Source organism: Suricata suricatta, chromosome 5, assembly GCF_006229205.1.
Source record: "Suricata suricatta isolate VVHF042 chromosome 5, meerkat_22Aug2017_6uvM2_HiC, whole genome shotgun sequence".
Classification (NCBI taxonomy): domain Eukaryota; kingdom Metazoa; phylum Chordata; class Mammalia; order Carnivora; family Herpestidae; genus Suricata; species Suricata suricatta.
Genome location: NC_043704.1, coordinates 82,045,712 through 82,117,800, shown reverse-complemented (window position 1 = coordinate 82,117,800; position 72,089 = coordinate 82,045,712). Strand labels below are relative to the sequence as shown.

Sequence of the window (72,089 nt, the reverse complement as noted above, 5' to 3'; positions counted from 1 at the left end):
ATAGATGTTAAAAAAAATTCCTCCCTTTCCTGCTATCCAAGACCCAGAGGAGGCTGATCCAAGCCTGCAGGTCTCACAGATGGATAGAAAGGAGCTCTAAGAGCTCAGGCACCTTTAGGCTGCATATGAGGAGACAGAGAGTTATTTGGTTCCCTGATTCTAGTCTCACGCAGCCCATTAAAGTACATACAGTATTGCCCTTATTTTACAGATGAAGAAATAAAGGCACAGAGAGGTTAAGTAAGTTGCCTGGAGACACACAGTTAGTGAGTGGCAGAGGTGGAATTCAGATTCAGGTCTGTCTAATTCCCAAACCCATGTTTTAGACCACTGTGCAGACTACTCCCACACTCCTCTGTGTGGCCTTGATGGGGGTCGAGATAAGGAACCCTTTTAAAGAGCTCTCTGAACCAAGTAGCCACTAGAGTCAAGATTCTTCTACTTTGAAGGGCCAGGCAGGCAATAACCACCTTCACAGAACTGGCCTGTGTAGGATGGGCTTTGTTCTGGCGCAGCAGGGGAAACAGTAGATAGAATTCCACCCTGAGGCCTATCTAAGTGAGACATTTGGGCTGCCTGTGCCATCTCCACAGGTTCCAGGTCTACCTGGATAGGATGTGGGTAGAAAACTAACTCATGTGGGTATTTCTTTGGCTGCAGACCATGCAGCTTCCACTTGGGGCCACCAGGGAAAGGTGCAACTCAGTCTCTTTCAGTGGCCCACTGGTCCCAGGGCCACTCTCAGCTGTTATCCTCAGGCCCAGTTCTGCTCTGAGGAGAGAGACGTGGATGCTGATGAGGCCTCATCTGCATCTTATGGCCTCTCCTTTCAAAGAACAACTTGCAGAGGTGCCTGGGTGGCTCAGTTGGTTAAGTATCACACTTTGGCTCAGGTAGTGATCTTGTGGTTTGTGAGTTCAAGCCTGGCGTTGGGCTCTGTGGTGATGGCTCAGAGCCTGGAGCCTGCTTTGGATTCTGTGTCTCCTTCTCTCTCTGGCCCTCTCCTCCTCATGCTGAGTCTCTCTCTCAAAAGTAAATAAACATCAAAGAACAACTTGCGGAGTGTGTATGTGGAGCAGGCGTGTGAGTGACTCAGGAACATGTGGCCTGTGCCTCCTTTATCCTGAAGAAGCAATGTGTTTCTTCAGAATCACTGGCCTTGGGACAGTATTCCTAGCAAAGTTCATGAATAAGGGCCTGCTGAATTTTTATAATGATCTGTCTGCTTTTACATTTAAAAGAAGGAAACATGGGACTTCTCTAAAGGTATGGCCACCACATAGTTCAGTTCTCAATTTCCAGCCAAGATGGCATGGTGAGTTCATGCTGTGGCCTCCTCCCTCTATTCTAAACACATAGCAATACTAAATACAATGGAAAAATGATAAACAAAAGGACATAGTTGGGCGCCAAACCAAGATGGATATCTCTTTATACCAGAAGCAGATCAGAAATGCAAAGTGGGGAGTGGGGTTTGAGGACCCGGTGGACTTGGGGTCTAGAAGCAACAATCGCTACCAAAGGCATAGCTCCTGTAATGAGTGTAAATGCTCAATGGAGGCCGGACCACAGCCACCTTCCTTGAAACCAGGGGTGGGATAAGGCTCCCTCTGCCTATGAAAAGAGGCAAGGGGGAAAAAAACCCCAAAACAGCTGTCCATATATAGCCTGGGGCTTGAAATGTGGGAAGACTAAGACAGACTCTTGACTAGGAACTGAGCCAAGCCACCCTCTGGCTATGTGCCTGGATCTGTGATCTCAAACCACAACAGAGTGGGAGCCCTGAAATGCTATTATAAGACCCGGTTTTCAGTTGGGCCTGGGGTCCCAGCTCAGGACAGTAACAGAGCAAAAATTTGATATAAAAACAAAATTAAAAAATTCTCCAACTCTCTGAGGTTATAAACCAAAATATATGAAAAATACTTATGGTAAGAAAATCAGTCAACAGAATCAACATTTGGAATATGAATTCATTCTATGTTATTTTTGTGAGTCTTATAAAGAATTAAAAGTAATATCAAGGATGCCTAAAAAGGCAGATGAAGGCTCCACATTCTTTGGAAATTAAAAAGAAATGAAGGGGGCATACAGAAACAAAATGAGAAAAAGTAGATATAAAAAGAATCAACTGGACTCTTGGAAATCAAAACTTTGATCACCAAAAAACACAGTAGACGGAGTAAACTGTAGACAAGACACAAAGAATTCGTGAGTTAGAAAACATTATTTAAGAATTAACACTAACACAGTACACAGAAATAAGGATTAAAAGTATATAAGAACAGTTATGAAACACGAAGGATAGTTTGTATGAAAGACACTGTATATCCAATAAAAGCTTCTGAAGAAGAAAATGAATGGAACCACAGTGAAGTATTATAACGAAGTAGAAACAGAGAAATTTTCTTGGGGAAATTGCAGAACATCAAAGGTAAAGAGTAAACCTTACATTAGACTCCAGAAAAAAGATAGATTACTTACAAAAGAACTTCTGGCCTCAGCAAAAATCAAGACCAGAGATGTTGGAGAAGGATCTTCAAAGTGCCAACCAGACTTTTATACCCAGCTAACTTATAGTTAAAAGTAAAGGTAAAAAGGGACATTGCATACATAAAAAGTACAGACTTTTATTGAAGGAATTATTATAGGATGTATTTTAAGAAGAAAAATGGACCCAGAAAGAAAAGGAAGAATACAAGAAACAATGTTAAGTACAGAAATTGATAAAAAATATGTTGATAAATATAAATGAGCATAGATTATAAACAAAAATGTAAAAATTCCATTTTTATTAAAGATATACATATTTAAAATTTTTTTAAGTTTATTTTTTTGAGAGAATGCATGTGTGTGTGCACATGAGTGAGTGGGAGGGGGGCAGAGGGAGATACAGCATCCAAAGCAAGTTCCAGGCTCTGAGCTGTCACCACAGAGCCTAACACAGGGCTTGAACCCATGAACCATGAGATCATGACCTGAGCTAAAATCCAGCACTTAACCACCCAGATGCCCCAAGACATCCAGATTTTTTTTTGTTAGCAAATATTATTTTTAATCATAATCTAAAAGAAAAGGTTATGGACATGCATGTACTATTTCAATTAACTATCTCACAGTCTAATCATAATGAAGAGTAAACAAAGACCTTCCATTATCCATATAGACATATACATCTATGCTTTATATAACAAGACACTCTTAGGAACACTGAATGTATACAGTTTTAAAATTCAAAAGCCTGTAATCTAAATAGAACTCATTTTGGTTATTAAATAGTTTATTTACTAAAAGGATCATCATAAATGTACTCTTAAAAAACAAAAATATTTGTAGGAGAACTAAAACAGATTTTACTCAACTTTTTAGGATGAGGAAAACAAATGATATAAAATAAGTCATAAGAAATGCTCTCTGGTACTATGATTTCAAACTACTTTCGGGCACCTGGGTGGCTCAGTCAGTTAAGCATCGGGCTTCGGCTCAGGTCATGATCTCCCTTTGTGGGTTTGAGCCCCACATCAGGCTCTGTGCTGACGGCTAGCTCAGAGCCTGGAGCCTGCTTCAGATTCTGTGCCTCCCTCTCTCTCTGACTCTCCCCTGTTCATGCTTTCTCTCTCCTTCTCTCAAAAATAAATAAAACATTAAAAAATTTTTTTTCAAACTACTTTCAGTGTTTTACAAAATGCTCACACGGCAAATACAAAAAGCGTCGACATACTCTTAGAACTTTTGCTGCAATATATGCAATATTAACAAACATACAAATTTCTTCCGTACCAATCTTAAAAGTAGAATTACTGAATTACTAATGTTTACAATGTTGTCCATACATATTTTTATTCATAAGCTTTTAATGAGATCACTGCCAATACACACATTATTTTCCTTCTTTATTTTTACATTAACCTAGGATCTGTCATGCAGCCATCAAAAACCTTCCAGTAAATTACACAGGTTTGTAGTCCAATTTAGACTCTAGCTTCTTAGAATCAGCCACTTTCCTGACTACTTTCATGAAGTCTCCCTGTACTACAAAATTATGATCAGCACGAATTGCAAACATACCTGCTTCAATACCAACATTTTTCAGGTCTGCTCCATTAAAGCCATCTGAAAGCTTCACAATTGCTTCATAATCTATTTCACCATGCTTTGTAATGGGACCTGCATGGATTTTCAATATATCTAATCTTGCTTGTTCATTTGGTAAATCAGTATGTATTTTTCTATCTAATCTTCCTGGACGAAGCAAAGCAGGATCCAGTGTATCTGGCCTGTTTGTAGCCATGATCATTTTAACTCTATGAAGAGTATCAAATCCATCCATTTGATTCAGTAACTCCATTAAAGTTCTCTGAATCTCTCTATCAGCTGAGGTACCCTCAGGAAACCGATGGCCACCAAGAGCATCTATTTCATCCATAAAAATGATGCATGGTTGATGTCCCCTGGCATAATTAAACATTTCTCTGATCAAACAAGCACTTTCACCAATGTACTTGTCTACAAAGAACTAGATACAACCTTTAAGAAATTGCAGTCCAGTTGTCTAGCAACGGCTCTTGCCAAGAGTGTTTTTCCTGTACCTGGTGGTCCATATAACAAACAGCCTTTTGGAGGTATTATTCCTACACGCTGGAATAATTTGGGGTTTGTAAGAGGTAACTCTATCACCTCTTTTAATTCCCGAATCTGTTCTGACAGTCCTCCAATCTCAGAATGAGAGACATTCCCAGGGTTCTCATGAGACATGTTGTAGACCAGTGGATCCACTGCTCCTGGCAAATACCTCGTGATAGTGTAGTCACATCCAAGGCAACTCGTGTTTCTGGCTTCAGTTTACTTTTGTCAAGCTGTCGACGACAACCCACAACCTATCGTGGTCCATTTGCAGCTTTAACAATGAACTTTTCTTCAGTTAGTTGCTTGAGTACTTCACCCACAATTTGCCCTACATTTTGTAGGGCCTTCAGATCATTTTCAGATTTTTCATATTGCTTGGTAAGTTCTTTTAACTGTTCCCTTAACTCTTTAAGACGGTGTCGATCTCCTTGTGCTCCAGCAGCTTCTTGTCGTGGTCCTGAAGTACCTTATCTCTAGGGTCCGCCATGATGAGAAGCCGCCGCTCATCAGATATCCATATTTTTAAAAGTCACTTAGTTCTCTAAGGCTCTGAGGGTGGCCCCCAGTGATCCTTCCTTCCCGATAGTTATGCCCTTGTGTTGTACCTCTCACACTGAGTAAGGCTGACCCATATGATCAGTAGGATATTGCAGAACATACTGCTTACTGCATTTCACAGGTGTGTGACATCTGAGGTTACATGATGAAAGGTATTGCAGCTTCCATCTGGTTTTCTCTCGGCTCACTTGCTCTGAGGGAAAGCAGTTGCCAAGTGGTGAGAGCACTCAGGCAGCTCCAAGGAGAGGTCTGCAAGGAACGGAAGCCTCATGCTAACAACCAGCGCTCATTGTCAGGTAAGTTAGTAGGACCTCCTCAGGAGGGGGTTCTCCAGCCTCCATCAGGCTTTCAGATGATTACAGCCCTGGCAATCTTAGCTACCTAGCTAAACTCCTGAATTTCTTTTTTTTTTAAAATAATTTAATTTATTTTTGAGAGAGAGGGAGAAAGAGAGAGAGCATGAGTGGGGGAAGGGCAGAGAAAGAAGGAGGCAGAGGATCCCAAGCAGGCTCTGCGCTGACAGCCAAGAGCCTGATGAAGGGCTTGAACTCACAAACCATGAGATCATGACCTGAGCTGAAGTCAGATGCTCACCGACTGAGCCACCCAGGTGCCTGAAACTCCTGAATTTCTCCCTCACAGAAACTAAGTAAGATAACAAATGTTTATTGTTATTTTAAGCTGATTAGTTTTGGGGGGTTTGTTGTACAATAATAGATGATTAGTACAGCTTTTAATGCAAGATTGCAGCTCCCTGTCCTATCTTAACCCACTTCAGTTTCCAACCCCTAAAGGCAAACACTTTCAACTCTTTACTAGTATTTTGTTGTTGTTATTTGCCTCTATATTTCTATATACTTTTTAATGTTTTTCCTATTTTTTCATTTCAGGTATTATATATTGATTTCCTATTATGGAAGATGATATTTCTCTCTCCCCTCCCACGAATCCCACACCCCTTCTCTTTCAAGGTAATTACTTCATACTTTCTGGTTTTTCATTGCTTGTATTGGTATTACCATATCAACACTATCTGTAAACCCTGTGTTATGATTACATTTCTTGCATAACTTTTTGCTTTCTCTTGTGATAATAATGATCTATGTTTTTTTTAAAGCTTATTTATTTTGAGAGAGAGTGTGTACGCCTGGGTGCTCATTAGTGTGAGCTGGGGAGGGGCAGAGAGAGGGAGAGACAGAATGCCAAGCAGAATCTGCTCCATAAGCACAGAGCCCAACATGGGGGTTGATCCCATGAACCACAGGATCATGACCTGAGCTGAAATCAAGAGTCAGATGCCTAACAGACTGAGCCACCCAGGTGTCCCAATAATGGTCTATCTTTTTGTTTGTTTAGATTTCATGAATGATTCATCTCCTGTTAGTATGCCTAAACATGTCAGGTAATATTTTAATTTCCTCTTTTTCTTGGTGACATCTCCTAGAACCTTCTGTTTTCCTGTTTCTGTTGAGGCTGGCTGCATTCTAGGTCCAGTGTACAGCTGTCTTCTTGGAACATCCATTCTCTATCACTCTGGGGAATCCTTTAGCCTATATCCTGTGTTTCATGTCTTCCTGTTGGTTTATTCCCTCATTTTGATGGAGTTCTATTCTCCAGTGGCTTTTTGAGCAAGGGTGCATAAAACTTAGGCGTATGTTGTGAGAACTTTTATCTTTGAAAGTGTCTTTTCCACTGTAATACTTGAATAATGATTAAGCCATAAATGTAATTTAGAGTCAGAAATAATTCTCAGAATTTGAAGAGATTCCTCCATTATCTTTTAGTTTCTGAGGTTACTGTTTGGACATCGTTGCTAGTTTGATTCCAGATTTTCTATGTAGGACATTTTTTTTCCCCTCCTGAAAAAATTCTAGGCTCTTTCTTTTATTCCTATTGGTTTTTTTTGTCTTTTTTTCATAATATTTTATTGTCAAATTGTTTTCCAATTATTCCTATTGTTTTTATATGTATTGATTATAAGCTTTGGTGGGGTCTTTTTTGAAATTAATTGTCCTGAGAACATGGAGACTCTTACTCTAGAAGCTTCTATTCTCAGGGCACCTGGGTGGCTCAGTCAGGTGAGCTTCTGACTTTGGCTCAGTTCATGATCTCGCAGTTTGTGAGTTTGAGCCTGCCTGCATAGGGCCCCACACTGATGTTCTTTTTTCTTAAAAGTTTTACTTGAATTCTTTCTTTGATACTTTTCTCTTTCCATTTTCTCTCTGTAAGTTTTTTATCATTTGGATATTGGCTCTTCTGGATTGATCATTTAAAGATCTTCAGGCTCTGTGCTGACAGCTCAGAGCCTGGAGCCTGCTTCAGATTCTGTGTGTGTGTTTCTCTCTGCCCCTCGCCCACTCATGCTCTGTCTCTCTCTGTTCTCTCTAAAATAAATAAACATAAAAAAATCTTATTTTTCTCTCCTATTTTTAATTTCTCTCTGTCTCTCTCTCTGCTCTATTTTCAGGGGGATTCCTTGGCTTTATTTCCAAACCTTCTTCTAAATTTTTCATTTTTTTCTCTTATATCTTTATTACCTATATATCTCTGCTTATCTCTCTAAGGATACTAAATATAGACTTTTAAAGCAATTTCCTCCTCTGTTCCCAATTGTCTTTATTTCCCCAAATTCCATGTATATGTCTCTTCACGGAGGAAGCTCAAATGTCTGGCTATCCTTGCTTGTTAGTATTTAGGATAAAGCGCTAAAAGGCTGACTGATGGCTCTGTATACATGGATGGGGTTTGTCTAGGTGGGTTTCACTCTAGAATGTCTGGCTGAGCCAGTTTCCCATAGGCCCACAAATGTCAATATATTTCTTTTCTCTGGAGTTGGGCAGCTTCCCCAGAGAGGCATCTTCCAGGGATCAGCTGCCTGCCCTGTTCTGAGAGCTCGCTGGAATAATCCTTGCCATACAGATTTTAAACCAGCCATCCTGTATTTAGCCCCACCCACGTCCCTTCTCTCAGAGATGCCTAGTGTCCCCAGCTTCTATGATTTTTCAGGACGATGCACACTGTTCCAGTTTGCCCCTGCATTTCCTGTACGGCTGGCTGTGGCATCCACTTCTGGCATACTGGGTCTGCTACTACTTGCCCCTCTGCTCTTCAGCTTCCAAATTATTGATGTCCTCTTGTGCTCCTACTTTTGTGATTCCATGCTCTTAAAAAATAATGTTAGAAAGTTCTAAAATCGAGATTTGGAAAGGAGTTGAGGTAATTAGAAATCTGCATTATTTTCTTTCCCTCTAAATAATTGATAAAACTAAAACCCAGACTGTCACTATTCAGTATGGTAGCTACTAGCCACATGCAACTGAAACATGGCTAGTCAGAAATGCACTTACGGTGCAATTCACATTGGATTGCTAGGACTTAGTATGAACAAAAGAATGTAAAATATCTCATTAGGATATTAAAATATTGATTACATGTTGAAAATAAAATATGCTGGATATATTGGGTTAGATAAAATATATTACTAACTTTAACTTCACTTTTTTGTACTATTTAAAATGTGGCTTCTAAAGCCTATAAAATTATATACATGGATTGTTTTTTATTTCCATAGGACAGCACTGGTCTAGGTGACAAACGATTAAGAATGTGTTTAATAATTAGGTAAAGTAGGGGTATCTGGGTGGTTCAGTTGGTTGGGCGTCTGACTTTAGCTTAGATCATGATCTGGTGGGTTCGTGAGTTCCAGCCCCATGTCAGGCTCTGTGTTGACAGCTCAGATTCTGTGTCTCCCTCTCTCTCTGCCCTTGCCCTGCCCATGCTCTCTCTCTCTCAAAAAAAAATATTAAAAAAATTTTTTTTAATCAGGTGTGTTAATGTCCTTGATGAAGAAAATGGAGCACCTTTGAATTTGTTAGAATAAATTATGATTAGATATAACAGTTAAGAATTAGGGATGAGCTGAATAATTACAATATAATATATACTTTCCAAACCAACAGAAGAAAAGTAAGAGAACATTAAAAAAACTTTATCAGCAAGTGGAAAAGAGCAAAAATTTTTGAAAAGGAAAATAAGAAAAAGTTATTAGACAGAAACAAAATGATATCAATACATTAAAATACTTAAGTAACCACTATTTATGTAAATGGATTAAGTTGACCAATTAAATTCAGAGATGATCAGAATAGGTAAAAGCAGATGAACCAAACATAGGCTGCTTATAAGACTCACATCTAAAATAGAATCAAACAGAAAGGTTAAAAATAATATGATGAACAAACATATACTATGCAAATATTATTCAAAAGGGAGTTTGTGTAGCCATGCTAATATCAGACAAAATCAATGCAAAGAGCATAATTAGGAAAGGAATTATATTTCAGGCATATTTTACCATGATTAGAAAAGGACATTATATTTTACTATTATACAGTAAGAAAAGAAACTATTCACCAAGCAGATATGATAATCATGAACCTCTGTGCTCTTAACAATGCAGCAAAAATTGATGGAATTAAGAAGAGAAATGAAAAATTCCCATAACAGGAGATTTTATTTTATTCTACTTTATTTTGTTTTTGCTTTTTCTTTTCTTTTTCTAAATTTTTAAAAATTTGAATTTTTATTAATTTGTCCTTTCTTTTTTGTTCATAATAGGAGAATTAAACACATCTCTCTCAGACACTGATACATCTAGTAGAAAAAATATAGTAAGTATTTAGGTGATTTTCCACACAGAGTTATTAAGCTAAGTCTAATATGTGCAACAAGTTCAGAACATATATTTTTAAAGTACTTATGGAACAATTATGAAATATTAACTGCATACCACATGAAAAAGGATGTCAGTCAACATCATGCAGATTATGTTCTCTATAAATTAAATTAGAAATTAACAAAAAAATAGCATGAAATCTCCAACATGTTTAGAACTATAAAAAGTCTCACTTAAATAAATGAGTCAAGAAGGTATCACATTAGAAATGACCAAATATTTATGACTAAATGACAACAGATGTACTGTATATTAAAACTGGTAGGATGAAAAAAAGTAATTCTCAATTTTAAGGCATTTATTACAAATGAGACAGATTTAGAATTAATTAAGCAATCAATACAAGAAGCTAGAAAAGTATAATAAGAGTAAACCTAAGGAAAGTGGGGAGAATAGTAAAAATAATGGAAGCTAATAAAATAGAAAACAGGGAAACAAAATCTAAATCGTGGGTCAGTGAAAAAGAAATAACAAGAACATAAATTTCTAGCAGGACTAATTAAGGAAGAAAAGGAAAAAGTCACAAATAAACAATATTAGAAACAAAAATTCTCACAACTTTAAATAGAGTAGAAATTTTTAAAAATAGAGAAGTCTAGAACAACTTTATGTCAATGGAATTGAAAACATGGAGAAATGGATACTTTCCACAAAAAAAGTAAGTAATCAAACTTGACCCAAGAAGAAATAGAAAGTTTGAAACAGGGGCACCTAGTGGATCAGTTGGAAGAGAGTGCAACTCTTGAACTCGAGGTTGTGAGTTTGGCCATCACATTGGGTGTAGAGTTTACTTAAATAAATTAAAAAAAAAGAAAGCTTGAAATAATAATAATTGTATAATTAACCAAATATCTCCCCTTCAGAAGATATGAATTCTAGAGGAAGTAAAAGTTTTACTGAAGCTTCAAAGAACTGCTTCAGAGAATGAAACCAGGAATTTTAATTTTTAAAGCTAGCATATTTTTGATACTAGCAAAAAAGTCATGTCAAGAAAAAAATTATATACCAATCTTGCTGGTAGCCAACCTCCAAGATGGTTCCCAGTGACCCTCACCTCCTGATGTTCATATCCTTCTATAGCACTCCACGCTGCCGAATCATGGCTTGTCCGTGTGTTTGACAGGACATGACAGAGGTGACACTGTGTAACTTTGGAGACTAGTTCATAAAAAACATTGCATCCTCTCTGCCTTGCCTTTTTGGATAGCTCACTCTAGAGGTTGCCGGTTCATGTCATGAACATATTCCAGTTTCCTTATAGAGAGAGCCACAGGGTGGGGAACTGGGCCTTTTGCCAACAGCCAACACCAATTTGCTATTTGTGTGAGTGAGTCATCTTAGGAGTGGATCCTGCAGCCATAGTCAAGCCTTCAGATGACTGCAGCACTGGCCAATGGTCTTAACTGCAACCTCGAGAGGCTTCAAGACAAGACAGAACCACCCAGCTAAGTTGTTCCATATTCCTGGCCCACAGAAACTGAGAGATAATAAATGTTTATTGTTTTTATCAGCTGGTTTGGGAAACTGCTATGCAGTGACAGAGAACTGATACCATCACTTAAGAGCCGAGATGCAAACGTCATAAATAAAATACTAGCAAAATGAATTAAGTAATGTGTAGCTACAGTTTGTCCCCAAATGTAAGAATGTTTAACTCAGGAAAGTTTATTAATGGGATTCACCGTATCAAAAAATTAAAGGAGAAAAATAGGATCACCTTAACAGATGCAGAGAAAGCATTTGATAAAATTTTACAACCATATATGATAAAACTTAGCAAGTTGAGAATAGAAGGAAAGTAGTTGAACAGGACAAAGTTTATCTACCAACAATCAACAGCCCGCATACTCACATGGTACACTTTCAGAAGCATTTTTTAATGTTTATTTTTGAGAGAGAGAGAGAGAGAGAGAGAGAGAGAGAGAGAACGAGAGAGAGAATGCAAGTGGGGGAGAAGCACAGAGGATCCGAAGCAGGCTCTGCGCTGACAGCAGAGAGCCCGATGTGGAGCTCGATCTCACAAACTGTGGGATCATGACCTGAGCCAAAGTTGGACACTTAACCAACTGAGCCCCCCAGGTACCTGCCCAGATGCATTTCTTTTAAACTCAGGAATAAAACAAGAATGCCTGCTTTATCACTCCTTTTCCACATTGGAGAACCTAGACCATGCAACAATAAAAGAAAAAAAAAAAGAAGGGATATAAGGATTGAAAAGGAAGAAATGCAAGTGTTCTCCTTTGCAGACTACAATGATCTACAGAGATAATTCCAAAAAATTTACAGATAAACTATTAGAAGTATTACATGAATTCATGAATATTGCTGCACACAAGGTCAACAGAGAAAAATTACTAGTCTTCCTACACATCAGTCATGACCAGTTAGAAAATGTAATGGGAAAAACAAACATCTTATTGATAATGGCAAGATAAAATATGAGGTGCCCAGTGACTAATTTAATGGAAGATAGGAGAATTTTTAGGGAGAGATTTATGAGGCTTTGTGGGAAGAATACAAAAGAAAACCTGAAAATAAGTCAAGAGACATATGTTCATGAATCAGAAGACTCTGTATCCTAAATATTCCAAAGTCTCCCAAATAACCTATATGTTCAACTAAATTTCAATTAAAATCCCAATGAAGTCTTTTTTTTTTTAAATTGTACTTGACAAACTGATCTCAAAATTCATATGAAGAACAAGAACTAGCTAATTTTGGAAAAGAACACAAGGAGGCGGAATGGAAGGAAGGCTTAACCTACAAAAGACAAGACTTAGTGGTGGTACAAGGGAATAGTAATTAGAGAGTGGGGTGGTGATCAGAACAGAGAGCCCAGGAAGAGACCCACGCACATATGGAAATACTAGCTGGCATTTCAAATTTGCAAGAGAAAGAAATTACTTTGAAAAATAAGTGATGCTTGGAAAATTGGTTATCCACAAGGAAGAACAAATTGGATTCCTACTTCTGTACTCTAAAATAAATAACCAAAAAGCTAATCTTTAAAACGTTTAGAAGAAATATGGAGAGCTCTTTATGACCTTTGAGCAGATAATGATGTCTTAAATAGGAGGCAAAAATAAATCATAAAAAGAATGAATGACATTTTATCTGTTTTTTATTAAACAAATTTTTTAATGTTCATTTATTTTTGAGAGAGAGAGAGACAGAGCATGAGCAGGGGAGGGGCAGAATGAGACGGAGACATAGAAGCTGAAGCAGGCTCTGGCTCTGAGCTGTCAGCACAGAGCCTAACGTGGGGCCTGAACACAAGGAGCCATGAGATCATGACCTGAGCTGAAGTTAGGTGAATGCTTAGCCAACTGAGGTACTCAGGCGCCTCACATTTTACCTGTTTTAAATGAATGAACACTATCTTTTCAAAAAAGACATCATAAATGAACTCAAAGACAAGGCTCAGACTAGGGGAAGATATTTGCCACACAAAGAACTGACAAAGGGTTAGTATCTACAATTTGTAGAGAAAGCCTATGAATCATATGAGGAAGAGATCAACACTACAGTAGAAAAATATGCCTAGAGTATGAAGAGGCAATTAAGAGAAAAGGAGATCTGAATGGGCAATTTCACTAATAAGGAAATAAAAGCTTAAACTACATGAGATACTATTACACATCTATTAGACTGTCAACAATAAAAAAGGGATACTACCAAGCATTTACAAGGACATAGAGTAGATAAACTGAAACTCTCACAGGCTGCTGGAGGGAGAATAAATTGGTGCAGTCACAATCTGGGAGTGTCTAATAAACTTCAGAGGTGCATGTCCTTCAGCTCTTCAATATCTAGAGAAATCCTCACATGTGTACAAGGAGACAAGTATAATACACGGATAAGAATTCATTACAACATTGCTCATATTAGGAGAAAACTGGAAATTATTTGTATGTCCATTGACTGAAGAATGAATGAATAAACAGAACACTACAGAGCAGTGAAAATGCTACACATATAAACATGAGAAAATCTCAAAACTGTAATGGTGAGAAAAAAACCACTTTGTTAAATGACATATAGAGTGAAATACATTTTACATGAAGTTGAAAACATGGATATTATATATAGTTACATACATATTATGCAATTTAAGCATAAAAGGGAAAGATAAATATCAGAATTACATAGAGCTGGTGTTGGTGGCTTAAATGTAAGATATGTTAGTGTCTTTACTTCTTTGTTGAACTATTATAGTAAAAATCACAATAATCCAGAACTGTGGGACTGTCAGTTCAGACAAGATGACTTCTGGGTTCCTTATGTGTGTATATTTCATGACACGGGGGCTCCACCTACATCCTGAGCTCCCTCAGGGGTATTGTGTTTCTCCTTTCTATATTCCTAGGGCCTAGCATAGTGTGGATGTTCAACTGTGTTTGATGACTGAATGACTGATGGATGGACTGAATGTGTAAATGGGGAAGAGGGGAGTGCAAAAGGAAGAATGTTAGGAGAGGGTGGATGGAGCGGCTGAGACAATACTTTGCCTGATTCTGACATGGGCTCCGAGGGAGGCAATTAGATGAACTTCAGAAAAGCCAGGGAAAGGAATCCAGCTGGGCTGAGGCATGATGGAGGGAGAAGTCAAGGATGTTTCTCTGAACCTTTCACTTAGGGGATGGGGATGAGGAGTCGCCACCTGACATTTTATGTGTCTAGAAAGGGAACCCTGAAGGACACATAGACTTGAGATAGGAAATTTCATTTAAGACTACTGTGAGACCTCCAGGCGTAATTATCCAGCTTGTACTAGGATATTTGGGTCTACAGTTTAGGGGAGAAGCCAGGGCCAGGGGTGTTGATTTGTTTGTGTTGGATAAAGAGGGTAAGTAAGGGCGGTTCATGAGATTCCCCAGAGCAGTGCACAAGGTTCTCTGGAGAGGGAAGGTGGAATTAGGGTCTGGTGGCTGCACACAGACCCTTGGGAACATCAAAGATTTAAAGATTGAGTAGAGAGAAAGAACCCAGACAAGGAGGCTGAGACAAGAGTCCAGAGAAGAGAGGGAACAGGAGAGGCAAGGCCACAAGTTTTAGGAAAGAGAGTGGGTTCCATGAGGTCAGATAAGGAAGAAAGATAAAAACTGAACAAGGGTCTTTGAAATTGGCGAAAGAATGCCATTTGTGGAGAGGTGAGGGGGGAAGAAGATTGCATTGTACTGTGAGCCATGATGAGCTGAATATAAGCAAATGTAGAAGAGTGAATCTTGAAACCCACTTTTTCCAGATGCCTGTACTTGAAGGGTGGGAAAAAATAGGTTGCTGAAATCACAGGCTGGATTGAGGGTTGGGACATAGTTGGCTCTGAATAAACTCAGGAAAGAAATCTGAAGAAAAATAGGTTTAAAATGTAGGAGAGAGAGGGAGATAATTGACCAACCAAGATTTTGGCAGAAATGTAGGAATGTACCTAACACCAACGTTACTCATTAGCAGTGGTAATACCAATACCAGCAAACATTTACAGAGCACCTACTATGTACCAGATGCTCTTCTAAGTGCTTAACATAACTTTAACCCATTTAATCCTTACAGCAATTCTATGAGCTAGGTACTATCATGACCCCATTTCACAGATGAGGAAACTGAGATAGTGAAAGGCAAAACAATGCCATCATTACCATTTATTGAGCTATTTTTATTTATCAGGAATATTGCTCCTGATAACAGCTCTCTGTTGTATTAGTAGATCAGTTTTACAAATTAGGTATAATAAGAACACAGAAGCAGCAAGGACACAGAAGGACAGTTTGCCTTGGTCTCTGATTTTGGACAGAAGTGGGGGAAGGGTGGGTGTGGACACAGAGATGGCTGTAGACTTCAAGGAGGGGTGGAGAGAAGGCAACGGGAGTTCAAGGTGGTTCAGGCTAATGGCTTTTATTTCTTTGGCAAAGTAGAGGAGGAACACATTTGCTGTGGAAAACACAGGTAACAGTAAAAGAAAATAAAAATTCTAAGCCCTTGGCATAACTACTTTTAGTGTTTTTGTGTGTTTCCTTCCAAAATTTTCTCTAAGCATCCATATACAGGCATAAATACATATCTGGGGAAGTCAGTCCTTCCTTCTGATGGAGAAAACAAGAGTCAGAATAAACAAACCCAGCAGAATCCAAACCCTATAATTTTGGAGCTACAAGCAGAACAGTTCTGCCTAGAGGAGATAGCTGTTTGACCTCCCTCCCTTGTCCTGGGAAATCTCCCTCCAGGTTTCTAGTTATGTGAGTTCTGCAAAGACCCACTTCTGGAGTGCAAAGGTTTGTGACCGGAGGAGCCAACCTGTCTCGCATAAAGTATTGGAAGATCACCTCTGGAGTGAGGCAGTAGAGATGAATCTCTGCAGACAGTTTCCTTGGAGAAATGTTTCAGACCTAAGTATGAATTAAGCTCAATCCTAGTGGCAGAGTAACATACCTATTATGAGCCAATTGCATGTAAAAACAAAAACAAAACAATATTTATATGTGTGTATTTGTTTTTGTTTCAAGGTAGGTTGCTCTAGTTTAAACAAGTGTGTGTGTATGTGTGTGTGTGTGTGTGTGTGTGTGTGTGTGTGTGTGTGTGTGTGTTTCTCTTCTCTAAATTGAAGAAGTGTCAAAATACATTCTGGCCTCAGGGATGTAGTCCCCATCATAAATTGGGGGTGGGATTGGATGGGGCTTCCTGGAATCACTGAAAGGGCCATCCAACTGATGGATGCCCAGTGAGTGACCCAGTGTCTGGGGGAAATGGCGTGGGGTAGGACAACCCCCTTTGTATCTGGAGGGTGTAGAAGACTAGCCAACAGAGCCCTGGGAGAGGATGTAGGGGAGATGGAGGTGAGTGGCTCTGATTCTGGGGAGTAGAAGGGGCTGTTCCCTGTCCTGACCCTACACTTTGGTCAGCCTGAGGACAACTAGGGAAAGTGATTGACGGAGTCAGGCACCTAAACTGCACCTTTCCAGCCTGTCCTCCCGAAATACTTGTTCAAGTAAGAATGCTGCTTCTATAAAGGATCCTGCTCTACACAGTATTTGCTTAATGATACATCATAAATATCTTTCCATTCTATTCAGGGTTCTATGTCATGGTGTTCAGTCACCACTTCATTGTGCCATGGACCATGGCTTATTAACTCACTCCTTTGTTGGAAACTCCTTGGAGACCAAACGAATCCCATCTTGGGAGCTGGCCAGTACTTTATCTTCATGCTCCTATAAGGACTAGCTAAGTCAGCTCTTCCCTCACTCACCTCTCAATACCTTCCTGTGTGGTTCCAGACCACCTGTTGAAATCCCAGCATGCGTGACTCTGAGTCTCACAGAATTATTGAGAAAAGGAGGCCCAAGCACACTGAGAAAACACTGAGGCAAAGGCATGGCTGGGATCCCAGCATAGAGGTCTGTCCTCCTGCAGTTAAGTCTTGGCTGAGCTGAGCCCTTCCCTCGTAGTGTTTGGCTTGGATGCTAGACTAGGTGAGTCAGTGCTCCTGGCACCCTACTTTGAGTCAAAGTCACATTGAGATGGGGTAGTTGCCAGATCAGTATAATTATCAGTCTCTCCCACAACCTGAGTTCTTCTAGCCCCCTCTCTGAAACTAGGTCCCAGAACATGTCTTCTGATGATGTGGGCAGGGCCAGGCTACAGGAGCTGACCTCCATCAGCTCTATAGCAGACAGGAGCCTCTTGGGACTTGGGTCCTGGGTCCTAAATGAAAGGCACACTTCCCTCTGTGTCTCCAAATTCTGCATCTGGGGCTTATGCCAGCGAGCACACACCTCCCAGATGACACCAGTCAGACCCAGTTGGAATCCCAGCTCCATCATTGACTGGTTGGTGACCTTGGCATTACCTCTTTAAGTCCTCAGAGATGAGTCTTCCTTCTTTAAAGTGGAAAACAAACTGAGAGTTGAAGGGGGAAGGGAGGTGGTGGTAATGGAGGAGGGCACTTGTGGGGAAGAGCCCTGGGTATTATATGGAAACCAATTTGACAAACTATTAAAAAAAAGAATTAAAAAATAAAGTGGAAATGTTATCTGTACTTATAAACATAAAGAGTCAATGCATAGCAATCTAACAGGACCTTAAAACTATATTTTTCACCAGGCACTAATGCTGTATTTTGGTTGTGAAAATCCAAAGTGAGATGCCAAGTCACCTAATGGAGAGATTTTCTAAGGAACTAACAAAAATCTTTCCCAAGACTTTTGAAAGCCCTAGCTCACATTGAGACTCTGAGAAGGTAGAGACAGAGGAGACACGAAGATTTCCTTGAACAAAGCTGGGCCGGGAGTGCCATCTTGGACAGGGTGAGTTCCTGCTCCCATACTTTAAATCCAGTGAGGGTGAGTGTCCAAGAGCCGAATGAGTGGCCCTGCAGCTGGGGCGTGATTGCCTGGGCTCGTGTCCCCCTGGGAAATGTGGAAGGTGCTCTCACTAGTGGCTCTGGTGGGGTCGCTCTTACCACATTGGGGCCAGCTTACTACCCAGAGTTTTGGGGGGATGCAGGAAGCATGGGGTGCGGGAACTAGCTAAAGGCTGGAGCTGCACAGCCCAGGCGCTGAGGAAAGGGTCTCAGATGACCACCTGAAGTGAGACTAACCTTGAGAGGCAGCCACAGGGTAAGAGAGCTCCAGGAGAAAGAGAGGCTGAGTGGGGAAGCTGTGAGGAGGACATTAAAGCACTTGGTGAGAAAGAGTCAGAACTTCACATCTGTCTGGCAAGAAAGCCTAAAGTCAACGTCCAGCCAGCTGCCCCTTTCCTGACTGCTCCCACAGACTGCCAGTTGTTGTAGCCATGGCAACCAGCTGGGGAGGCCCTGGGTGGAAAGAGAGAGAAGCCAGATCCTTTACATTGTCCCCACCTTGGGCTCCCAGATGGGCAGGCCCCAGTTGGGGGGAGGAGAGGATTTAAGGTAAATATAAGTCCAGAGTTTCAATGAATACTTTGCATTAATATTCTCATTTCTGATTGAGACTGTGTTTATGACTCAAAGTGACCACAGATCCTATCCTAAGAAGAAACACACAACCATCTCCCCCCACCCCCACTCACTGGGTGGGCTCTGTTCACAGCCCTCTCTTGCCCTGACATACTTCTCCAGCTCAAATGCTATGCTCAGAATGTCAGGGCCAACTTCTTTTGGCTAAAGCCATTTCTTGCCACTAATTACCTTGAGCCTAATCTCCTTAGAAGAGAGATGGCTTCTGTGATAGGCAGTCTTCCTGGGGGAGAGAACATGAAGTGTTTTTCCCATTGCCCAGATGGGGGCAGTGCTGCCCAGAGTCTGGTCAGATGGCTGGATGGAGCCCGGCAGACTAACTTGGGCCATTTAGGTGTTATGGGGAGTGGGGTGGGGGGCATCGCAGACTTAAGCTCCCTGCCCCACTCGTTGTTCATCTGTAGAAACAAATGAATAATAATATATATCCCACAGCATTAAGAATAGGAAAGGAAATCGTGTATTGGGTCGAATCCTAGGAAATAGCTACCATTCAATCATTTTTTTTGCTATCCAAAAACGGCAATTTCAGATGGTTCATCTTAATATGTAAACAATGTTTTGTGAGCTCTAAATTGTTAGTTATTGTGTTAAACAAAACGAAGCCTTCCATCTACATTCCCTAATGAGTCTCCAGAATTCTGTTTGCAGGGCCATCTCAAAGGCACTGGTGATTTGTAAGGCAGCCATGACCCACAGCTCGATAGCTTGAGAGCGGCCAATGCGCAAGTTCTCAGTTCCTTGCCAGCTTCTCCGGGGCCCAGAGGACTCCTTGTTGCTCCTCTAGTCTCACCGCAAACACTAGTAAAAATCACAAACCCTTCCTACCCCAAATATGAACGCCCTTCTACAATCACATCTGTGAGTTTCACTACAATGCATCCACTTCATGGGCATTTATTATATTCATCCTGCATCGTGCACAGTGTACCCTTGCAATTCTGAGTTTTTCTGGTTTGACAAATACTCATTCTTTAAAAAAGATCTCTTGCATCAGATTGAAAAATCTGACTATATTAAAGTTAGAAGCTATTGTATGAAAACCCCCACTCTAAATTGGAATGGAATTGAAAAATGATTCAAGGGACTGAGTGGTGGATGGACAAAATGGGAGAAGGTGGTCAAAAGGCACACACTTCCAGGTATAAGATAAATAAGTCTAGGGTTGTCATGTACAGCATGGTGGCCACAGTTAATAATACCATACTGTGTATTTGAAAGTTGCTAAGAGAATAGATCTTTGAAGTTTCAACCCAAGAAAAAAACATTTGTAACTGTGTGGTGACAGATGTTCACTAGACTTACTATGGTGATCATTTCACAATACATACAAATAACAAATCATGATATTGTACACCTGAATCTAATGGAATGTTATATGACAATTATGGCTCATTAATTTTAAAAAAGTGTTCAAAGAGATAAATCACTGAAAAGGAATTCCAAATGGCCAACAGACTATGAGAAGACAGTCAAACTTAATAGAAATCAGGGCTATGCAAATACAGATTGTGATGAGGTATAATTTTTCACCCATCAGACTGAGAAAACTAGAAGTCTGAAGACATTAAGTCTTGGTGACATTGAGGGAAAATGGGGACAGCCATCTGCTATTTGTTAGAGTACAAATTGGAGAGCAATTTGAAGAATCTGGTAAAGTTGGACATATGCATATCCGATCACCTGGCAATTCTACTTCTAGATATATACTTGGAAAACCTTCACCCATGTGCATAAGGCACATATCATTACATTGTTTCATTGTTTCATGATAGTAAACATTTGGAGCTACTGCATAAGTCCATCTATGGATAAAGTACCCTATTAAAAATGTGCTATAGTCAGGGGATGCTTTGGTAGCTCAGTCGGGTAAGTGTCAGACTCTTGGTTTCCGCTCAGGTCATGATCTTGTGGTTCATAGGTTTGAGCCCTGTGTCTGGCTCTGTACCGGCACTTGGGAGCCTGCTTGAGATTCTCTCTCTCCCCCTCTATCTCTCTGCCCCTCCCCTGCTCATGCTGTCTCTCTCTCTCTCACTTTCAAAATAAATTGTAAATATGTGCTATAGTCAGTAACACAGGGGAATATTCTCTAACAGTTCAGGGGAATTAATTGGAGAGTGCTAAAAAAATAGTAAATTGTAGAAACTATATATATATGTATATATATATTTTTATATAGTATATATGTATAATGATAATAATTAAAGTAAAATTTAGGGACGTCTGGGTGGCTCAGTCAGTTGAGCGCCAACTTCGGCTCAGGTCATAATCTCATGGTTGGTGTATTTGAGCCTGGAGACTGCTTCAGATCCTGTGTCTCCGTCTCTCTCTACCCCTCCCCTGCTCACTCTCTGTCTCTGTCTCTCTCTCTCAAAAATAAAATAAAGATAAAAAAATTAAAATTTAAAGCCAGGTATAAAAGCATTATACACACACACACACACACACACACACACACACACACACATATATATGTATATATATACTAGGCTGGAAAGAAATATACAAATTCACCATGGCGGTGGCTGCCTTAAGGAAAAAGGAGGGGCAAGGAATTTGGGGCAGAAAGACTATCAGCTTTATCTGTAGTTTTATTTCTTTAAAAAAATTACTTGAAATACATCTGGTAAAACATGAATTGCCAGTGCTGACTGACATAACATGGTATTATATTATTTTTCAGTTCCATTTTGTAGTTTTAACATTTCTTTAAAAATTCCCCTCTCTCTTCTATTTTTTTCCTCTGGAACGTCTATTAAAGAAATTTTGGAACTTCAGAATTTATTTTCACAATCTCTGAAATAGGTTAATTTGCATTTTTCTTCTAAAAGAATCCCTCAGCCTAATTTTCCAGTTCAGTAATTCTTGTAAACTGTAGGTATTTTGTTATCAGCTCATTGGCTTAATTTTTTATTTCCATTGTATGTTTACTTTTTAAAAATTCTCATTGGTCCCTTTCCATCACAGCCTGTCTATTCTTGTTTTTTGGATGCCAGACCCTCACTTACTCCCTTGAGGATTTGGATTATGTTTAAATCTTACTCTTTGCTTCTGTATGTTCTTTTTTATTGTGCATGTGACTTCTTTCAGGGTGCTGGCCTTACTCAAATGTTTGCTAGTTGTGGCCGGTGCTTGCCATTGGGGTTGAGAGGGCTCTGTTTGTGCCCCTTGCCTGGGCTGGGAGTGCATGGGAGTGAGGGTGGGCGAGGGGAGGGTGGGCAGCTGGAGTAGGGCGTAGCAGAAGCTGGTCTGGTGGGTGTGGGCACTCGGCTTCCTGGTTGGCATGGCACATCGCCTTGTCTCTCTGACCCAAGCATTGCCTGGAGGGAGATGCCCCCTGGCCTCTGACTGGCTGGGTGTTTGTACTAATGTGGGCAGGAGTTGGTTTATAGAGACCAAACACTGCTCTTCTTTTTATTCTCCCTTTGAGCTGCCCTGGCTCCATCCAACCTCAAGGTACCCTGTCCTCTGGCATGGCACCCTCCTTGCCACGATTTGTTCGGTGTTTTCCTTCTTCTATCGACCCCATCAGCATTTTGTCTTCAGCAATTCTCCAGTTTCTGATCCACCAAGGGACCACTTCATGATTCCGAGTTGCAGGGTCAGGAGAATATCTTGTCCTTCATTTCTTGGGAATGTATCTTGTTTATAATCCACCATCTGTGAATCTCAAGCTGAGAAAGAGAGCTTAGGGTTAGCCCTGTAGATTTGGGAGTCATTTGAATAACACAAAGCTTGAAACAGGGGAGGGAAAAAGATAGAGAGTATCTGTGCAAGAGAGAGGGAAAGCCAGCCAGGGAGAGATTTTAGAAAGTTGCCCATACTTACTGGGTTGTGGTAAAACTAGAAGTCCATGGAAAGGAGACTTGGAGAAGGGCAGAGGAGAAAGGAAGGTGCAGGGTGAAGACTACAGAGGGGTGGCAGGACCTGCCCTGAGATGAGGTCCAGAGGGCAACACTGAGACAGCAGGTGGCCTTGGTGAGCTGCCTCCCTGGAGTGGTTGGGCCAAAGCCTGATGGGCGAGGCCAGGCTGGGGGAGGAGAAGCAGAGGTGGAAGAAGGCACAGGCTGTGGAGGGAAACTTGTAGAGGGTGAAAACCAGCCAGCAGGGGGCTGTGGTAGACCTTGGGAAATCTCCTCCATTGACTTGTGGCCTCCTGATATCCACATGCATGGGATCATTCTTTTTTTATAAGACTCAGATGGAATTATCAGACTCAATCATTGTTTCTATTTGTAATGTATACAGCAAGAGGTACAGTGGAAATACTTGTGATTCCCAGTTACGAATCCATCTTTGTTTAGGAGTAATATCTTTATTTGCTTTTTGGTTTTCTTTACATAAGTGGTGGACATTTTTCCATCTGACACTGAATGATGCAAGAAATATACAATTAGGTGTCACAATTTTTGTCCTGGGGAATGTAATAACATGTGTAGTTGCACTTTCTGCTGTTGGAACAGATATATGACTGCTATTCAGTGCATGACCATGCTCTCCAGAAAAGAGTCCTTTCTGTTTACTCTACCACCAGGAGAGCCAACCCAGCTCTTGAGTTGAGATCCACAACTGCCTAGACTAGTAAAGAAATCAGACCTTTGGCATAGGGCCAGATTGGTGAGGTTCATATGTGGGTACGGCGTGGTACCATGAGAGGATGTGAACCGTGTGACTGAACTTTGAGTCCTGAAACTGTCATCTCATTGCTATACTGTGAAAGAAGGACATTACTGCCATGCCCAGAGAGAGGCGTCCTGGCTGACATAGGCAGATTATTGAAATTAAAGGTGAGATAGGGCATGTAAGCAGAAACTTAAAAAACAAGGCCCTAAACACAAGATCCCAAGAGGAAAAGGGGGACAGGTGTAGAGAACATTAGGGGTTCTTTTTTATTTAAAAGTTTAGATATAGTTGACATATTACATTAGTTTGAGGCGTATAACATGATTCAATATTTGTATATACTGTGAAATCATCCCCACACTAAGTCTAATTCACATCCATCACTATACATGGTTACGAATTCTGCGTGTTTGTATGTGTGATGAGAACTTTTAACTCTCTTAGCAACATTCAAGTATTCAAAACAATATTATACTATAGTCACCATGCTGTACATGTCATCACCATGATTTATTTGTTTTATAGTTGGACATACAACCCTTTCACCCATTTTCCTTCCTGGGGTTCTTTTTTTAATAAACACCTTTATCAAGGTGTAATTGTCAAAAAACTTCATATTTAAAGTGTACAATTTGATACATTTTTTTTTTGCCAGTTTAGTCTGAATAAAATCCAGCATAACTGTATTACTTTGTTCTGTTCTGGAAATAATGGCGACTTGGTGCCTTTTTTTTCTGACATCTTCCTAAGGGCAAATCACAGTTTGAAGTTGTCATTTTGGGTTTAAACTGCACAGAAACTAGGCATGGTGGAAACAAGCTTTTTTGTTTTTGTTTTCTTTTTAAGTCTCCAGATCTTGCTAGGACACTTTCCAGGAAGAGAGTTGTGGCACCTGATCCTGTTTCAAACAGAGGTGGTTTAAACAATATCAGCCAAGCTTAGTGACCTGGAGGTCCGCGTGTATCTTTACGGTGTCAACTGCAGATAGCATTTGAATGTAAGTAAAAATAAAAAATTTGGTGTCCATCCGCAAACACTGTGAAATGTGGGTGCTCCTAAAGAATTTCCACCCTGAATAGTTGGTCTGGGGAGAATGGGAAGTATGGTATTGCAGACTGTCCTTCACTTCTTTTCCCAGATTCACGAGAATTTCTGCACAGTTGCCAGTCTGTGAACCCAGCTTTGAGTTCAATTGCCACATAGGCAGAAATGTGTTTGGCATCCCCACAGGTCAAGTCGATGGCAAAGCTCTCCAGGTTGAGGTCTACGATGCCCACCACCAACACCTTCTTGCCTGGTCTCATGCCACCTGTAATGTGCCCACAAAATGGAACTATCAGTTATAGGAAGTACATGGCTTGAACTGGGGAGCCCAGGGTGTTGTTTAAATGCCAAGCATTTAGTTTCCTCATGGCATCACGGATCCTGCCATCTCCCACATGGTGTGCGGGGGTCTTTGGCCAGCAGCCCTGGGGAGGCAGGAGACATGGGGTACGGAGCTCTGGTGGGATTCAGGGGCATCCTGCGTCAAGTTGGGGTGTGATCCGGGGCTGGGTTGGGCACATGCTATAGTTTGATAAGTTTTGACATATGGATGTACTTGTGATAACTTCACCACTATCAAGATAACGTATCTATTACCTTCCAAGTTTCCTTGTGGACCTTTGTGATTTTTCCCTCCCTTGACCCCTGTTCCTAGACAATCATGGGTCTGCTTTCTCTCACTACAGAGAAGTTTGAATTTTCTAAAACTTTATATAAATGAAGTTATACAGTATATATTCTTTTTCTGCCTGATTTATTTCACTCAGGATTGTTATTTTGAGATTCATTCATGCTCTTGTGTGTATCGGTAGTTCATCCCTTTCATTGCAGAGCAGTATTCTTTCATTTATTGATAGACATCTAGGATGCTTCCAGTTGTTAGCTATCACAAATAAAGGTGCTCTGCATATTTCTGTGCAAGTATTTGTCTGGATCTGTGCTTTCATTTCTCCAGTGTACATACCTGGGAGCGGAATGGCTGGATCATATAGTAGCTGTATGTTTAATTAATTTTTATTTTATTAAAATATTTTAAATGTTTATTTGCTTTTGAAGGAGAGTGAGAGCATGAGTGGGAAAGGGCAGGGAGGGCAGAATTTGAAGCAGGCGCCAGGCTCTGAGCTTGATACAGGGCTCAAACTCAACAGACTGTGAGATCATGACCTGAGCCAAAGTTGGATGCTTAACCAACTGAGCTACCCAGGCACCCCTATTTTATTTATTTTTAGAGAGAGAGGGAGAGAGGCAAAGGGAGGGAGGGAGAGAGAGAGAGAGAGAGAGTGAGAGAGAGAGAGTGAGAGTGAGAGAGAATCTTAAATAGGCTCCATGCTCATTGTGGAGCCTGACTTAGGGCTTGATCCCATGACCCTGGGATCATGACTGGAGCTGAAATCAAGAGTCGGGCCCTCAACCAACTGAGCCGCCCAGGTGTTTAATTTTTGAGAAAACTTCCAAATGTTTTCCAAAGCAGTTGTTTCATTTTACATCCCTACCAGTAATGAAGAGAGTTCAGGTTGCTCCACATCCTCACTTGGTATAGAATTTGGTATAGCAGCTCTCTCTATAATTAGATACTCAGATGGATGGGTAGGAGTAGCTCATCGTGACTTTAATTTGCATTTCAGGTGGAGTTTTTTTCATCTAGGGTTCATGAACATAAGAAGAAAGGTAAGCTGAAAATTATTCTGCTCAGTTGCCTTAAGAATAAACAGTTAGAAATAATTATGTATCATAAGTAGCACAAGTAATAAATGAGCTGTGATAACTACTTTGAATTTTTCCTCTTTAAGCAAGTTGCTCACATTTGAAGCTAACTGAAGCCCAACAGAAATAAATCTACCTGGTCATGCACTCAGTTCTGGCTTTTCCTGCCTTGCCTCTGCTCCAGTGCCCACTGTCTTACCTTTTGTTGTGCTCTGAGAATTTCTTCAGCCTCCATAGGAGTCAGAATGAACCCATGCTGCATCCACATTCTTAAAATTACAAACAGAATTTGAGCATTCGGTCCACATTTAGAATTAAGGGCAATTATCATGACCTTACATTTTTTTTTCACTTTAGGCAATAGTTTGTAATCTCTTTGGGGTCATGGATTTTTTTGAGAATCAGTTCAGGGGCATCTGGGTGGCTCAGCTGGTTGGACATCTGACTTCAGCTCAGGTCATGATCTCATGTTTCGTGGGTTCAAGCCCTGCATCAGGCTCTGTGCTGACAGCTCAGAGCCTGGATCCTGCTTCGGATTCTGTGTCTCTCTCTCTCTCTGCCCCTCCCCAGATCACACTGTCTCTCTCTGTCTCTCAAAAATAAATAAATGTTAAAAAATTTAAAAAAAAAGAAAATCAGTACAAAAAATCAGGAGACAGAAACAGATAGATGTACACAGAAAAGAAGGATGCACAGACCCAGCTCTAGATAATGCTATTGGACCATATGTGTAATGCTAGAATGTAGGGAGGGCTTTTCTCCTTTCAATTATTCTATTCAAAATGTGACTGGCAGGGGCTGCTATAGGTTATCAAAAAGAAGTGCTGGAGGGGCGCCTGGGCAGCTCAGTTGGTTAAGTGTCTGACTCTTGGTTTCAGCTCAGGTCATGATCTCATAACTCATGAGGTGGAGCCCCACATTGGGCTCTGTGCTGAGAGGTCGGAGCCTGCTTGGGATTCTCTGTCTCCCTCTCTCTCTGCCCCTTTCCCACCCCCTGTATCTCTCAAAAAATAAATAAAATAAAAAATATTAAAAAAAAAAAGAAATGCTGGAAAACAGAGTAGGAGCTTGGGGATCAAAGTTCTGTGGACATTCTGCTCTAGACTTTTTGCTTTTCAAGCCATTAGGTCCTATCTACTGTTTGAGGTCATGTGGCTTGAGCTTTGGAGCCAGCAGCTGAAACCACCCTGACAGGTACGAGGGGTGAGTTGCAGAGCCTCCTTCCTCTGAGAGAGCCAGCTTCCACCTGCCCCATTCCCGCCGCGTGTTCCCACTGCGTGTTCCCACTCCTACCTCTGGCCTGCTTATCCTTTGAGGGTATTGGGAGGAAGAGGAGCTTCTGGCCCCCAGAGAGGGCCTGGGACACCATCCCTGCACAGGAGAGCCCAATGTAATGGATGACCGGTCCCGGAGTCTGGTGTCCCGTGAGAGTGCCGTGTCTCAGCCCCCAGTCAGCTTTAGAGGAGGAATGTGAATGTGCGTGACTCTCCTGGCGAGGCACATGCGTCCTCAACCATCAGCATAGGCCTGCTGGCCCCAGCTCTGCTGCCCACCCAGCAGCAGGGTACAGGTCCCGTGAGGGTACCATGTCTGTTTTCAGGCAGGTGAGGACTGGCCAGGCTCCTCTCTGACTCAGCAGAGCTCCCAGGATAGGGTGATATTTTCATAACAGAACTTCACTCCCTTCCTCAACCCTGAGTTTCATTCTGTTGCTCAGCCTTGGCTGTAGAAGAATGCATGGGCGCGTCTTGGAACACAGGCAGGACTCAGTAGGTGGGACTAGACAGTACTAATGATCATTTATCACTGCTCTACCTGGAGCACCAAACTGCACCAGCCAGTGAGTACACAGCCTGCCTCACGACCTTTGACAGCCAAGTTCCCAACCTTTACTGAGCCCCTGTGTAGCTGACTTTCCCCAGGTCTTTAAGTGTCTAGAAGGGAAGAGGTGTGGTTAAGTGCTGGACATTGCTTTCCTCTGCAGTTGTGCTGCTGCTGAACCTTGACCCTGTGGCTGCAGGGCCCTGACAGCTCTAGCCAGGCTGCCCATGCCAAGGCACGCCATCTCCGCTGCCATCTGATGGCCAGTATCATAGCCACAGCTGCCCTGGTCCTCTCAGTGTCAGAAAGCTACCACCAGGGCTACTTGCTGGGCTCTGGCCTCTGCCGCGAGCAGGTTCATCACTAGGACCAGTGATGGGAACAGCCTTTCCCACCTGCGCTATCTTCATGTGGGTGAGGAGTTATCAGGGCTCCAAATGTCATGGAAGTGTTGGAGACTTTCCATTCAGTGCATCTGCACAGACTAATTTTGTCTTGATGGTTCTACCTGGGGCCAGGATGATGGGGCTGGGCTGGATTTGAGCATCGGGTGTCATGGATCTTGCACCCAGAGCCACTGCAAACCTTTGGGGGATCACTTCAGGCCTGGTTTGTGGTACCAGTCTTTTTCTCCATTACAGGAAATTCTCTCTGAGGGGACCTAGAGCCTCTGCACATTTTAGCATTTGTCAGCTATCCTGCCCTCTCTAAAATGTCTGCAAATGTCTAAACCTCCACCTTAACAAACAATAATAATATAAAATGTACACATGTTTGTATATCTGTGTATTTTTCTTTTTACATATATGTGTACATGCATACACAAACACACAGATATACAGGTGTATTAGTCCGGACTTTCCAGAGGAGCAGAACAATAGTATTTATATATGTATGGTACATATGCATACGCATGCACACCATATATAGCATGCTGTATACTATACATATCCACTATATACTGTTGCATACTATGTATATGACACATGTATACTCCATATATATACATGCAGAGACATATTATGAGGAATTGGCTCATGTGATTACAGAGACTGAGAAGCCCCATGATCTCCGTCTGCAGGGTGGAGACCCAGGAGAGCCGGGTCCATGTTTGAAGGCCTGAGAACAGGAGCAGCAGTGGTTTGAGTCCTAATCCGAGGGCAGGAGAAGACAGGTGACCCAGCTCAACAGACGGAGAGTGGATTTTTCCTTCTTTTTTTCCTGTTCAGGCTCTGCACCCGCACCAGGGGGGGCAATCTGCTTTACTGAGTCTGTGGAGTCCTGGCTAACCTCATCCTCACAGACGTGCCCAGCGTAACGGTTAAGCGGCTTTCTGGGCGCTATGGCCCAGTCAAACTGACATATAAAATTAACCATTATAATTCTCTTCAGCCTTCATGTTAAATAGATCTTTTTCGTGGGAGTGAAGTCAGATGACTCGATATATATGAGTTTTAGCTCTAGACCAGTCAGAAACTTGCTGTACTTTATAGATGTAAATGTAGGGGCTTTAACATTATGTAGTCGGGTTTATGCTACATGTTCAATTTTTTTTCATCCTTTTTTTCTTTCTGAATTCATTTATTTCTCACAAATCATGACCTCACCAAATATGCCTTTCATTTAAATTACAAATTACTTTTCATTAAAAATAGAAAGCATATACTTTTCCGCTCTAAATATAAAAACCCATCATTACACACAGGACTGTAAGGGACACAAACATCCAAGGTGCTCAATTATCTTTCTTGCTAACCTTCTCAATTACTGCTTAATTGTTAATGGTTTGCACCAAGCGGAGTGGATTAAATTACCCTTTCCATCTACAACGAATATTCTCAATACCTTTCTGGGCCTTTAATTAAATATGTCAACGCACACACATGTTGCTGCAATTCTAATCATCTAGAAAAAGTAATATAAATAATAATGGTAATTTTGAGGTGCCAAGGTACTTTATATACATATCAACTTACTCTTCATAACAACCCATTTGATGCCTGCTTTATGGTTGAGGAAGCAAAGCCCAGGGTAGTATCCTGCCGAAGGTGACCAGTCACTGTGGACTTCACCTGGGCTACTCTCCGCTAATTCTAAGGAAGGGCTTCCCATACCTATCATCTGTTTATTTCTGCATCATTTTTCATCTGCAAGAACAGGAAAAAAATGTATCTGCAAATATGCTACATAACCTGCTACATGTTTTTCAGCCACAATCTCTTTTTCTCCGTCAGCTTTTCCTTCTGAGAAATTCCTGAGCCCACTTTGGAAGTGACCCCACATAACACTTTGTCACTTGATATCCTCTGGTACAAGGATGTCTTGGGGCCTTGTCACCCCTTTGGGACCCTCAGTGTAGAAAAGGGCATGGTTGGGGCCAGTGGGTAGGCCGCTGGGAGGATTTGGTGAGCCCTGTGTGAAAAGGGTGTGGCCTGTTGGCTTGTTAGGCTCTGATTGCAGTGACTAATAATGAAGGGAGAGTACTGATCCTTGTAGATACTAAGAACTATGAGCATGGCATGGGACTGGGCATGTTTTTGTGTGGGCAGTAGTGGTAGTGGAGCCACTGACACTGAGCTCCTGCTGTCCTGAGAGACTAAGACTCTGCCCTGTCTTTCTGCACTGGCCTCTGCCCTCTGTCCCCGTCATTGGGTCTTGGCCTTAGCTCCTTGCTCCCTCCTTGTGCACTCCCCTACCTCCACTCTGAGCAGGCCCTGCCTGGAATGGATGCCATTGTTGGGTTCTTGACAAGTGGCAAAGGTTACCTGCAAGTGCATAATAGCTGGGGGTGGAGAGGACAAGGTGTGAAGCTGGTACAGACTGGGGACAGAGACACTCACAGTTGGAGAAATCAGTGAGGAGGTGCCATTTGAATTGGGCCTGGAAGGTTTGGACATTACAAGCAGAGGGAGGACCCTGGGGTGGGAAACCACAAGAGGAGAGTGTGGGCTCAGTGAGGCTGGAGAAAGGTGAATAGTGGGCAGAAGGAAGGCTGGACAGGCAGGTCTGGACAGCCTGGGGGAGGGCCTTACATGTTGGACTGCCCATTTCTATAGGACTGAGAACCCCACAGCTCAGGGCTAAGTGACGGTTTGGGCAGGGGCTTAACAAGTGAGGTGTCCCCTGGGCAATGCCTGGCAGCCTCTGCCGAGGGCCTATTTCCTGTGTGGTCTCCTGTGCTTATGCATCAGGTGGATGGAGCATGTGCAATGTCTAATGGTGTAAGGGACCACATAGATCATGGGGAAGAGGCAACTGGTGGAGAAAGAGAAAGCACAGGGGTCGTTGTCTTTTGGGAGAAGGCGAGCAGCCACAGGGATGACCATGCCAGAAAGCAGGGCCCCATCCTAGACTCTTCCTGTCCATCACTTCCCCCCCATCAGTCAGTCACTCCTCCCAGTCATTTCTACCTCCTGCCAGCATTTATGCTTCAGCTCCACTGGGTTCTCTGTATTTTTCAGGAATATTCCCATGCTTTGCATTGCCTTGGTCTGTGGACATTTGGTTGTCTCTGTCTGCAAAATCCCCCTTCCCACTTTATCTTCATGGTAAAAACATCTACCCAACACCACTTTATTAACCCGAGAAATAGCTGTGGGCTGACTGCGGTGTGCACAGGCCTGCATAAAAACAGTTCTCAGGTCGCCTTGCCATTGTCTGCTTGGCTGCTTGGAGATGTTCCTCTCAGCTTTTTGAGAAGAGACTCACTGCCCAGCTGCCAAGTGTTGGTGAGCTGACAGCTTCAGCTGTAGCCTCCTTCAGAATCAACCTCAGTCTTCAGCTGAGGCCGAATCCTTTTCAGGTGGTGTTATGAGGCCAGCCATTTGCAAGCTGGCCTTCTCTAGTGGGCAGCCTGTGCTCCAGAGCCCCAGGCTGGGCAGGCAGAAAAACCCTAGCAGGTCTGTGCTGTAGTGGGTGGGTTCTTCCTGCCCTCTCCAGCTTCTGCTGCCTTCCTCTCACAAGTCCTCTGCCTCGGTCAGAGGTCTGTTGGCTCTCCTAGGTCCAACTCAGCATCTGTTTCCTGGGGTGGTCTGAGAGATGGGTAAGTAAGACCGAGTTTGGGGACTGATCACCTCATTACCTGACTGGCAATGAGGGCCACATCCCAGGAGTTAGGTGAGTATGGGCAGCCCCAGCAGGAGCTGGTGATCCCATCTTTAAAAAAATGTTTATTTACTTTTGAGAAGGAGGGAGAAAGCGTGAGTACATGTGGGGGAGGGGCAAAGAGAGAGAAAGAGGGAGACAGAGGGCTCTGCAGTGAACCCATGAACCGTGAGATTGTGACCTGAATGGAAGTCAGATGCTTAACTGACTGAGCCACCCAGGTGCCCCAGCTGGTGGTCCCATCTTAAACATTTCACAGGTGATGACTTGGGGGAATGGGTGGTTGGGGAAGAATGAATTGGCATATGTGATGATTCAGGCACTTCGAAGGTAACCAGAGGAGAATCATATATAGGTAACTGATAAATACATATTATATATAACATTTATGATTGTATTCACATATGGATAAGTGGACAGTTGCATTGGTGACCTGCAGACACATAATGAAAAGCTGAAAATAGTTGAACAATTGAAAACTAAGGAGAGAGCCAGAGGGCTTCCTTGGCAGCTTACAAAGAATCCTTCACCTCACAGTTGGTAAAGAAAAAAGAGCCGAAGATAAAGCCCAGGATTTAATAAGAGTGGCTGAGCACCAAAGATGGTTGAATGCTTAGCCAGTGCAGATCTGTAGGACCCTGACATGTGGGAGGAAAACTTCTGGATGGATATTCTGGAAGATTCTGAATCCCTGAAATTCTCTAGCCCTCAGAGCCTACAGAGGTGGCTTACCCTCTATTTCAAGAATGTTAAGCCTCCAGCCCCATTTGGGTAGATAAAACAGATGTCTTCCCCTCTTCACACAAGGCGACAGGGGTGCCTAACTTTTTCTGCTTCTAACTCCTTTCCTGGCTGCCAACTTACACCCAGAGTTAAGTCGCTGCCTAATATGGCTGGGGACATGCCATCCTGATTAAAGAAGAAGAAGATTAGAGCCCCGAGGAGCTGGGAGATCTAGTCCACCTGCACCAGCAGGGGCTGGGGTTGCTTGTGGGCCTGGATTCGTGGGCAGTTGCAGGGCTGGAGTTGCAGAAGGGAGCTACAAGACACAACACTTGACATCCTGGCAAAGACCCCAAGAAAAGGTGTAATCTCATTGCCTGGATGGCATCTAGAAGCCAGGCAAAGGCCATAGTTCAAGCTGAGGGAGGCTAAAATGTCTGAATAGCCAGGAAAGATAGTAGAAGAAGGGATTCAAAGGCTCAGAGAAATGAGCAGATACTCTGGAATGGAGATAGCACATTTGGCAAGAAGATTGTATCCTTGAGGGAGGCTGAAGAATACACCATTCGCCAAGGTCATTACTAAGTTGCTTACTGGTGTTGCTCTCCTACAGGCCAGAACTGATGCCATAAGAGGCAGGCACAGAACCTGGTTCACTGAAGTTATGGAAATGATAGGGCAGGCAGTAGAGGTCACATGGAAGCACTTAATGTCTAGAAGGCAAGAGTCCTAATGACTCTAACAATGCAAAGGTCAGTGTGACAGTCATGAAGGCCTGATCTTTAAAAAGTTATAAAGAAGGCCAACAGATCACAGTGTTCTTAGTGGAAAATAGATAGGCAGCCAAAGGGTACTGTATATATAAGCATATATAGCCAAAGGAGATAAAAAATAAATGAATGAGAGGCTAACAGCACCTCAATAAAATGTCATAACGTCTCGCCCAGTTTCTGAACTTGAACCAGTTTTCAGACCCAGAACCTGCTGGCAAAAGAGGTGGGCTGGAATACCAGGGGAAGAATCTTGCAGTACCATGGCAAGTATGCCTTTTACTAATTCCTGGTCTTTCCCCAAAGGGACCTACCTTTACTATGGTAGTTACACTCTGGGGAAAGGGTCATATTCAGACATTTCAAGGGCCATTGGATTCAGGGTCTGAATTAATGTTGCTATCCAGAGACTTGAAACGTTATCATGGTCCCCTGTTAGCATAAGACCATATGGAATTCTTGCCCCAAAACCCAGTGTACGGTGGGCTTATTGTGTTCATAGACCCATCTGATGATCTATGTAATTGAGATCGACATACTTGGTAGTTGGAATAACCTCCATATTGGAACATTGGCCTGTGGTGTAAGAGCTACCCAGAATGGTGAAGAATGGCAACTCTCTGAAACTGCCCCTTGCCCTTCATACAGAATAGTAAATAAACAACATCTATTATTTCCTGAGGGGAAAGGTGGAAATTAGTGTCAATCTCAAAAATCTGAAGGATGCAAAGAAGGTGGTCCCCGTCTTAGCTCTATTTAAACCAACAGGCTGGTCCCTACAGAAATGAGATGGGTTCTGGAGAATGTATATAGCCCACTGCAAACTCAAGCAAATAGTAACCCTAGTTACAGATTTCCTGCCAGAGGTAGTGTATCTGCTGGAGCAGATCCATAACTTGGGTACAAGGGATGCAGCCACCAATGTGGCAAATAGATTCCTAGCTGTCTCAATCAGAAAAGAGGATCAGCATCAGTTTGCATTCCATGGAATGGACAATATTCAGTTTGCCCAGTCTGTTAATCCATTCACCCTTTGTCTTGATATAGTCTGAAGAGATCTAGACTGTCTAGATATTTAACAAAATAGCACATTGATTCCCAACATTCATAGTATTATGCTGGTCAAGCCAGATGAGCAATAGGTGACTGGAGGTCTTGGTGAGATACATGTGACCCACTGGGTGGAAAATAAACTCTATGGAGATTTAGGGGTCTGGCACATCAGTAAAATTTTTAGAGGTCCAGTGGTCAGTGGTATGCTGAATTAGCTCCTCCAAAGTAGAAGACAAATGATCGCATCTTGTAGCACATACCACAAAGGAGAAAGCACAATGCTTAGTGGGCTTCTTTGGGTCCTGGGGGCAACATATCCTATGCCTGGGTTATATATTCTAGCTCATATACCAGGCAGTACAAAAGGGTGCCAACTTCGAGTGGGACACAGAAACAGCTCTGCAGTAGGTTCAGGCCAGCAGCCCTGCCCCTGGGGCCATGTGACCTGGCACATCCAATGGTGTCAGAAGTATTGGAAGAGATGCCATAGGAAGTCTTGGTAAATTTCAGTGGGAGAATGACAACTTGGGGCTCCAGGATTCTGGAGCAAAGCCATGCCATCTGCAGCAGAAAACAACTCTCGGGGTGCTACTGGGCCCTGACAAAGCAAATAGCTGGAGGCTGTCAGCTAACCACACTTCTTGCAGCTGGCAACACATCTTTTCTTGAAGGAGGATCTGAACAGTACATCTTCCTTCTTACCAGGGGCTCAGACTCCTCAAGCACCAGGACTTGGCTTTCACTACAGGTGAACCACTGAGACAACAGAGATGGGAACTGATGGTGAGGGGATTTAGAATGGAGATCAGAGGAGGGAGGCAATGGGTACCAGCTGTGGCCCCTGAATCGACTGTGGCAAATAGGATCTGTATTTCATCCCCTTAACTTCCCTCTTGGAAGTTTGCCTAAGGAAGAGGGTCTCCAAGGGGATCTGCTTTCCACACGTGTGTGGAGAAGTGGGTCCACACCACACGAGCTGTGTACTACGGTGAATGCAGAGCTGCGGCACTCGCTTCTTCAAGAAGCCGAGAGCAGGGAGACGGCCTGCGCATGCGGGTCCATGTCAGGGTCAGCTTCAGCTTTTGAGCTGAGGTCATGCTCTTCTTGGTGTGGCCTCAGCCAATGACTGAGCATGATGACAGGACAGGGTCTGGCTGTTTCTGCCCACTGAGGGACTCTCCTAATAGGAAACCTTGGTATCTTTGTTCCAGCGCTCCCGTGGGGTGACAGAGACTTTATCATGTCTACATTGTGCTAGCTGTCTATCCCCAAACCGTCTTCCTCCAGTTTCTTTCATGACACTGCTGGTGAGCCCTGTGCTCTCCAAACTTTGTGTCAGCTTCTGCTTCTCAGAGACTTCTCCATGGGCACAGTTGGCCTGGCATACCCCCTCTGATCTCTGAGGGCACTGGTCTTACAGCAGATGCTTCGTACTTGATTGTGGCCTGTCCGACTGACTGTCCTGATTACGAATGCCCAGCGTGGCTGTCAGGACTGTGTGTTGTGCCTCTGGCAGGGGCTCTAAGATTCTTGTGTGTGTTCTCCGAGAGTGTGTGGCCTGCAGGCCACTAGGAGGGAGGAGGAGGGGGAAATAGTTAAACATGAGAAGCTCAGGAACCCTGCAGCCAGAGGGTTTGTTTATGAGTAGGTGGTTCTCAGGCACAGCTTTAGGCTGGAGGACTTTGGCCACCAGGTGGGGCCTCTGTGGTGTGGACTTCATCCGGGGCCTGGCTCTCTTCTCCCCCCAACCCTCCCCTGCCTCCCTGAGGGCTGGATGAAGATAGAGAGACTTTTGGATTAGGTGTCAAGAGCTGGGGTGGGAAGAGGCCACAAGAACCCCAACACATTCAGAATAGGAGCTGCGTTCCAGAAAGTAGCAGGTGCCACAGAGAGACTGGAGGCAGGAGACAGCATTTCAGAGTGTTGGGGCAGAGGGACCCTCTGTGGTCTGGCTGAAGAGAATCTGAGGGTGGCTGCAGTTGCTGGGACTGTCTCTGCACACTGACTTTGCCATTAAAACTAAAAGCACTGGGGCTGGGAGGGGTCATTTTATCAGAGCTCTTTAAAACTATTGACCCACAACATTATATTAGTGTCAAGTATACAACAATGACTCGATATTTACATATATTGTGAAATGATCACCACAATAAGTCTAGTTAACATCTGAAAGCACACATAATTTTTTCTTCTGTTGGGAACTTTTAAGATCTACTTTCTTAGCAACTTTCAAATAACGTAATTCCGAATTATTAACTACCATCATCATGCCATATAAATTACTTCTCCAGGACTTATTTATTTTATATCAGAGGACTTTATGGTCACAGAGCAGTGCACCAGAGGGAGGAGAGATCAAGGAATGAAACTACCTCCCTCAGCCTCTCTAGGCAAGGCACAAATAGGCTATGAGAGGCTGCACCATGAAGGTACCTACCAATAACCACCCCCCAGCGCCCTATACAATTACTGTCATTTGTTCTAGTAGAGAGAACCATGAGAAACTGCCATTTTTTGTAGGTCAGAAAACAGTGAAATACTGGTAATCTTATTTGGATCAACTTAATAGAGTTGAGTTTAAATTAGGGGTATGCCTATTCCCAGACAAGGGTGGCTGTTTACAGACCTTCCCCAGCCGGTATTCCCCGAGCGCCCCCTACAGGCCAGGCCGCAAACAGAAATCTTAACCATGCTTTGATTCTGTTCTCACAGTGTCCCAAAGAGTAAGTAAAATTATTAGCCCTCTTTTTCAGATGAAGAGAGAACACAGTCAAGTATTGTGCCTAGGGACAGAATTACACCTGTCTGACCTACAAACCCACGGTCTTGACCAACCCCTGCACAGACTGCCTCCCCTGCCCAAAGTCGTCTGTGTGACCCCCAGGGGTTGAAGTGGGGTTGGGGACTGGATTTGAGTTAAAGAACTGACTATTCAGAGAGCTCTGGACCCAGTGGCCCCTACGTGGTCATCAAGGTCTGATACAGACTTTGTGTGGTCTAAAGGTGATAGAGTTTATAACCCTTTTTAGGAAAAATAATACAAAAAACCCCCTTTGTCTATTACAGATTTTGCACAAACATATGCTCTTATGAACATTTTGCTAAGGCCTGTGCCCTGGCCTTAAGAGGGGCCTGTGCAAGGGATGGGTGCTGAAGCTTAAGCTTCATTACCCAGGCTCTGATGCTCAGAGGGGCTGGGCAGGAAGCAGCGTCACAGAGCAGGTGCAGCAGGGTGCTCTGGTCTGGCACAGCCAAGGAGAGTCCAGCACACTGTCAAGTTCCACCCAAGACCGGCGAGATTGTATACACAGAGACTCCAGGTGGTCTGTGCCTTTTCCAGAGGCCAGACTCTGAAAAGGGTGTCCAGAGTCGGCTGGGGAGGAGGGTGTGTGTGGAAAACCTTACACTCCCTTGTTGGCATTTCCTTGGCAGAGAGCACTACAGCTTCCCTTTATGGCCACGAGGAGGAGCTGCTTCTCTGGCAACTATTGGTGAAGAGCCCCACACCCCAGCTCCCTGGACCACTCCCCACGGTTATCCTCAGGCCCAGCTCTGCAGGTGAGGCCTTGCCTGTAGCCCTGGCCTCCCCTCTCAAGGAACAACTCACAGGGGCGAGGGTACAGCAGCTGGAGGGAACATATAGATTCTACCTGGATTATAGTAAAGAGGACATTTTTATTCCTTCAGGAGCCACTGACCCTTTAGAAGATTACATAAGTAAAAACTAGCTAAATGGTTAAACTAGAAAATTTAATTCATGTTTAACTTAAGTTTAGAGATAGAGATGATGTGTATGTACACCTGGATTCTGTGCTGTAATTTGGAGAGGAAGACTGGCAAGCTCCCAGCAGGGCCCTGTCCCTATACATGGTCTTTCTCCTCACAGCGGTGAGCCCCTGGACCCCAGGACTGCTCTTTGTTCATTTGATAACCCCTGACCCAGCACACTGAAGTCCAACCAGCATATCTGGGCTACACATGAGAACAGAGAAAGAAGGGGGCAGAAAATGGGAGGGAAGGAAATGATGCGATAGAGGAAGAGACTGGCTACAGTTTATTTGATAGAAATTTGTCTATTCTCTGCAGGACTTGAGAAATAAAGAAGAGAGGGAATGTAGGGTATCTGAGTGGTTCAGTCAGTTAAGCATCTGACTCTTGGTTTCAGCTCAGGTTATAATCTCACAATTCAGGTTTTGTGAGTTTGAGCTCCACATTGGCTCTGCACTGAGAGCACGAGGTCTGCTTGGGATCCTCTCTCTCCTCCTCCTCTACCCATGCTCACACCCGTGCTCTCTCTCTCTTTCTCAAAATAAATAAGCATTGAAAAAAAAGAAAAAAGAGAGGGGATACAAAGAGGGGGGTACACCTGCATGGTTCAGTTGGGTAAGCATCCGACTTCAGCTCAGGTCATGATCTCACAGTTTGGTGAGTTTGAGCCCTGAGTTGGGTTCTGTGCTGACAGCTCAGAGCCTGGAGTCTGCTTCAGATTCTGTGTCTCTCTCTCTCTCTCTCCTCCTTCCCTTCCTTGGGCTTTGTCTCTGAAAATAAATAAATGTTAAAAAAATTTTATTGGTAAATAAGTTGGTATTCCTGTTGTTACTTTCTTGTGAAAAAGAAAGACGTGCTGGCACCTGTGGTGTTGGGCACAGTGTAAGGGCCTTCCCTGTGTCAGCCCGGCCTGGAGCTGCCAAGGCCTCCCTTTACCAGTACACTCTTCCGGGGTGCCCAGCTTCAAGCTCCCTGGTAAAAATGTTCAGAACCTTACTTGACTCTTGGTCCTTTGTAGGCGACATGCTAATTTATTTATACCTCTGGAATCTTTTAGTAATCTGTGTACCCCTGGATCTTGCACTTGCATGATGATGGATGTAAATGTGTCTTGGTTCCCATAAGCAGCGTTTTTTTTTTAATTTAATGCTTTTTTATTTATTTTTGAGAGATAGAGAGAGACAGTGCAAGCAGGGGAGAGTCAGAGAGACAGGGAGATACAGAATCTGAAGCAGGCTCCAGGCTCTGAGCTAGCTGTCAGCACAGAGCCTGACGCGGGGCTTGAACCCATGAACTCTGAGATCATGACCTGAGCTAAAGCTGGACACTTAACCGACTGAGTCACCCAGTTGCCCCAAGCAGCGTTTTTAAAACACAGTTTGAAATAGAAAAAAAAAAAAAAAACACAGTTTGACAATTTTAGTCTTTTACTATTTAGTCCATTTACATTTAATATTATTACAGATAGAACTGGGCTTATACCTACCTTCTATTTTTATTTTGGGTTTTGTTCCCTTTTTTCTTCCTTGTTTCTTTTAGATTAATAAAATATTTTCTATAATTCCTTTTTCCTTCTATTCAATTAACAGTTATGTGTTCTTTCCTAAATGGTTTTGCTCTCATATATCTGAGTTGACCATTCTGGTCAATTTTCCTATATACATAGGTGTATTCAACATGTACACTTAGGCTACTTTTATTTTCTGAAAGTTTTCTGAGGTTATAATTTTTGAATTGAACACTTTATATTTAATTTTAAACTAACTTTATGGTGGCATAATTTACATAAAATGAAACTCACCAGTCTTAAGTATATAATATGAAGAATTTTGATAAAATAATATACAGTCATGTAATCATTACTATACCCATTATTGGATTATAGTTTTATCTTTAAAAAATGTTTATTTATTTATTTTTGAGAGAGAGAGAGAGAGAGAGAGAATCCCAAGCTGATGGCACAGAGCTTGATGCAGGGCTCAAACCCTCAAACTGTAAGATCATGACCTGAGCTGAAATCAAGAGTCAGCCACTTAACCAACTGAGCCACCCAGGTGCCCCAACTGGATTATAGTTTTAAATGTTAGTTCCATTCCATGGCTTTGTTTTGCTTTTCAGTAACTCCAATTATATGTATATGGATCTTTTTTTGCTTATTCTCTACAGCTATCACCCTCTCTCTGATCATTTATACCTCTTTGGTTTTGTTCTCTCAGCTGTATCCCTTACTCTTTCAGTTGAAGCTGAACCTATTCTCCTTTGGGCATCATGATTTAATCTGTACTTCTGAAATAATTTAACTAAAAATTAAAAAAATATTGAGGCACAATTGACATATTAGTTTTAGGTGTGCAACATATGGATATGCTATTTGTATCTATTGCTCTTTAATTTTTCTTCTATTTCTCTTCTGAGTTTGATTAACTCCTTTTACGTCCTGTTTTTTGTCTGTTCCTATCCTGAATCTTTGAATTTTGGTGTTCTTTTATATCTCAAATGCCTATTTAATAATATTTAATTTGTGCTGGATATTGTGTGATGATTTTCATCTGTTCTTTGTTGTTTTGGAGGGGTAAATTCATCAGCTGAATATACAAGGCTCTTATTTTTCCTTTTTTTCTCATATTGTCTTGGTATAGAAGCTACCTGTCACTTGTCTATTTAACACTTGTCTATTGGCCTGTCAATAACAAGGTGAAGGGCTTGGATGGCTAACTAAGACACTTATTTCCAGAGTGCCCTCTTGTATTGATAAGTGAAATGAGATTTCCTTAACAGATTGTGATTTGTGAGGGAGAGGTTGGTGTGTCTCCTGATTCTGTAAAACTCTTACTTTCCACCATTTCCTCCTTTCTTTTCTTTACTTCCCAGTCTCCAAGCAATGCCTCTCCTCCTAAGCTGCCTCTTCTCCCTGGAAGTAGACCTTGTCCAGACCGTTTCTTCTGGTTCTGGGCACCTTTGAGCCTCTGCAAAATTCCTCAGTAGCATGTACTCTGACCTGCATGTTCTCAGTATTTCTCTGCAGAACACAGAACACAGACCTGTTTTCAGTATTTCTCTGCATAAGATGAAACCCTCCCCTTCTGGAAGTGGTGACTTTGAATCATGTCCTTCCACCCCGGGGACCCCACCACACCCTTCCTTCTCCTGTCTAGTCCTCACCTGACTTGCTGCTCTGGAGTGCACTCTAGAGCCAGCTTAACTGATAGCATGTGGGTAGTTTTCCCTCTTCCATGTAAATTAAAGTTTGTAGAATCTCTGCTTTGTACTCATGGCAGAGATAAGGGCTATCTGTGATTGGGATTGTTCTCCTTGTTAATTTGTATGGATTCTGGAGGTTGTGTGAAGATATTTGGATATAGGAAACTATCATTATCCCATGGGACTCAGAGTCATTAAAAAAAAAATCTTGGTTTTACTCATTTTGGAAGAGTTCCTCAAGTTTCTAGTGATGCTTGATTGCTCATATTTAAGAGGGTAGCCACCAAAAAGGTTATGAGGAGCCCTGTGTTTTGGAAGGATGGGTTTTGCTTAGGGGTGATTGTGCAAGAGGTGGCCATGCTGCCGAGGGGTCCTCTAATGACCTAATGTGCAATGACTGTCTATGGGCCCACTCATTTCTCTGGGGAAGGAACTTCTATTCTTTTCCCTAAAGGACAGATGTCTGGTTTTAGCCACATGGGAACTGGAGGAAGGGAAGAGTGTGGGGATCATTTATATTCTACATAGACTTTCAATTAGCCACATATCATCCTTGTCCTCCACTGTACTATTGTACCTGGTTTCTGAGAGAACTGTTCTTGTCTGACATTCTGTAGGGCTAAACAACTCTTTTCTGTCTGTCTGTTTTGCTTCCTCTATGCCAGTATTCTAGTCTGTAGCTTTCTTCACACTGCTGCCTGACTTGTCAACTCCTTCTGTTTTCCATCTTCCGGAATTTTGTTGGAATCTCACATCTGTTGATGGACCATCTCATTCTCTTGTGGTTGGCTGTAGATTTATCAGCTTTTTAAGCCTTCACTTTAATTCTATTGAGGATGTGGGAGGGAATGGAAATAAACAGAGATATTTAATCTGCCATCTTCAATTAGGAATTTGAAATCTCTGCTTTTAGAGTTTTAAGTGTTTACAAGAAAAGTAGCCCCATTAGAAAGAGGAAGAAGATGGTGGTTCTCCGGTTATACAAACCATCAGAAGGTGGATGTGGTCCTGACCATCACTCCTGGGCCAGAGGACAGTCTGGTATGATTGTGCCTGAGAACTGAAGGAGCTTATAGTTCACAGCAGAACCTGTGGTGGTGGGCATTGAAGACCCTCCAGCTGTCCCTGTGTTTGGAGTTTCACATTCTTTTTTTTTTAATGTTTACTTATTTTTGAGAGACAGAGACAGGGCATGAACAGGGGAGGGGCAGAGAGAGAGGGAGACACAGAATCAGAAGCAGGCTCTAGGCCCTGGGCTGTGAGCACAGAGCCCAATGTGGGGCTCGAACGCATGAACCGTGAGATCATGACCTGAGCCCAAGTCAGATGCTTATCTGACTGAGCCACCCAGCTGCCCCTGAAGTTTCATATTCTATGCACTGTGGAAAAATGTCTTTAACTTAAAAAAAATGTAGTTATGCATTACATTGAGCACCTCTTCCCTGTCATTAGATATTTGAGTGCAAACTTAAAGTTACTTTTTACCCCATCCTGAAAACTACCATATTTGATTTTACTAGTCCCTTCATCACTAGATTGGACTTGCTCTGATATAAAACCAAGCCTGAGCTCTCTGTACCCTCAAGCCCACAGAACCAGGTCAGTGCTCCCCTGTGTGTGTGGTTCTGGATTCTTCCCTTTCCTCATGGACTACTTGTTCAAGCCCCAGCATGTAAGCCCATGAGCTTACAGAGTTATTGAGAAAAGGAGGTCCAAGCACACTGAGAAAACACCGAGGCAAAGGTATGGCTGGGATCCCAGCACAGAGCCCTGTCCTCCTGCAGTTAAGTCTTGGCTGAGCTAAGTTCTTCCCTTACAGTGTTTGGCTTAGATGTTAGGCCAGGGGAGTAAGCCCTCTTGAATCCCTCTTTTGAGCTGAAAGAACTTGTATCTCAGGCCTTTCTTTGAAACCGATGTCAGTGTTCTCCAGTTGCTTGGTGCACGCTGATTACGTGCCAGTTCCATGTTGGTCCAGAGTCTCCCAGCACCCTGGAATCTGGAGTCTTGATTGAGGAAAACACACCTGATGTGGTCCTACAAATCCTTCCTTTGGGTGCCAGGCCAGTGTGCACTGCTGTCATAGATAATACATGATTGGTAGAGACCATTGTGTGACCTTGGCAGGTCATTTTTTTTTCTTTCTCTCTGAGCCCAAATGGGGTAACAGTGCCCTACTGTGCCTCATTGGTTGTGGGTCTTCAATGCAATAGTAAACGTGAAGTTCTTGGTACATCATCTGACTCAAACATTCCTTTCCCCACTGACCTATCAGAACAATGCTCCAGAGGGCTAATGAGGTTGAAACTAGCAGAACATTTAATGTTTGTTTTTCAGAGAACTTTTCTCACTAATCAACTATTGTCTTTTTAGACCCCCACTAATAAACACATTTGCTAGACTCAAGGTCAACTGATATGGTTCCAGCCCAGGAACACGCAAAACCCTGCATTTCTTACCCAAGATAAGCCCCAGACCCGACCCAGTTTATCCTGACTCTCAGAGCATGCCCATCGCCCCTTCTCCTTGTCCTAAGATAACCTTCTGACATCAAGGACTGAATTTTGCCTTGTTCTGGTGTTAAGTCTTCACCCCAAAGTGAATATAGGATATATTTGCTTAACGCACATGCTCCATCTTTACTCATGAATAGTCATAAGTTTCCCTGCCTTTTTTTAAATCAATATATATATAATCTCAACCACTATGATTATAAAAAAAAACTTGTTCTCTCCCCCTTTGGCGAGGCAGATTTGAGGCTTGTCTTCCTGTCTCCTCATTTGGCTGTCTCTCAAATAAACCCTTTCCTTGCTGCAAACTTGATGTCTCAGTGATTGGCTTTGCTGCACATTGGGAAGATGGACTTGCATTCAATTATGCTAGTGGTCTCTCTGGCTTTGACTTACCTTGCCCCTGACCTATCTCTATCTGGCTCTTGGGCACATCTGAAGGATGCTCTCTAGATGAATATAAAGTCACATCTTCTTTACATGAAACTAAAATTCTTGCCCACTTCTCTTATCATAGAGTATCTAGGGCTCAGCTCCTGAGTGTTCATGTGGGCTCTTGGGCATGCACCATATTCCTGGGGCTTCTCCACTTTTGTTTACTTCAGCCTTCCTTCCTTCTCATCCAAATAGTAGAAAATTATTTCTCTCATTGCTAAAATTTGGGCAGTGTAGGGAAAGAATATGAGTATAGGATGTGCAATGAAAATAATCAGTGTTTGAATCCCAATTCTGCCATTTATTAATTATGTCACCTTTCAGAAATTACTTAACATCTCTACACCTTAGTTTTACCATCTGTAAGATATGATAAGAATAATACATACCTCACAAGGTTTTGAGGATAAAACCAACATAGGTGATACTTTATAAGTGGTAATATGTTGGCAGTGGTTGTTATAAAGAAATACATACTCCCTAGTGGGTTTCTGGGTGGCCCTGTTTTCTGGAAACACTTCAAGCACACAACTCCCTTATGGTAGCACCCCAATTGATTGAAACATCCTGAGACCAAAAAATGTGCATGTCCCATCCACTCTATTCATTCATTGAATAAATATTAACTTCAGTCTACTATGTTCCAGGCCCCATTTTAGGCACTAAGAATGCATCAACAAAGAAAACAAATCCATACTCTCATGGGGTTTATATTCTAGTGGGAGTAACAGATAATAAACATAACACATAAATCACATACTATGTTAGAAGCTGGTAAATTTGAAAAACAGAGGATGGTAGCGGAGACCAGAAACGTTGGGAAGGGGTTGCAACTTTAAATAGAGTGGTCAGAGAAGGCCTCACTGAGATGGTGACTTTAGAGCCAACACTTGAAGGAGATGAGAAAGTGAGCCATGAGGTCATCTGGAGAAGACATTCCTATGCAAAAGCTATGAGGAAGGAGCAAGTCTGGGGTGTTTGAGAAACAGCAAAGAGGCCAAAGTGGATGAAACAAAGTGAATGAGAGTGGAGAGTAGCAGGAGATGGGACTAGAGGACGAAGAGCCTGGTAAGCCACCAAAATAACTTTGGTTTTCATTGTTTGTGTTAATTGTGTATTTATCAAGGTAAACTATTCCTTAGCCCACATATTCATGTGATACAGTCTAGGAATATAGGTCAGTGACAAACTTTCATAGTACTCAATCCAAAGAAATGCTTTATATTCCAAATCCCGTCATGCTCTGAACAGTATCAGTCTTTCTCATCTCCTCAAAATCTTTCATGGAATTATAATGCCTGTGGAAATCTGTGTATGCCTACTTTCTTGGTTCAGCCATAGTAAACTTGAAGAGCACTGAAAGCCTAGGAACAGAGCAAGTGCTCCAACAATATGAAGTCACAGATACCTCCCCACAGCTGAGGTTTCACCATGGAGGCCATGGTAGCTATTCTCCTTAATGTTCTGATTTTGGTTTTTACTCAGAGTGATTTGAGGAACCACTAGAAGATTTTGAGCAGAGGGGTTATTTGATTTGATTTGTGTTTTGGCTGATATGGTGGGGGGACAAGGATGAAAGCAGAAAGACAAGTTAGGGGGTTAATATATTAATCTAGGTAAGAAATGATAGTGGTTTATATCAGGGCAGTACTAGTTTTGGGGATGAGATTCTGAACATAGTCTTTTTTGAGATATTTATTTATTTTGAGAGAGAGTGAAAGTACCAGTGGGGAAGGGGCAGAGAGATAGAGAGAGAGAGAGAGAGAGAGAGAGAGAGAGGAAGAGAGAGAGAAAGAGAGAGAGAGAGAGAGAGAGAGAGAGAGAGAGAGAGAGAGAATCCCAAGCAAGCTCTGTGCTGTCAGCTCAGAGCCTGATATAGGGCTTAAATTTGCTGTGAGATCATGACTTGAGTCAAAATCAAGAGTTGGAATCTTAACCAACTGAACCATGCAGGTGCCCTTCTGAACATATTCTAAATGTAGAGCGAAAGCAGTGTATTCCAATGGATTGGATTTGCATGTAGAAGAAAAAGAAGCTTCAAGGCCCAAGGTTTTAGGCACGAGCAGCGGAAAAATAGAATTGCTGTTACATGAAGACAGCAGGTTGAGCAGATGTGGGGGATTATCTTTTGGACAGTTGAGTATACACATTTGGAATTCAAGGAAGACTTCAAGAATAGAGATATACATTTGGGAATTTTCTTTTTTTTTAATTTTTTAAAAAATGTTTTATTTATTTTTGCTACAGAGAGAGACAGAGCATGAGAGGGAGAGGGGCAGAGAGAGAAGGAGACATAGAACTGAAAGCAGGCTCCAGGCTCCGAGTTAGCTGTCTGCACAGAGCCTGACGCGGGGCTCAAACCCACGACCGTGAGATCTGACCTGAGCCGAAGTCGGAGGCTTAACTGACTGAGTCACCCTGGCGCCCCTATGTTTGGGAATTTTTAGCATATTTACATCACAACACAATCAGGACACTGGATGAAATTGCCAAAAGAGTTAGCATAGACAAAGAAAGGAGGAAGTACCCTGGGGTGCTCCAAAGTGAAGAGGAAGATGAAGAACCAGGAAGGAGGCTGAGACGGAACAGTAAGTAAGGAATGGGAAACTCTTCAATGTGGTGTTTTGGTAGAGAGTATTTTCAGGAGGAAGGGGTGATCCAACTGTGCCAGATGCTCTTGGTAGGTTAAGCAAAGTGAGGACTGAGGATTTTGCAACATGGAAGTCACTGGCGACCTTGTGCAGAGACATTTTAGTAGTGTGCTGGGGGCGAAAAGCCTGACTGCAGTGGCTTCAATACAAAACTGGAGAAAGATTGGAGACAGTAAGAACAAGTAATTCTTCAAGTGGCTTGCCGCTTTTTAAATTTTGATTTTAATTTTAATTTATTTTTATTTTTAGAGAGAGAGTGAGCAGAGGAGAGAGGCAGAGGGAGAAAGAGAGAGAATCTTAAGCAGGCTCCACACTCAGTGGAGAGCCCAACGTGGGGATCAGTCCTGTAACCCTGGGATCATGACCTAAGCTGAAATCAAGAGTCTGACATTCAACTAACTGAGCCACACAGGCACTTCTCAAGTGGCTTTTCTATGAAGGGGAGCAGAGCAATGAGGTGGTAGTTGGAGGAGAAGGAAGGGTCAAAAAGCAGTTATCCTTTGAAGATGGGAAAAATAATAGTATGGTTATATGCTTGTGGGAAGGACTCAGTAGAGAGAGACAATCTGATGACGTGTGAGAGAGTGAAAGAGGGTAGAATTACTGGGAGAGGTCCTTGAGTAAGAGAGGTTAGCTTTAGACAGGACCACTGATGCTTTTTATCCATAGTCAAAGGAGATAATACAGAATATGCTGGCACCGATGCAGCAGTGGGATGATGTGTCTCTCTTGACAGATTTAATTCCCTCAGTGAAGTAGGAAGCAAGATTACAAGTGAGAATGAAGATGAATAAGATGTTAGGGATCTGAGGAGAAAATAGGTGGAAAATTGTCATTTAGGACTAGAGGAATGTGAAAGGGTTAGGATGTATAGGATGATTGCCTGCTTACAGTAGAGATGTGATTGAGGTTTATGGTCACAAATTTAGAGTGAAAGCAGAAGTTTTGTGTCTTTCTCCAGCCACATTCAGGTGTATGAGGGTAGGTGTGGAGGAGATGGAGGGCTGGATTTAATCTGATTTGTAGTTTTTCTGAGAGTGTGCCATGAAGTGAAAGAGGAGCAAAGGAATTAATATTGTGAGAAGGAGAGCAATTATAATAATTGGATGAGGAATTTAAATTTGGCAAGGAGGGAAGAGGAGCCATCTGGGGATCAAGGGATAGGAAAGGTGGTAGGATCAATGGATCTGAAGTCCTTGTGAGGCAAAGCACTTGCTGCAATTTGAATAATGAGGGAGTAAGATAGAAGATGAGGGCAGAAACTGGGATGCATGACTGACACTGTGCCTTTGGTTATTGGCAAGTGCAAATCTACAGAATGGTAAAGAAATACGTGATGGAAGAAGGGTGGAGAACAAAACCAGAATCAGGTACTAGGAATCCAGAGTGTTGCTTGCCCACTCTTGCTCAGAATCTCAAGGTGTGTGTGTGTGTGTGTGTGTGTGTGTGTGTGTGTGTGTGTTGATCTTTGTTTTTCTTATCATTATAGTACAAATAAATATGTATAATTCACAACTCCATATAGCAAAAAAATAGTCATTCTCTGGCAAGAACTACTTGAGTTTGAAATATTTGTTGGCTTTCTGTGCGAAAGTGCCCAGATAGCTATTGGGAATGTGGGTCTGAAATATGATAGTAGAGATGGCTATCTGGGGAATATCTTAATAAAAAGAAAAGTTGAAGCAATGTGAGTAGACAAGATTGTCTTGAGAGAATATGTACAGCAAGAAGGTTGGAGTTTGAGAGGACCTGTATTTACAGGAGGAAGGGTCAGGAAGACACAGGAAGAAGTGAGTTTTCAGAGTATGGGAGTGGTCAAGAGTGACAGGTAGTGCAGACAGTCCATTTGGATTGGGACAAACAGGAAGCCCTTATGCCAACAACTGGGCATTTTTGCTGATCTTGGAACAGTCTCCGTTGGAAACAGGGGCAGCTGCTAGGTGGGGATGAATTAAGGGTGGGTGGTAAGGATGTGAAGAAAAGGCAAATGGACTGTTTTCTGGCAGTTTGGGGGAAAGAGAAAAGCAAAGAGAATGAGGGAAATCCAGACAAGGAGGAAGAATCCATGAAAATGAAGAGAGGAAGGAGAGGGGATATTTGAAGCAAGTCTGGAAGGTGAGAGTGCGAGAGACACAGGGAGGGATGAACCTAAGTAAGAAGAAACAGCTTCTTCTGAGACAAAAAAGAAAGCAGAGACCTAGAGTCAAGAAAGGAAAGTGTTTGACAGGGAAGGGAGGCAAGCTGGGCTTCTCATATTGATGGTATTTATGTCCAAATTTATACTTTACCTATAGCCATGATTGGTTTGTGGTAGAAACCTTACCCTCTTGTTTTGCCCATCACCCCCCACCCTTACCCAAGCCTCTCATCTTTTCTTCCTTTCCTTCCTGTCCACTAAGTGTTGTCACGTTCCAGCCATCTGACTCTCAGAATTCCCTTCATCTCTCTCCACTGTGCTGTCATGGCCAAGGAAATGCCCTCTGCTCTTAGGACAAGGGAAGTTTTACTACCTATTCCTTTAAGTGTTGAAAGTTTTATTATTTTTATCTCTTTGGATGGAGCACCTGTCAAATGTTTCCATTAACTTCCCTGCTGAGACTGTTAGCCAAAACTCATTCCCTCCTTCCATAGTCACAGAACTGCGCACATGACTGCCTGCCCAGTGACATCATTGGTGCGGTCTCCTTTGCACTTATTAGGTGTGGTCATGCATCTTATCTCGGTGGCCACCTCCCCCTCCCCACATACAGAGTAGAGACTGAGACAAAGGCTTTCATGTGGGCATTTTTTTTGGGGGGGGAATATGATCTCAAAGAGCAAGAGTGAAGAATGATAAAATGAAACAGGAAAGGAGGATATGTTTGTGTGTTGTCTGCTGCTATGTGTGACTGATGCTCAAACTAGAACACTTTCTGATAAGCCTCATAAATGCATCTTGGAAATGTCTGCTTGGGGTTGAAAAGGAAAGAATTTATCCTTCGCTTCTACCCCCATTGATCTAAGCCCTAGTCTCTAAGAATAGACTGTATAAGCCTTTATTCCCCCTGTATTTGGGCTGCACACATATAAGTGCCAACAACACTGGGGATAGAACTAGTTGTATGTGGCACTGGGTCCAAGGCAAGGCACTGTCAGGTTGCACAGAAAAAGAACTGGTTGAGGTCTGTGCAAAACTGATTGTCAAAGCAGTGGCTGGAGTAAGAGATGTGGTCAAAAGGATTTGAAATGGTGCACAAGAGAGCTCCTTGTATCACTCAGATCTGATCTTGCCTTCCAACAAGTCCAGTCCAGCACAGAGTCCCCAGTCAAGAGGATTGTTAGCTATACTCACTGCAAGGACGTATAACACAAGAATGTTAGTAGAACAAGATCTGGTCCCTACTGGTGCGGCCAGTCCCATAGCTGAAACTGGCATTTATCATCTCCTTCTCCCATCACCATTACACATTTCCATGTCCATCAGCCAGCACTTTGATAGGTGTGGGTTGGCTGCCTGGTGGAGAGATTTAGTCCTTTACCTCAAGGGATCTGAGCCTTAGCAACCTTCTCCTTGTTTGGGTAGCAGATGTAGTCATTGCCTGCTCACCATTACTGGAACATAGAACCTCTGAATTTCAATCATAGTCCTTCCTGCTCCTATGGATAGCAACTTTAGCTCTTTGTGGCAATCAGAGTTGATTGTCACCCCTACCAGTAATCTGCTTATTGGTCCACTGGCACAGGATTCCAGAAGGTCCAGGGAGAGAGTGGGCAGGAAGGAGAGAGGGAGAGAGAGAATCTTAAGCAAGCTCCATGCCTTGTGTGGAGCCCTAAGTGGTGCTCCATCTCATGGCCTGGCCGTGAGATCATGACCTGAGCTAAAATCAAGAGTTGGATGCTGGGGCGCCTGGGTGGCTCAGTCATTTAAGTGCCTAACTTCAGCTCAGGTCATGATCTCATGGTTCATGGGTTCCAGGCCCCGCATAGGGCCCTGTGCTGACAGCCCAGAGCCTGGAGCCTGCTTCAGATTCTGTGTCTCCCTCTCTCTCTGACCCTCCCTGACTCATGCTCTGTTTCTTTCCCTCTTAAAAATAAACAAAAGAACATTTAAAAAAATAAAAAAAGAGTTGGATGCTTAACAAACTGAACCACCCAGGCACTGCAGAAGCCAGACATTTTAATACAGTAGAGCACAAGGCTGTAGGTGCAGGAAGCTACTGAGACTGAATGGGGGGAGGGGTCAATCTTACTTCTATCCCTTGGTTCCTGGAACCATGTCCAACAGCTAATGAGGAAACTACACTATGTATCACCCAATGGCCTCAACCCCGCAGGGTGATGTCTTCAAACTGGTGCCAAAAGCAAGGCCATTCCAATGTTGTCTTAGGCTGTTTGTTTCGGGTGCTGAAGAATACAGTAAGATAAGGAGATCCTACAATCCTATGTCCATGTCACACTGCCTTTGCCATAAGATGGGTTCCTGTACTGCAGTAAGGGTATGTGATACATTGATCAATAATGAATAGATAACGAATTTTGCAAGCCTGAAGATGGTGGTACTAGTAGGAGAACAACAGGCAGGAAAGGAAACCAGGGAAGGTATGCTGTCATTTGGGGGTGCCATGGACAATCAGGTAGAAATCTGTATGGTTGTTCTGTGGCTGCTGGAGGTTTGGCGCAAGTTCTCATAAATTAGCCCTTCAGAACCTTGGAGAAGATGGCTCATAGGGGATTTATGTCTAGGGCCTCAGGTTCACTCAATTGAGCAGGCATACTATGTATGGCTGCACAGGCTGTACACTGCACCACAGCAGGGAACGCAATTTGCAAAACTATGACCTGCATGGCACCCCTGCAGTTGTGCAGAGCAGAGGTATGACCAAAAAGCATATTTCAGCACTGTGGAACAGTGTCACAAGTTTGATGCTATGTGAACCCCTACGATCAGCTTAGTCTGAGAATGTAGATAGGGTGTGGGTCTTAAAATCTGTCCTTGCCTTGAATCTCGCGGAGGTCCTGTCACCTTCAAAAGCCCCTCCAGGCCCTCTGGCATTCCTCCATCTCTTTCCTCCCTTCCAGTAGTGGGAGAGGTGGTAGTGAATGCAGAGGCCTCAACTTAAAGGATAGTCCATTTTATGAGCTACTTCAGTAGGCAGTGATACTGGGCTGGTGGGTGTTTAAGGTAGAGCTGTTATTATGGGCAAAGTGACAACAAATAATAGCTCCAGGAATTTTAGTAGCACTTTTTCACCAAGGAGCTCATAGTACTTTTACTTTATTCTCATAACATCTCTTCGAAGTTAGGAGAGGCTGGTGGACACAATCCTCATTTCACCCAAGGAGAAACTGAGGCCAGAGAGGAAAATTGACTTCCCAATGTTACAGACTAAATGTTTGCATTCTTCTCTAAAATTCGTATGTTGAAGTCCTAACCCCCAAAGTGGTGGTATTCGGAGGTGGGGCCTTTGAGGGGTGATTAGTCAGGAGGGTGGACCTCATGGATGGGATTAGTGCCCTTATAGGAAGAGACACAGAGAGATGATGTGTTTCTCTGCCATGTGAGGAGAATGCCACCCGCAAACTAGGAAGAGGGCACTCACCAAGGACCTGACCTTGCTGGCATTCTGATCTCCAACTTCCAGCCTCCACAATGGTGAGAAATAGTTGTTTGGTGTTCAGGCCCCTTAGTCTAAGGTATTTGGTATCGAAGCCTGAACGGACTAAGATATGAGAATCACACAGCAGTTTACTAGCAGAGCCTTTTCCCTCTGTGCATTACTACTCAGACAATTGCTAATACTATTTGCCAACCCCACACCCCAAACCCCACAGGAGAAATGAATCAGTCAGAGCCCAATCAAAAGATGGTAACTACACAGTAACTTGAACAGGGCAAGGTCACTGTAACAAACTAGTGACTGTAACAGGGGATTGGGATAAAGGAAGGTTGGGTAGTAATTGGTGTAGAAAACTCAAATGAACATACGGCTAGCAGATATAGGGAGTAGTCCATACCTCCAGAGCAGGGACAGAGCAGATCTGCATGAGGGCCTCCCTCTGCAGGGCTGAAACTCAGACTTTATCGAGGAAAGGCGCAGCCAGGGCTCCCTGGATGAGGTCAGGTCTGCCGAGGTGCAGTGCAAGCAGGATTCACTGAGAAACAGTTCCCAGGGGTGTGGGCTGGGGTGGGGTGGAGCTGGCCATGCAGAGATGCTACAAAAGTCATGCATGTAGGTGGACAGGAGCTGCAGAAGTTTCATACTGCAGGAGGCTGCCCAGGGGAGAATACCAGAACCTGGAAGGCTGGCACCCTCCTCCTCCAGCCTCCTTCCGGCACCCACTGCTGAGAAAGCTTAGCATTTGGCAGCTGGCAAGGGAGAAATATTTTAGAGTCCAGCTCCATTATCACAGGGCTCTAGACGTGGAGAGGGAATGACTTGAGAACTGGCACATGGAACACAGAAGCTGGTCTCTAGTTAGGAGTATCTCAATTCATTTGGTAGCTCTCAGCTCCAAAGCGGAAAGGAAAATCTCTAGGCACTGAAACGGGGAAAAGGAACCCAGGAATTCAGGAAGACAGATCAGCAGGGTAAGAAGTATACCCAACCAGGGAATACTCTAGGGGAAGGGAGAAACCCATAATACATGTTTTTGCACTTTGTAATTGAGGTATAATTTACATGCAATTAAGTGCACTAATCTTAAGGGTACTGTTTGACAGATTTTTTACACATGTATGGACCCATGTGACCATCCCTCAGATCAAGAGAGAACATCTCTAGCACTCCAGAGGTCCCCCTCACTCCCTTCCCAGTCATCATAGAAATTCCCACTATCCTGAGTCCTATCCTTATAGATTGGTTCCTTGTTTTTGAATTTCATATATATTTATGGAGATATATAGCATCTGCTCTTTAGTTTCTGGTTCCTTTTATCTTTGTTTCTGTGGGATTCATCCATGTTGTGGTGAACAGTAAAAACCAGAACAAAGTTTAAGCAAAAAAAGAAACAAAAATCAGCCATGATGCTTACTAGGCTGCTTCCTGTGAAGACATGTCTGGTTACAAGCATATCTACATAACTACTCTCCACAGTGTAGATATGTGCATATATTTCCAGATCATCTGGTGACTATCACTTAATTGGCTGTATGATGCTCCACTGTGTGGGCCCCAAATTCTCAGGTAAATGGATAAGCATCTGAACTGAGAAGTACCATCCAGTGGGTGGTAAGGCTGTGAAGTAAGTGGTAATAACTCAGAGGTCAATAGGTGACAGACTCTCAGAAAACTCCCTTTAGTGCCATAGTCTGCCAAGGAGGCGAGGTGGGAGGTGGCACTGGAACTAATGAGTTGGTCCTTTTAGCTCCTCTTCAGGTTTCAGCACCCGGGGCTGTAGTGAGCCTCAATAGATGAGGCAGGCAATCTAGGTTGCAAGAAAGGAATTTATTGGAAGGGTACTGGCAGATCTCATGAAGCCTAAACATTGGAAGGGTGGGAGACCTCAGGAAGGTTTGGGGACTTAAAGGGTAGGGACCATTTTTTTTCATTTCTGTGCACACGCATGCTCCCTGTCTCTGGTTCAGCAAAGTCTCTCTTGTTTGCTTCTCTCTGCCTGTGTCTCCACTCCATTTCTGGAGCTTTCTCTACTTTACCACATGCCCAGTAAACTTTGGCTGTTTCAACCTCATTCTCTGAGCCCTCTAAGTAAAGGGCCCATGGAGTCTGCATGTCTCAAGAGAGGGGAATCAGTGGGTAACATTTCCCCACCCTGACCCTAAGCTTTGTATCATCTAGGGTCTAGGTAGCCAGGAGAGGGGCAACTTGGTGCAGTCATGGTCTCTGGGGTTGTGGAGGAAGGGATCTTTAAGAGAACATAGTCAGGAAAAGTGATGGGTGATTTTAGTGCCCAGGAAAAGAAGAGCAGCAGGTAGGGTCTGGTGTTCAGAAAATTGTCCTCTGGAGTTCCCCCATCCAGAACTGCAGTTGGCGGTGCTCTAACAAGAGTCTGAGGGCTTAACTGGGTTCTGGAATTGGGATGACAGAGCTGTGGCTGTGATCTCCTGCAGATGGGAACTGGGTGGCAGTACAACTGGAAGCCTACTGAGGTTCCATTGCTGGGGAAGGGATTTTAGGCAATGAGACAGGAAAGCCCCAAGGGACCAAACTAGTTCACCAGGGACAGGGGAGGGGCAGAGGCTTTGGAGTCCTAAGGACCAGCTCTGTCATTTCTGGGTAACATGGGGCAAGTTAGTCATGTGGACACCAGTCTGCTCATCTATAAATTGAGATAACACTTATCTTACAGAATGGGTGCGAAGCTTAGAGATGACAGTTGGAGGGGTAACAGTGCTGTAGAAGCTAGCCATTGTCATTGTTTTCAGTGCATGGGTACACACACACACACACACACACACACACACACACACACACAAGAGAAGTTGAGTACCTGCATGGGTCCCCTGACTTCATGGAAGGTACTATTGTAGGCTTTAGACAGTACAGTTTGGTATTTAGCATCTGGGGCCTTTCAAGGGCCTTATAATAATGTTTGAGACTTCAAATTAATGGATTGGCTCAAAATACAAAGCAAAACTCCACAACTGAAAATGACAAAGGTTAAGTTATCTGCAACTAAATAACTCATAAGTGATAACTTATTCTTTTTTTATAGTTTTTAAATTAATTTTTTAATAATTTACATCCAAGTTAGCACATAGTGCAACAATGATTTCAGGAGTAAATTCCTTAATGTACTTTACCCATTTAGCCCATCCTCCACCACAATCCCTCCAGTAACCCCATATTTTTTCTTCATATTTAAGAGTCTCTTATGTTTTGTCCCCCTCCCTGTTTTTATATTATTTTTACTTCCTTTCCCTTATGTTCATCTGTTTTGTATCTTAAAGTCCTCATATGGATGAAGTCATATGATATTTCTATTTCTGACTAGTTTCACTTAGCATAATACCCTCCAGTTCCATTCATGTAGTTGCAAATGGCAAGATTTCATTCTTTTTGATTGCCAAGTAATACTCCATTGTGTGTGTGTGTGTGTGTGTGTGTGTGTGTGTGTGTGTATACACACTATATATATATATATACACACTACATCTTTTTTATCCATTCATCCATCAATGGACATCTGGGCTCTTTCCATACTTTGGCTATTGTTGATAGCACTGCTATAAACATTGGGGTGCATATGCCCCTTTGAAACAGCACAAGTATCCCTTGGATAAATACCTAGTAGTGCAGTTTCTGGGTTGTAGGGTAGTTCCATTATTAATTTTTTGAGGAACCTCCATACTGTTTCCCAGAGTGGCTGCACCAGTTTGCATTCCCATCAGCAGTGCAGGAGAATTCCCATTTCTCCACATCCTCGCCAGCATCTGTTGTTGCCTGACTTGTTGATTTTAGCCATTCTGATGGGTGTGAGGTGGTATCTCATTGTGGTTTTGATTTGAATTTCTCTGATGGTGAGTGATGTTGAGCATTTTTTCATGTGTCAGTTGGCCATCTGGATGTCTTCCTCAGAGAAATGTTTACTCTTTTGGCCATCTCTTTGCTGGATTATTTGTTTTTTTGGGTGTTGAGTTTGGTAAGTTCTTTATAGATTTTGGATACTCACCCTTTATCTCATAGCTCATTTGCAAATATCTTCTCCCATCTGTTGGTTGCCTTTTAGTTTTGCTGATTGTTTCCTTTGCTGTGCAAAAGCTTTTTATTTTGATGAGGTCCCAATAGTTCATTTTTGCTTTTGTTTCCCTTGCCTCTGGAGACGTGTTGAATAAGATGTTGTGACCAAGGTCAAAGAGGTTTTTGCCTGCTTTCTCCTCTAGGATTTTGATTGCTTCCTGTCTTACATTTATGTCTTTCATCCATTTTGAGTTTATTTTTGTGTATGGTATGAAGAAAGTGGTCCAGGTTCATTTTTCTGCATGTCACTGTCCAGTTTTCCCAGCACTACTTGCTGAAGAGACTGTCTTTATTCCAGTGGACAGTCTTTCCTGCTTTGTCAAAGATTAGTTAGCCATATGTTTGTGGGTCCATTTCTGGCTTCTCTATTCTGTTCCATTGATCCGAGTGTCAGTTTTTGTGCCAAGTGATAACTTATTCTTAAATGTAAACTGTAAAGCTATATATGCCTTGATATGTGGTATCAGAGCGCCTAGCTTTGTATGTTGGCTCTAGCACTTACTGGCTGTGTAGTTTTGAGCAAGTCACCAAACCTCTCTGTGCCTGTTCCTCATCTGTAAAATAGATATAATAACAATGCCTACTTCAGAGAGTTGTTACTTAGAGGCTACATTTTATTTATTTTTATTTAAAAATAATTTTATGTTTTTATTTATTATTGAGACAGAGAGACCCAGAGCATGAGTGGGGGAGGGGCAGAGAGAGAAGGAGACACAGAATCTAAAGCAGGCTTCAGGCTCTGAGCTGTCAGCACAGAGTCCGATGTGGAGATCAAACCCACGAACCATGTGATCATGACCTGAGCCAAAGTCAGATGCTTAACCGACTGAGCCACACAGGCGCCCCAAGGATACATTTTAATATGCTTGATATACGTAAGCTAGGGCCTCCAAAGTAAGGGCCTGAGCCTCATACAGCTCTTAGAACAGCCCTGATTATGTTTATATGACTATATATTTATATAGATCATGTGTAACTTAGATTGCAAACCACAGATGTGTGCTTTTATCTTAGTAAAAATTAGTGGCTCTCTGCAGAACGATATGGCTCCCGGGGGTATTTTGAAAATTTGAATTTTCATTTATTTATTTATTTGCTTTTGGTCATAATGAAGGGTTACTGCTGGCATTTAATGGGGCCAGATTAGCATGACAAAGGACTTCTCCAGTGTCCCATAGGACGTTTTTTTTTAAGTTTATTTATTTATTTTTAGAGAAAGAGGGAACATGTAAGCAGGGGAGGGGTAGAGAGTGAGAGCAAAAGCGAGAAAGAAAGAGAGAGAGAATTCTTAGCAGGCTTCACACTGTCAACTCTGAGCCTGACTCAGCTCAAACTCGCAAACCTTGACGTCATGACCTGAGCTGAAACCAAGAGTCAGACACTTAACTGAATGAGCCATCCAGGCACCCCAAGGACTTTCAAATGTAAGTGAAAAGCCTGTTGGTAATGAATCAATTTGAGATTCTAACAGAACCTAGAATTATGTAGATGAAAAATCTGCTTATAAATATTGGAGCCCAGAACGAATTCCATTTTACAGATGAACACAAAGTATTTGTTTTTGTCTTCTGTTTTTGTTTTTGCTTTTTTTTTTTTTTTTTAGCAAGATTTAATAAGTACCAAATTTCCTAGTAAGCAATAGCTGCCTACATCAGGAACGATTATACTGTGTTCTATTTAAAACTTTACTGAGTTCACCATTTCGAAAAGTCGTTGACAGCTGACCCTCCTGTATTACTGGAGTCACCAAATCTGCTGCATGTTAACTGTCCTCTTCATGGAAAATCTACATTTACATCATAATATGCTGATTTAGCCTGTGAGACAAAATGTCAGATATAAAGGAAAACAATCAGCAACATTCAGTTGAATATTGAAAATCTGGTTTTTTATCTGCCTACATGTAGACAGTTGCCAGCATGCCATCTCTGCAGTTCTTTTTGTTATTGTTGTTTCTTTATTTATTTTAGAGAGAGACCACATGTTGGGGAGGGGCAGATAGAGAAGGGGACAGAGGATCTGAAGCGGGCTCTGTGCTGACAGCTCAGAGCCTGCTGCCGGGCTCGAATCCACAGACTGTGAGATCATGACCTTTATGTTCATATTTTAAGAGTCAGACACTTACCTGAGTGAGCCACCCAGATGCCTCTCTGTGGTTCTTTTTAAGCAACCAGCGACCTTTCAAGGTAAAGTGATGATTTCACAAAGAAATGTATTTATTACGCTGGCCATTTTTCATTCATCAGAGATTTAAAGAAAATGTTGGAAAACTAGAATTTTCACTGAATGGCAAAAAACATCTTTGAGTAGAAGGTACAGTGTTGCTGTTTTCTTTCAAAATAATATAAATGCTTGCAAAATAGGCAACCCACAGTAGGAGAAACTCAAGTTGTCAGTGAACAATAGGTTATTAGAATAATAATAGGAAAAAGTCCAGTTGACATGATTTTTTATTCCACTAATTCTGATGATACTGTTCTAAGAAAAATCAATGAGACGGTGAAAGCTGTTGAAGATCGTCTGTGTAATGAGATCAGACAAGCTCATTTCGTTCTAGAGGAGGTGAGCCCCGGTGGGATGAGGTGGCTCTTACTCACATGGACAAGGTAAGGAATGGAAACGGCCACAGTGGAAATATATCTCCAAAGTTACTGACAATGGCTACAAAGGTGTTGACAGTGTTCGAAACCCTTAAAAATAATTCCATAGAAACAATTCCCTTTACCGATGTCATTGCATGTGCCACAGATTGAAACTCAGCTAAATTGGTTGGCAATGGGTGTGTAGGCCTTTAAAAAAATTAGCACCAGATGTTTAACACAATGCAAAGAAAAATATTTTGTGAAAATTGTGTATAATTTTACTGACTTTGGATTTCCTGCCGTTTTCTACGATTCTCACTGCTACTCCGATACAGTGCTAAGTGCTCCACCTTTGAAGCCCTAAGTTCTCTAAGATGTCTTTATTCTTTTCCAGTTCAGCCTCTATTCTCCACCACTTGAAAGAAAATAACCCCAGGCCACAGTGAAATAAATGGGGTACAAAATTCAACCACGTAAAATTTAAGGTCGCATTTTTGTTGTATGAACAAGGAAACTATTTTCCAGAAGGTCTGTACTATCTCCCTCTCCCCCGAAAGGCACGCAGGTAAACTTATGAAAGCATGTTATACATGTTATGTGCAACTATCCATCTGTCCATCTGAGCAAGTTCCAATTCAGTTATGTTCAAGCCAGTCCCCATGACCCCCCAGTATTGGCCCTCACTGTCTAAAGCTTGCAGTAGCCTTGCCTGGGATTCTCTTGCAAACACGACTGTGCACTTTTAGTCAGGTATTTTCCTTGTACTCATAGAGACTCAAACAAGTACACATCCTCTCTCTCTGTCTCTGTGCGTACGTGTGCAGGCACCTGCTTGCTTGCATAGACTGAAACGATGCCAAAGCTAGCTTTGGGAGCATTGTGAACTGTGCACGTCCCGAACATTCTCTCTCACAGCACCCGCCTTGTAGGGTAAGTGTTGTTATCGTTTTAGTCTACCTGAGTTTGAGACTGAGGCTTGGGAACCACTGCTGGTCAGAGACCTGAAATGAATCCCATTATATTAAAGTATGTGTTATCTTGGGGCTTATTGTTTATGGCCATCAATGTCTTTTGAAGTAGTAGAAGGAAGGCTTTGAATGAATATTGAAATATCAAGACAGGAGATATGATCTCTGAGCTATTTCATCACTACCTTGTTCCATGTCATGCAGAAGGAATTTTTTTTTTATTGCTGCTCATACAAATAAGGTCACTGCTGTTGTGAGAATATTGTTCTTCTGTTTTCATTTTTGACAGCCTATAATTTACTTGACATGTTATTTGTTTCCATTAAGATTAATCCTTTCTTTCTCTTATCATAAATAAATGAGTGTGGCATGTTATTATTTATCTTAATTCTATTTTTAATACTGATTTTAACCGGAACTGTCATTCTTCTGTATTTATTGTAAGAGGACACTTAAAATGGTTTTTTAAAATATTTATTTATTTTTGAGAGACAGAGAGAGACAGAGCATAAGTTGGGGAGGGGGAGAGAGAAAGGGAGACACAGAATCTGAAGCGGGCTCCAGGCTCAGGGCTGTCAGCACAGAGCCCTATGCGGGGCCCAAACCATGAACTGCAAGATCATGACCTGAACTGAAGTCAAATGCTTAATCAACTGAGCCACCCAAGCCCCAAGAAAACAGCCCCAAGAAAACACTTTTTAAAAATGTTTATTTATTTATTTTGAGAGAGAGTGTGTGCATGTGGGAGAGGAGGAGGGGCAAAGAGAGAATCCACACTCAGTGCAGAGCTCAATCTCACCAGCCTGATATCATGACTTGAGCCAAAATAACAGGTGGCCACTTAACAAGCCACCCAGGTGCCTCTGGAAGGAAACACTTCTAATATTTTTACTTTTAAATCCAAACTGGCTCAAATAAGGAGGTCCAATCGCCTGACTCTATTATGAATTCTAGTATAGTTGTGCCACAGAATTTATATATAGAAATGTATATTATTTTATTATCAGTTGTTTCTAGCTCTCCTTTGTGGTTCAGTTAGGATATGAGAAAGAGAAAAGCAGTCTCTGATACCCAGGAGCCAGCCTGTAAGAACATTTATTGGGTTCTCCTGTTGCCCATAAGCAATTTCACAGAGCACCAGAATTCGACAAGGCCGTTCTGGGACCTTCGTGGATCTACATAAAAATAAGAGCTCTCTGTAATGGTGTCTGAACACAGACAAAATATGAACATGGTCCAAAGCACAGAAGTGACTCACATCTCCTGGTCCTGGCTTCTCCTTTGCAATGATAGTTTTAGCCTCACTCTAGTCTGCCCTCCTTCTTGGTAACATTTATTAAAACGCCCAGTGATAGAATCCAATCCAAAGCAAAACTCTGCTTCCCTAAAGTCACCTAACACAAACCTAAATCCTAAAAGTCCTTTCTACCACATGAAAGGCACATATTCTCCCTCCTTGCAGTGAGCAATAAATGAAGCTTGTTCAACTACAGCTGTGTTCCTGCGGGCCTTTGGTGGGGAGATACCAATGGATATTCTCTTTATATATATCTATATATTTATACGTAGTTTTTACAGTTATGTGTATATGTTGATTATATTATCTATGAATTTCATTTCAAAATTGTAAAGGTGAGTTAGTTGCAAAGTATGTTATAAAAGAGGGCACTGAGTTTGGTAGGACTGTTGATAGTAATTTCTGAACTTAACTGTGCCTACAGGTAAGCCTGTACGTGTGTGTATTGCCTCCCTGTAAATCCTGTGTGTAAATGTGGCCCTTGTGTGGAACGGGGCTTAAATGCGCACCTGGTGTCAAATTGCCCCCCACCCCCTTTGTTCTCAATTAAATACACAGTGAGCTATTGTCATTGTCTCATGCTTCCCTATTTCTTGGACATACTGGGCAGTATTGTTGGGGGCATTAAACCTTGTTCCCATTTAGGACCTTCGTGTATCTATCATTTGCCTTTCAGATGTGTGTTATTTCTTCTGACAGTCACCATATCTGGCATGTCAACCATCCTACCACGGACTGACTGTTAAATGAAAAGAGCAATTTGTCAAAGAAATTTTGCTTTTAATAGTGTGTAGGAAGAGGTCGTTTAGGTTATTTAGGATTAAATATTAATACGTGATCTTATAAGGTCATTGCTCATTTCTATCCAACCTTACCTCCCATCCCAGGTCTGCAGCACAGAAATCTTCCCTTTGTTCATTGATTCCTTTCAAGTGCTTACAAAGCGCTAGAAATACTTTTGGTATGTGTGGGTGACTGGGTGAATCAATCAGTCAATCAGTCAGTGATTCATCCATCTCCCTCATTTCAGGCGTGTGAACCCTTGAGTACCGACTGCCACTCGGCCATCGCCTGCAGCTGGGCGGCCGTCGTGGGAGAGGGACGCTCTGCTGCGCTGGGGCCTCACCTGGGTCACCCATGTGGGACGTGTGAGGACATAGGCGACCCAGAATGGGTGGGTCCTCCACATCCACAGGGCCCTCTCCCAGGCTGCAGGCTAGAACGGAGCGTGTGGTCGGAGGGTGTGGGCGGGGAGCTCCTTCCCGGGCTGCGGGCCAGCTGCCAGTCCCTAGCCTGGGCAGAGCTGCGGTCCCCTAGGAGGGAGGAGGGACGAGGAATGCATGCAGGGCTGTGGGTGCTGGCTCCCCAGTCCGTCTCAGATCAGAAGCCCTTTAACAAGAGGGTGGCAGTGATGGGGACATCCTGACAGAACTGGGCTTCTTGTGTTCCTCACAGTTTACCGGCTAGTCCTGTGCCCTTGGCAAACTTTTTATTTTGGTATTCAAAAAGCAAGTGTATTGCTTGTATTCTTTCTTTTGTACATGGGAACATAATCAGAACTACAAAACAAAACAAAAAAACCCAAAACAAATAAATTTTAAAAAATTCAAAACACACTAGATTCTGTTATAGGATACCAGGACTGGTTGAGTCTGGAGGATGCTGTCACACAGGTCACTAGTGCTCAGGAACTGCATCCTGGGAGAGAGGGGCTGCCAGGGGAAGTGAAGGAAATGTTTTTGCTAGGGCCATGGGGCTAGATGCACAGGGCAGGGAGAAGATGTTCTCCAGGTTGAGGAGGCTCTGCTCTGTCTTCAAAGAATTGCCAAGTAGAGAAGAACACATCCTGGCCCTTGGCCATCCTGGCGTCATCCTCATAACTGAGGACACCACAGGGAGTGAGGCGGGGGGAGGGGTGATCCCTGGTCCCACTGTACCTGCGGGCAGAAGCCAGCTGTAGGTAGTGGAGGGTGATAGAGAAGGGGTGTGGGGAGGGGAAAGGGAGATGGATGGGGAGATAATGAGAGAAGGAAAGAGAGGAATAGTAGAGAGGAAGAGATAGAGATCTATAGGGGCTCAGAGGGATATCTGGGTGAGGCTTTAAGAGGTTAGAGGGTCCTTGAAATATGGATCATTATCCTTGCTGTGGTCCTTTTTGCACTCACAGCCTAGTGAGGAGAGAGGAAATTTGATTTCAGTTTCCATCTGCTGTATGGTAGGCACTCAGTAACCAGGGCTAATGAAGGAAGCAGTAACTCTGTAATGTACAGTATCAAGGAACAGTGCGCACTGCTGTCCCTAATTAACTTTCAGACTCACCTCTCCAAGATATTGGTACAATCCTTGACTGGGCATCATTTTGGGGAAAATCTTTGATGCCTATTCATTTCTTTTTATTCTTTCATCATCCAGTCTTCTTCATGACCATACTGACACCTGCATTTTGTAAGCACAGCTTGGGCAACACTGTGGGGCAATGCAGGACCAGTCCCACGAGTCTTGGAAGGGCGCGTCCCCTCCCAGCATCCTGCAGGCCTTCATTCTCCGGGAGAGGAGGAAAAGGAAGAAGAAACTGGGGATGAGAAACAAGTTTTGTTGTTGACTCCCTTTTTGGGAACAATATCCCCAAACAGTATCTGGTTTCTGTGTTACACGTTCATGGGCTTCCTCATCCCTCCCTGGCTGTTCTTTCTTGGTCTGTTTTACAAGTGTGTCTCTTTGATTTCCCAGTTAGATATGGTGTCTCCCAGAGTTGTGTTCCAAGCCCACTTCCCTTCACCCTCTCCCTGGATGAGCTCAGGGATCATTTATTGATTCAGATTTCTCCCTCCCCACACCCACGGTGGAGCTCCAGGCTCATACACACGTCTACTTCCAGAACAACACCTCAGACTGCATTTCTCCTATCAGAATTCCTCTCTTCTGCAGCCCCTGGTCCTGATTTTCATTTTCTTAGTGATTGCATTTACTTTCCTCCTCAGCCGTCCAAGCTTTGGCTTTCTCCTTTTCTCGCCCTCCCAACCTCCAGCCATGACGTCCAGGTCGGGAACCATCTGAGTGAGCTCTGTCTTCTCATCGAGCACCATGGCCTGTCAGTCTCCTAGCTGGTCTCCTTGCCTCCAGGTTTCCCAACCACCACCCCCAACACCTCATTCCACATTGAGGCTGAGTGACATTTCCAAAACGGAGGTATGATCCTTACCACTGACTTCAGGATGAACACCAAATTCCTTTATGGAGCCTAGAAGGAATCTGACTCTTGTGTGCCTTTCCACCTTCATGGCTTACCATTCCAGGCTCAGACACTGAGGTCTGAACATTCCACTTTTGTTCACTTCCTTCAGGGTTTATGCAATAAACACTTTATGCAAGGACTTTCCCTTGGCCCTTTCCACCTCTCCTGAGTATTTTCCTAACTCCTCTTCCCCTGGCCACATTCATCCTCAGGTTCCTGTGGAGACATCCCTTTTCTTGGAAGTGTGATCCCCATGTCTGGCTTAGCTGTCCTCCATTATATCCTTTTTTCAGACTGTACTTAGATTGCTGTTTCTTTGCCTTTATTCTCCCATCGAGCCGCAATCAGCTTGGAGGCAGGTGTATTCTCATTTATTCTCAGGGCCTAGCGTGGAGGCTGGTGTATAGTAGATGTTCAATAAGTATCAAGTAACTGCTTGCATGAAAGAACTGAACATGTAGAAGTAAATGCAGACCAAGCAGAGGCTATCCATTCGGAGTTTGCTATAGCAAGGGAGTCAGCTACCACCATTTGTTTTCTGTCAGGCAGAGAATGGGAAAGCATCACAGTGGAAAAAAGGGGAGGCTCAGGTATGCCTGGGTGGAGGCCGTTGGCATGGGGAAGCTGTGGTCAGGCTAACTAGAAGTGGAGTATCCTGTGTGATTGGTTAGGGGTGCATATTTGGCTCTCTCTGATTGGTTCTATGTTGGAAACTGGGCAGAATTTAGGGAAGTTGTTAGTTATTAATCAATTCCTGCCCATTTGGGGTCTTCCTGGACTAGTTACTAATGATAGCTGACTGACTTTCTTCAGTGTGACTTAAAGGTAGCAGGCTGGCTTCCTGGGCTGGTTGCTGCAGATTGTAGGTTAGAGCTTTATTTATTTATTTATTTAGAAATAATATTTTAAAGTTTATTTATTTTGAGAGAGATAGAGAGGAGCAGGGAGGGGCAGAGTGAGAGAGAGAGAGAGAGAGAGAGAGAGAGAGAGAGAGAGAGAGAGAATCTTAAGCAGGCTCTATATTGTCAGTGCAGAACAGCGAGACCAAGACTTAAGCTGAAATAAGGAGTCAACAGACTCTTAACTAACTGAGCAACCTAGGTGTCCCTGAGATTTTTATTTTTATATGTAGTCTGGTCATTACCCATTTGTATATTCAGACTCTCACACTAAGATTTATTGAACATCTACCACACCTCATGCTCTGAATTCAGGGTTGCATGTGCAGTACCTCACTTATTTCTTACAACACCTCTGTGGGGTAGGTGGTGCCACTTCTGCCTAACCCCGATCACTTCCTCCTTTGCAGCTCATGCTAGCCACATTTTCTGTCTTCTGCCCTCCTGGATGCCTTAGGTTCCTCCCCATCCCCAAGGCCACCAAATTCACTGAGGACTAGGGTTCTGGCATTCTCCACCCAAGGCTGCCATCTGCCCAGGCCTGTCTGATCCTCCCTCAGTTCTTTCCCACGACACTAGACTTCTGGCTCTGGATTTCTTCATCTTCAGTGGCCTTCCCCTCCATGTCTCCTTAGTCATCTTCATCTGCATCATCACGCACGTCAGTCATCATCACCAAGAAAGGTCTTATCTCTGATATGTAAACCCGGCCTGTCATCTACTGTGATTGAAATAACTTCCTGACTCTTTAGCCCTCTCAGTCAGTAATTAGTTCTGGGTGGGGGTATTATGGTAGATTTCAAAATATTTTAAAATGGTTTTTGCTATATTGTAAGATGTCTAAAATGCATAACAAAAATAATTTAAAAACCTCTCTACACATTATTTGAGTCTTTAAAATTGTGTCACCTACCTGTACACACACCACTCTCTTTCTCTAGAGGGAATAGGGAAGGGAAGAAGGCCATACTGCACTATATAGGCATACTGCAATCAGAACCTATAATGATCAAGTTCTTCTAAAATGAAGTTACAGGCACCTGGGTGGCTTGGTAGGTTGGGTGTCCAACTCTGGCTCAGATCATGATCTCACAGTTTGTGGGTTTGAGCCCCGCATTGGGCTCTGTGCTGATGGCTTGCCTTGGAGCCTGAAGCCTGCTTCATATTCTGTCTCTCTTTCTTTCTCTCTGCCCCTCCCCTGTCCATGCTCAGTCTCTCTCTGTGTTTCAAAAATAAACATTAAAGAAAATAAGATAATAATAAAATAAAATAAAATGAAGTTACTATTGGTGTGCCTGAGTGGCTCAGTCTGTTAAACATCTGACTCCTGATTTTGGCTCAGGTTATGATCTCACTGTTCCTGAGTTCAAGCCCTATGTCCAGCTGTGCACTGACAGCATGGAGCCTCTTGGAGATTCTCTCTGTCTCTCTCTATCTCTGTCTCTCCCTCCCTCCCTTCCTCCCTCTCTCTCTCTCCCTTCTACACACACACACACACACACACACACACACACTCACTCTCTCTCTCTCTCTCTCTCTCTCTCTCTCTCTCAAAAAACCAAAATATAAAAAAATAAAATGAAGTCACTATTATTATTTTGGAAGGTCTCCAAAGTAACAACAAAGTAACAGTTGATATAAATTATGTTTGGGTGGCCATGTTCCAATATGCTGAGTGTGATGGTTAAATTTTATGTTTGGCTAGGCCACGGCACTCAGTTATTTTGTTAGACCCTGATTTAAATGTTGCTTTGTGCCAGTATTTTTTAGACCTGATTAACATTTATTATAATGTTGTAATGCTTTATTTATCTCTGAGAGAGAGGCAGAGCGCAAGCAGAGAAGGGGCTGAGAGGCAGGGAGGCACAGGATCTGAAGCAGGCTTTAGGCGCCCAGCTATCAGCACAGGGCCTGACGCAGGGGTTGAACTCAAACTGTGACATCATGACCTGAGCCAAAGTTGGACGCTTAACCGACTGAGTCACACAGGCACCCAAGGATCTGATTAACATTTAAATCCGTAGACTTTGAGGGGCATCTGGGTGGCTCTGTCAGTTAAGCAACTGACTCTTGTTCTCGACTCAGGTCATGATTTCAGGGTTTGTGTGTTCGAGCCCCACATTGGGCTCTGCACTGACAGCATGAAGACTGCTTGGGATTCTCTATCTCCCTCTCTGTCTGTCCCTCCCCTGCTTGCATGCTCTTTCTCTTTCTCAAAATAAATAAAAATTTAAAAAAAACCCATAAATCGGTAGATTTTTGAATAAGTAGATTACCCTCCATAATATGGGTGGGCCTCATTCAATCAGTTGAAAGCTTTAAAAGACAAGATGGAGGTGTTTTAAGCAAGAAAAAATTCTGCCTTCAGACTCAAGATGGCAACGTTAACTCTTCCCTGGGTCTTTGGGCTGCTGGCCTGCCCTGCTTGCTTTGGACTTGCTAGCCCTCATAATCTCATAGGCCAATTCTTTAATAATTTTGATCTGTCCATATCCCATTGGTTCTATTTCTCTGGAGAACCCTGACTAATACACTGGGCAAAGGCCAAATGTGCAGGACAACCCCCGTCCCCAGCACAAATGAAGATAAGCAGGACCCACCTCTGTAAATCACTCCCTATCTCTTCCCCAGCCACCAGCCTTCCGCATGTCAAATTCTCTTATTAAATTAGGCCCCAGCATCTGACCACAGGTGACTGAGGGAGTTGTTTACTGATGGATTATGCTTTAGCAGGTGGTTTTCAGGAAGTCGGTGATGTCATTAGCATTTTAAGCTTCTTATTTCTAAGTTGAAGGAGAAAGAGTCTTACCATTATCCTCAATTAAGAAATATCCCACTAAAGGGCAAAGAGATGTGTTTATTATAAGGCATCTCAAAAGTAAAACTGTGTTAAGTCTTCAGGGTGGAGACAAAGCTAGATTTTGTAGGGCCTACAGCATACCAGTTGGAGGGGAGGTCCCTCTTTAGAAAAGAAGAATACGGGGTGGGGGTGGGGCTGGGTGGCTCAGTCAGTTAAGCATTTGATTTTAGCTCAGGTCATGATCTCATGGTTCATGAGTTCAAGCCCCGTGTTGGTCTCTGTGGTGACAGCTCAGAGCCTGGATCCTGCTTCAGATTCTGTGTCTCCCTCTCCCTGCTGCTCGCTCTCTCTCTCTCTCTCTCTCAAAAGTAAACATTAAAAAAAGAAGAATACAGAAATACCTTACTTTTGCAATTTTTCAGTGATATGTGCAATCCTATTAACACCTTGCTGTGGCTCCTCCCGGGGCTTTATGATTGGAGATGTGAAGTGGGGGCTCTCCATGAAACTTAAGCTTTATTAGCTTGGCTTCAGGGTAAATGTGGCTCTGCTTCTGGGATTTTTAGGTAGGGGCAGAAGGAAAGGTGCTGGCCTCTCCTTAGCTTGGTTCCTGCTTGGCTGGGAAGGAACCTGAGTCTGGCCTGGGTCTAGCTGGGGCACGACACGTTTCTCTTCCTTTGGATCCAGAGTGTTCCTCCCTTTCAAGCCCTGCCAGTATGAGTTGCCAAACCCTTCCCTTGCTCCTTTCCCTGCCTTAAGCTCTCATCCTGGAGTCTCCAGAGCCTCTTTTCCATGCTACCACACACTATTGCTTTAGGGAGTGTCTGGTGACATTGCAGATGACAATCTGCAGCCTGTCTTCCATCTTGCAAAGGCAAACACCTCTCTATGCTTCTTACAGCTTTTCAGTCTCTGAGGACAGCATTTCTAACTGCATGAGAGGTGGTGTCGCTGCAGCTGCTTCATGAGAGGGGGCTTTTCTCTATGGTCCTTGCTCCACGTCTATGGCCAGCACCCCATCTCTTTTTCCTGACTCTTCACATTTCCAGATGTGGAATTTATCCGGCTCACATATGCAGACTCATGCTAGCAGAAGCAGTGGCTTTCTCATTATACCCAGGTATAAGTATTTTTTTAATGTTTGTTTATTTATATTTTATTTATTTTTAAAATATAATTTATTGCCAAGTTGGCTAACATACAGTGTGTATGGTTTTGGGGGTAGATTCCTATGATTCATCACTTACATACAACACTCAGTGCTCATTCTAACAAGTGCCCTCTTCAATGCCCAGCACCCATTTTCCCCTCTCCCCTGCCTCCCGCCCCCCCCCCCTCAGTTTGTTCTCCATATTTAAGAGTTTCTTATGGTTTGCCTCCTTCCCTCTCAGTTTGTAACCATTTCTTCCCATTCTGGGAACAAGTATTTTTGTAAAGTTTGCTTTCATGTGTCTCACTGAGTAAATGGATTTACTAGTACCTTCTCTTCTCATTCTGGAAGAAGCTCAATGACCGGCCAGAAATTTATGCAAATTCCAGGGGCTGACATTTTTCGTTTTCTCTCAGCTTCAAGTTCTGCATCTTCAGAACCACTGAGCTCATTTGCACCCCACATCTCACAGCCGTTCTTCCCCTTCTGCTCCCACCAACCGACATCTGAACCTTCTCTTTGCTCTCGCTCCAGAAGCACTCACACAAGACACACTTATACTTGCATCACAGACTTCACTGAGAGAGTAGGAACAATGGAGTTTTGCATCCCAGCAAAACCTGAAAATTATATTTCAGTCATCCTTGTTTCCTTTGGGACTTCCTTCCCCTTTTCCTCCTCTCAGACTTGAGCCCCTGCTAAACTGATTGTCACCCCTTCCCCACTCCCCCCTCAGAAAACGGATGTAGCCTTTTTCAGTATAGATTAAAAACAACTATACAATAAGGAAACAAGGTCTTCATCCTGCTACACTTAGTGTAAAGGAAACGGAAAAATGAAGAGAAGCAGAAGTCCTCAACGTTATGCAAAAATGGACCCCTTCTCTTAACACACATTTAAATACTTCAACTGCAGGCGCACACTGAGCCACCAGCTCTGCCTCAAACCGATAGAACCCCCCTGGGTCCCCAGCGGGCCTCCATCTCCCTCTATTTCCTCATTTTCATTTCCTCCTCTTGCATCCCAAAAGCTGTGAGAGAAAAGCCCCCCTCCTTGTTCTCACTCTTCACGAGTCCATTTTCAGGAACCATGCGGAACAGTGAGGCAGTGAGGCAGGAAAAGAGGCAGACCTGGAAAGAACCGAGGGATAAACTGAAGTAATCCCAGAAGTGGAAAGGTTTATTTAGGAAGAGAAGGTGGCTCCGATGACAGAAAGGCATGCTGTAGATCCCAGGACATTTTCTGTGCTATGCACACAGTGGGTACCCGCAAAGCTCCCATGACAAAAGGCACAACACAGATTCTGTACCTAGATGCCCCCTTCCTGCAGCATGGCCTCTGTCCCGAGCTTCTCCAGGTCTTCGCTGCTGTAGCTCCTGGGACACAGCTGGTATTTGGCGTGTGGGACTTCCATCTGCGAGGAGAAGCGACGGTGCCAGAGGCTGCAGAGGCCATAGATAGCGGCCAGCACAAGAGCTGCCAAGGCCAGGTGCCAGCAGAAGAAGAGTGGGAGGAAGGCGAGGTCCACAGGGTTTTCTGCCCTCCAGGGCTGCCCGGAGAGAGGGGCGTACATCAGCACACCCAGCTGCAGCATCCAGTTGCTGAGCGCCAGCCCCATCCAGGTCTTTAGCACCCAGAGCGAGGGTTGGTCAGGGACCCAGACTTCTATGATGAGCACCAGGCTAATCAGGAAGGTGAGCGCCACAAACAGCAGGTGGGTGCGGACCTCCAGGGGGCTCTTGTTCTCCACGTGACACGCCATCAGCAGAACCAGCACGCAGAAGGCCAGGGCCTCAGCCGCTCGCTCCACCTTCGCGTTCTGCTGCGCCTGGCACGCCTGGCTCACAATGTCCACCACGCCACTGAGCATGAAAAACCCATACATGGTGATGTGATACCAGTTGGTACAGAACACGAACGGCCGCCGAGGGTCCTCCCAGTCTACCATCATCAGCCGGTTTACTCCTGGGGGGTAGAAGAGCTCACCCATGATGCCAGCCAGGGCGACCGCTATCTTCATCATTCCTTCCACAGGTACCAGCCGCCACCACCTGCGTCCTCGCTTCTCCCTTGGGGGCAGAGGGGGTTTGAGAAACCTCTGTCCCCGTAGCAAGGCCAAGGACACCATCACTGAGTAGTAGAGAGCAAAGATGAGGAAGCACA

At 43.2% G+C, this 72,089-nt stretch overlaps 1 protein-coding gene and 2 pseudogenes across 1 annotated transcript in view; all 3 read right to left on the bottom strand.

Moving 5' to 3' along the window:
* Window positions 1-3,949: 3,949 nt before the first annotated feature.
* On the bottom strand, window positions 3,950-5,125 carry LOC115292728 (annotated as a pseudogene).
* A 19,340-nt stretch (window positions 5,126-24,465) lies between these two features.
* On the bottom strand, window positions 24,466-64,928 carry LOC115291187 (annotated as a pseudogene).
* A 6,307-nt stretch (window positions 64,929-71,235) lies between these two features.
* Window positions 71,236-72,089, bottom strand: part of LOC115291186 (transmembrane epididymal protein 1A-like) — an 855-nt gene continuing 1 nt past the window's right edge. Inside the window, exon 1 of the mRNA XM_029938735.1 lies at window positions 71,236-72,089. This exon is cut by the window's right edge and continues 1 nt beyond it. Within this exon, the coding sequence (XP_029794595.1) occupies window positions 71,236-72,089 (854 nt within the window).